Consider the following 72089-nt stretch of genomic DNA (forward strand, 5'->3'; position numbering starts at 1 on the left):
TGTCCCTTAAAAAATTACCCTTACATGTTTTAAAAAAATATTAAATCCTCGCCATAGTTATCGTTCTAAGAATAGATTTTTAATGCTTTTAAGCTTGCTGTAATTATCCCCGTGGATATATTTTTACATGCTTTAAACATGCAGTGATTATCAGCGCGGCAGAGTTTTACATATTTAAACACGGGGAAGCCCAGGTCGACGAGTTCAATGGTAGATCGATCAAGTGGTGATTGTGAATTGTTTGAAACAAGGTACCTTTGTGCAGATGGTAATTTGTTGAGTAGAAAAAAATTGGAAACATGAATAAGTGTAAAAGCTAAGCGGAATGGCGAATGGGTGTGTATGTAACACGTAGGTTCAAATAGAACTTAGATTGGACATCCATGTATTACTTGGTGTGTTTTGTGCAATGGTATGATTTTAATTTTAAAAAATTCTTATCAAATATTTATTTGGTAATTTGATTAACTTGCTTTTTTTGTAATACCATTTACGCCTGGTTCAGACAATCAACACATCTAGGCCTATTGTTCACTTAGCACATCTAGGCCTATTGTTCACTTAGCACATCTAAGCCTAATGTTCACTTAGCACATCTAGGCCTATTGTTCACTTAGCACATCTAGGCCTATTGTTCACTTAGCACATCTAGGCCTATTGTTCACTTAGCACATCTAGGCCTATTGTTCACTTAGCACATCTAGGCCTATTGTTCACTTAGCACATCTAGGCCTATTGTTCACTTAGCACATCTAGGCCTATCTGTCGATCAGCACATCTAGGCCTATTGTTCATTTAGCACATCTAGGCCTATCTGTCCATCAGCACATCTAGGCTTATTGTTCACTTAGCACATCTAGGCCTATTGCTCACTTAGCACATCTAGGCCTATTGTTCACTTAGCACATCTAGGCCTATTGTTCACTTAGCACATCTAGGCCTATTGTTCACTTAGCACATCTAGGCCTATTGTTCACTTAGCACATCTAGGCCTATTGTTCACTTAGCACATCTAGGCCTATTGTTCACTTAGCACATCTAGGCCTATCTGTCGATCAGCACATCTAGGCCTATTGTTCATTTAGCACATCTAGGCCTATCTGTCCATCAGCACATCTAGGCTTATTGTTCACTTAGCACATCTAGGCCTATTGCTCACTTAGCACATCTGGGCCTATCTGTCGATCAGCACATCTAGACCTATTGTTCATTTAGCACATCTAGGCCTATCTGTCGATCAGCACATCTAGGCCTATTGTTCACTTAGCACATCTAGGCCTATTGTTCACTTAGCACATCTAGGCCTATTGTTCACTTAGCACATCTAGGCCTATTGTTCATTTAGCACATCTAGGCCTATCTGTCCATCAGCACATCTAGGCTTATTGTTCACTTAGCACATCTAGGCCTATTGCTCACTTAGCACATCTGGGCCTATCTGTCGATCAGCACATCTAGACCTATTGTTCATTTAGCACATCTAGGCCTATCTGTCGATCAGCACATCTAGGCCTATTGTTCACTTAGCACATCTAGGCCTATTGCTCACTTAGCACATCTGGGCCTATCTGTCGATCAGCACATCTAGGCCTATTGTTCACTTAGTACAGCTAGGCTGTTACTTAGCACATTTCAACCGATTAATTATTTTTTTTAATAAATTGTTTTCGACAGTCTCTTATAATAAGGCTCTCCTTATGCCGACCCTTTTTGTAAGACATGTGTGTGTGTGTGCGTGTGTATGTGTGTGTGTGTGTATGTCAAAGTGACGTAGTTTTTTTTAAAACCAATCCTCTTGGCTACCACCTCCAGGTCCATTAACTTTTCCAGAACTTTCCATGAGCACTACCACGGAATATCATTTTTTTAATCCCTCCACGTCTTCATGTCTCACAGATGCCAGACTAGTCCATTAGCAGACACGGCGAGGTGTTTCTTTCTGCAACTCTTTCACTTGTCTGATTTTACTGAGGGAAGGGGGTATGTGTTTGGGGGGGGGGGGGGGGCATATGAGGAAATTACCCATTTCGAATCATCTTTTTAAAATACGATAAGGATCGTTCGCCAATTATAGTAAAGTACCCTCTAGAACCTATTAGTCAGGCGAAGTAGAGTTAACCTGTTACATTGAAAGCTCGGCATGTCAAGCGATAGCATGGTCAGCACTATGCCCAGCCGCCTTTACTTCCCTAACGTAAGTCAGGTACTCATCACAGCTGAGCGGGCTCCGGGATTTTCTACGAGAGTAGAACTTGGAATTCGAACTTGCGATTTTTGGGTTAACAGTCGTATGCTCCACCATCCGACCACGCCGACCAATGTACATCGGCTATGCTCAGTTTTACCAGTAATTTTTTTTCCCTTCTAATCCCTTGTTGACGCCGACATTGATTTTGTATTTATACCTTCAACATTCAGTGGGGTTTTTTTTGGACCTGTAGAAAGAGAAATTGATTGTAGATTAATGATCGGTTAGGTACCTGGGTTTAATTACTACACCGCGAGCAGGGAGAATGGGGAAATCGAAAGTAGAGGCGATGAATAGACCCGGAAAGTTGGAACGTATGTTAGTGGATGGGGGAGGGGCGAGTCGTCGTCGTTGTGGTTAGCCATGGAACCCCCTCCCCCCATTACCCATACACACTCACACACACACACACACACACACTCACACATCTCTCCCAACTTTTTCTTAATGGCAATGAAATGTATCTGTACGCGAGCGGGTCAAAGAACGGGAACTCTATGCTGCCAGTCTTCGGAAGGTAGACGCGAGTTATCGTTCGCTTCCCCCCACGTATAAAAGGTGTTTTGTTTTACCGTGAACGTGTCTGTATTGGAAGTCTGAAATGAATGGAAACCACGGACATTCCCCCTCCCTCCCCCACCCCCTTTTTTTCTCACGAAAGGGGCGGTTACGTCCCTTGAGCTGTATAATCTGTGATTAAAATGTACTAAATGCGTTACATTTTTACACGGGTTATTTTCTCTTTAATTATAGGTTCTTTTTTCGTTTTCTTTTTTTTCTTCTTTTTTTTTCGGGAAGGCCTGGATTAGTGCTCATTTATTTACGGATTAAGATAATACGTCTTGACAGATCAAATAACCAGGGGATTAAAATGTTTGAAAAAACAGAAGGTAGTTTTTTTTTTAATGTGTGAAGATGAATAGTTTTAGAACATCAACAAATGTTTTGACGTCATGTCGTTGATAGATTTTTCAGGGGTGTACGTTAACTTCCTTTTAACTGTCTTTTGAAAATCAAACCGAAACTACGCCAAACCTTAGTAGCACGTGTCCCACCACAACTCACAACCACATCTCACAGCCACACCTCACAACCACATCTCACTACCACATCTCACAACCACATCTCACAACCACATCTCACTACCACATCTCACTACCACATCTCACTACCACATCTCACTACCACATCTCACAATTACATCACACAACCACATCTCACAACCACACCTCACAACCACACCTCACAACCACACCTCACAACCACATCTCACAACCACATCTCACTACCACATCTCACTACCACATCTCACAATTACATCACATAACCACATCTCACAACCACATCACACAACCACATCTCACAACTACATCACACAACCACACTAAACTTCTACAAATCTCACTCACCTTTCACCCCCCTCCCCCAATAACACATCACAACACACTTCACAAACACACCTTACAATCCATAACCACACCTCAAAACCTCAACTTACTACCACAAATTAAACCCACCCCGCCCGTAACCATACCACACCAGGTCATCTTGTGTGTAGGGCACTACCCCTAATCCGACCTCACCCCCAATCCAACCCCACCCCTAATCCGACCCCACCCAATACTGACAGCTTTGACTTGACCTGGGCTCTCTAGTTCTGGTTCTTACACCTGCCAGACTCTACAACAACGTGCTACTAGTTCCAGCAAGGTGCAACATTTCAATGGGACTCAGCTTAAATAAAAGATATTTTTAAAAAACTCATCTCTTTGTTCATAAACAGTGGACACTTTAATAGGTGGTTGAGTGTTAGAGCACATGAGGGTTAACTGAATAACTTGAGTGTGGCTACCCCCATCTAATCTACCATATCTTAAGTCGCGGAAAATTAAAGCGAGTAGACAAATGTTTTCACACTCAATCCCTTTGTAAGCTGTGGTCAAAGAAACATCTCAACATTTGCAACATGCACCCTTTAAATCTTAAAATACAGGATATATATATATATATATATATATATATATATATATATATATATATATATATATAATTATATATATATATGTATTTACACATATATAATATATAATATATAAATATATATATATATATATATATATATATATATATATATATATATATATATATATATGTGTGTGTGTGTATATAATAGGCATAATATATTTTTCCATTTACTTTATTATTGCCCAGTAGATTCCTCCCTCGTTGAGTACGTGTATTTAAATGTCTCTCCAAGGCCCGAATACCACCTCAGCTAACAGCAACATTAATCAAGGTTTGCTTGTAACTAAAAGAGACAAATTACAGACCAAACTAAACTGTTGGGGCTGACATATTCACCCGCCGGGGCCAGATAAGCTACAAATCCTTCAGTCCAATCTGGCAATGGCAAGTTGAAATAGGCGAGATAGACTAGGGGGGTTTAACGGGGTTTAAAGGGGTTTAACGGGGTTTCACATGCACACGGGAACAGAACCATCCCGGATCAGTTGTAACATTCAGGGGCTGTAACCCGGACACCCCTAAACACGCCCGGCGGTGTACAGGAAGATTAGGCTCCCTTAGTTTGGGTCGTTTCATTCCCAACCGTGGGGAGGTTCTGATGGGGCGGGTCATGCGTGGGTATGGGGCTGGGGTTCCGATATAAGGCCCGCCAAATTGGAATTGTTGTGTTCCGATATAAGGCCCGCCAAATTGGAATTGTTAGATTCCGATATAAGGCCAACCAAATTGGAATTGCTGGGTTCCGATATAAGGCCAACCAAATTGGAATTGTTGTATTCCGATATAAGGCCAACCAAATTGGAATTGTTGTATTCCGATATAAGGCCAACTAAATTGGAATTGTTGGGTTCCGATATACTACCAACCAAATTGGAATTGTTGAGTTCCGATATAAGGCCAACCAAATTGGAATTGTTGGGTTCCGATATACTACCAACCAAATTGGAATTGTTGGGCTCCGATATAAGGCCAGCCAAATTGGAATTGTTGTATTCTGATATAAGGCCAACCAAATTGGAATTGTTGGGTTCCGATATAAGGCCAACCAAATTGGAATTGTTGGGTTCCGATATAAGGCCAACCAAATTGGAATTGTTGGGTTCCGATATAAGGCCAACCAAATTGGAATTGTTGGGTTCCGATATAAGGCCAACCAAATTGGAATTGTTGTATTCCGATATAAGGCCAACCAAATTGGAATTGTTGGGTTCCGATATAAGGCCAACCAAATTGGAATTGTTGGGTTCTGATATAAGGCCAACCAAATTGGATTGTCTAAAAATATTTTTGTAACCAGTCCGAGGAATATTTGTTGTACTAAAATATTAAAATGCTCTATAATAAACATTTTTTTCTAAAGAATGTTTTATGCCCAACACAAAGCGTGGTAGTGTGGCGATTCAAACATCTGCCAACAGCTCACAAACTGGAGATAGTGACTTCTGGTAGAGGGCTGCTGGTATTTTCTGGGTGTGTAAGGGGTAGTTGTTGTTGTCTGGTTGTGTATGGTAGATGGTGTTGTGTTTGAGTAGATGTTGTTGTCTGATTGTGTATGGTAGATGGTTTTGTGATTGAGTAGATGTTGTTTGATTATGTATGGTAGATGATGTTGTTGTCTGATTGTGTATGGTAGATGGTGTTGTGTAGAAGTAGATGTTGTCGTTTTATTGTGTATATTAGATGCTGATGTGTATGAATAGATAGTGTTGTGTGCTTGTGTATGGTAGATGTTGTCTGATTGTGTAGATGCTGTTGTCTGATTTCGTATGATAGATGCTGTTGAGTATAAATAGATGGTTTTGTCTGATTGTGTATGGTAGATGGTGTTGTATAGGAGTAGATGTTGTTGTTTGATGGTAGATGTTGTTGTGTACGGTAGATGTTGTCTGATAGTGTATGTCAGATGTGTAGGAATAAATGCTGTTGTCTGTGTATGGTAGATGATGCAGTGTAAGGATGGATGTAGTTGTCTTGTGTTGTACGGTTGATGTTAGTCCCTGCTATTGTTTACTAAATGAAAAACACAACACACAGCGTAAAATTGTTATAGTTGAAGCACTTGTGATCGCTGTTAATTTTCTGACTGTAACTTAATACATCTGAAAAGACGCTAAAACCCCTTTTAAAAACAACCTTTAATGTTACGTTATGTTAGTTTTAAAATTCTATTCAGCTGTGGTAGAACATGTGCAAGCTATAAAGCAGTATAGAACATCACTTGGATGTAATATTTGTTTTAACCATTTAATTATTTATTTTTTTCGGCGCTTGTATATATTAAAAATGTTGGATTAATTTATTTTGTTTCAACCAGTTTCGAGTTTTTTCTATTGTGGCGAGCTGCTTCTCTTTTAGCGTGTTTACAGTATGATCTGTGACCTTTCTACCTCGCGAATAATTCCACCAATCAAATAACAAGTTAAATTCACACCGGAGAGTGAGTTGTAAATAGCTCCACGCGCCAATTTGTTTACTGTAAATATACATGGCAAGGTGGCGTAACCCTGTGTAAACAGGAGGTTTTTTTTTATTCTGATATTAATTTAGCGACCAGGCATGGTCTCCCTTGGCAAAGAAGGTACTATGTGAAGGGAGCTAACTCGCAGCAGATGATCGTAATATTACCACCCAGGAGGAGATATGAAATTCATTTCAAATTCAGGCGGGATAATTCTAAATATTATACCGGAAGTGCGTTGCAAAACGAAACAAGCTAGTGCTTCCGAAATTACACATGCAAATAAACGCCAGACTATCGGCTGGTGGCATACGATGTCTTGAGGTCTAGAAAAACCAAATACGTTCTGGTAACAAGTTTGACTTGAAGAAATTATACCATATGTGAAAACATGGCACATATTTTTTAGGTTCAATATTTACTGATTTGTTTCTAACATGGAACCTACAGATATAATGCTTGTGAAGTTTGCACCGAATGTCGTAAATTATCGTTTTAGGATAACATGCTTTCTCGGTTGTTGGTTGTTTTGCGACTAGGAGGGGGGGGGGGAATATTTGTTTTTTCACTGCAGTACCGTGCAGTGTTTCTTCCAAGCATCTCTTCGGTGGGGGGGGGGGGGGCGACCCGTACGAAATGGAATTTATATATAGAATATATACTTTTATCAGTGTCCGCTCCCCTCCCCGCTGGAAATTTTAGTCCGCCCCCCCCCCCCCCCCCCCGAAAACTTCAAGTGCCCCCCCCCCCCCCCCCCGAAAACTTCAAGTGCCCCCCCCCCCCCCTGAGAAAAAAAATCTGAAGAAACACTGGCGATGTTCCCTCTAAGGGGAAAAGGATCTTGTGCTACGTAAATTTTGTGTGCGCTTTCTTCTAAGTCTTATATAAGGATACAAGTATTTTACAAAATGACTGCGCGGCAGTTAAAAACTACTGCGCGACCGCGCAGCTTAGAGGGAACATAGAACACTGGTACCGTGTAGTCTTCAGTCTATCAACTCCTATTCATCCAGTGCTATGACGTGCACTTTGTCCTGCAGTGTCCTGCTACGTGCAATGTCCTCTCTCCTGCAGTGTTTGTTCAAACTGCATTGTCCTGAAGTGTCCTACCCCCCTCCCCCCCCCCAACCGCTTTGTTCTCTCCTCTTCACCTTCTGACCTCCCAGCCCCCGGGCAATATTAAGCACCCAATAACGAAGCTGACCACCAAATGACCAGTACCCCCCACCCCCCCGGGGCTCCTGACACTGACCCATTCGACTAAGCTTGTTTGCTTTACCCAATTGCAACTGTTCGTCCACGGCAATTCACAACTCAGCGGCCATTTTGCCGGAAGCTACTCCTTTACGCTCGGAGTTCATTTCCTCAGCCAATCATCGATAAGGACTGTATCCACTTGAGCGGTGTTAGCCATTCAGCGCAGCTGTTACAGATTCGGTTGGCAGATTGGGAGCCCAGTGGTCAACACTAACAAGCAATTCTGGCATCTGTTTAGCTGGTCACTAGCCAGAAGACATTCTGGGGGATAAGTTCGTTAGTTGCAAAATATAGAGGCATAGGGTTATAAGTAAACTAATTTTAGAAAAATCTAAAGCAACCACTAGTAAATTAGAAGCCAACTATAGAGGCATAGGCTTATGAGTAAACTAATTTTAGAAACATCTAAGGCAACCACTAGTAAAATACAAGCCGAATTTAGAGACAGGAGCAAATATACATAATTCATTTGCTTGCAGTTCACTGGAACGCTATCCCCCCCCCCCCCCCCGCCACGTCAACCACCTCTCGCCCCCCGAATGAAATATAAAAAAATATATAATTAATTGATATATAAAATATATATACTTCAACCGGTGCCCCCCCCCCCCCCCCCACCGAAAATCAAAATGCGTTCCCTCTCCGAAAAGGTTATAAGTCCCCAACCCCACCCACACCCCTCGAAGAAAAATGTCTGAAAGCAACACAGCGCTTTAAATCTTAACCCGAGCCTACATAGCCTCTAAATTCCAACCGTCTGTAATGTGCGTCCTAAACCAATTCTTTCCTATTATTGTGTCTGTCTCAATTTCTACCCAAATATTTCTCTCCTGTCCTAACCTCTGTCTAACTTATGTTTGTCTATCCTTTATTTTATCTAATTACGCCTTGTCGGTCATAAAATCTTCTCAAGTAATATTTTTGTTGTCTTTATTGCTAGCTAAAAAAAAAATTCTTTCCGTCCCAGCCTTCAAAAGTGGTGTGTTTTTGTAGATATCTACTATCATTATATCTAATTATGACTTATTGGATATGAATTCCTTACAAGTAATATTTTTGTCTATGTTGAATATTGCTAAGTATTGCTTTTAGCCCCACACTTGAAACATTATGTGCACTTGTACATATCCTCTACCAACCTCTCGCGATCGCAGAATTCATCTCTAACATGCTGTGCTCTAGATTTGTTTGTTTTGTGCATGCAGTCTTTTCAAATAAAATAGCTGGATGCAAAAGATTAAGACAATTGATATTCGGTTTGAAAATTCAGTTGTTTTTTTCCCTTGTTCTTTAAAAAAAAAAAAGTTTGCGTTTTTAAATAAAAGGAGAACAAAAAATAAATCAGAGTGTGCTTCAGTTGAACATTTAGCACATTTTTAGGAACTGTTTACAAAAACATACATGGGAAATATGTTTATGCATCTTTATTTCTTATTCATCTTTATTTGCGTATCTCGTTATAAAATTTTACCATTTATAACATGCTAGAACAACCTCTTTACATCTTTATTTGCGTAGAACAACCCTTTACATCTTTATGTGCGTATCTCGTTATATAGTTTACCGTTTATAACATGCTAGAACAACCCCTTTACAGCTTTATTTTCGTATCTCGTTATCCAGTTTACCATTTATAACATGCTAGAACAACCCCTTTACAGCTTTATTTGCGTATCTCGTTATCCAGTTTACCATTTACGACATGCTAGAACAACCCTTTACAGCTTTATTTTCGTATCGGGAGATTCAAAGCACGTGATGATGAGCTGCTCCATTGCCCATCCCGACAACTTTACGCCCTGTCGAGATGAACGATCTGCGGTGGGCGGTATCGATCGTTCATCTTATCGCGGCGGTATAAGACAAATCGCTTTTTTCTTAGCATCGATACCACCGTATCGTTAAACATAGAATCGATAGGAGTGGACGATGTTGTTTTTTTTTCCCCGGGAAGTTTGGTACTCGGGGATATTACACTTTTAGAAGTAGTACCTCCCTTGTCTTGTTTTCATGATTATTACTTCCCTTCGGGGAAACCATAATTATTTCCCTTTAAGAGAAACCGCCGTGAGTGTCTTGTGTTTTCTCTCTGTTGCGATGACGTCCCTTAGATGCTGCTCATAGCTCTCCGGCGTTGGGTTTACGAAAAAAAAAAGGGAGAAGAAATTCTGATTATCGCTGTGTGTCTATCATGAAGGTCTTGATAGCCTGCCCCTGTCTCGGCAATTACAAGGGGAGATGACACAACTGTCTACCCAGAGTTATGGAAACTTCAAGTTATCAAACATGATTGTTTATCTAGTCGATCAAGGGAATTTTTCTATTTTTCCCATCTATTAGCGTTACTTATTTCAAACAACGAATTCATCGGGGTCAAAGTATCAGAAGTGACAGAGACAATTACCACTACATGCAGTAATATATGCAAAAATTGGCTGTACCATCCCCAAATATTTCTAAAGGATGTCTTTCAGCGGGGAAGACTACTCTTGCAAGCCTGACGTCTCCTGAGTGGATTAATTCCCCTCATGGCTACACATACTGATACCCATCAGTGTTTCTTTCAGACTTTTTTTCACTCTGTGGGTGGGGGCACTTGGAAATTTAGGGGGGGGGGGGCTAATACATTTTATGGAGAGGGGCGGACTATGGCAGAAGTATCCATTTTCTATATCAGTTCTATCGACGAAGAGTTGCCTGAAAGAAACTCTGATACCCATTTGAACATTTTCCAACACATTAACTCGAATATATTTTTGTCCGCCTTAAAGTTGCACCATATAATTATAATATAAGGCTATCTCATCAAGTCAAGGTTTTTTTTTAATCTATCCAAGTCCTAGATCTAATCCTTGGTTAAAAAAAATATCGAGTCACTTTAAAAATGTCATCAAATGTGTTGAACCGGATGTGTTTGATTTATAGATGGACCATAAAATATGGGATCTGGAATAGAGGAAATGTGTTGTAAATGTTCAGCTGTAAAACGTCACTTCCGCTGACAGGGGAGGTGTGGCTGCACAGTGATATCTGAATGGGTTAGGGTCTGCTCTATGCGGTTAGATTTAGAGCTATGCTGTTATTTATTACCTGATTCTTGTGACCGGAGTTTCATTAACATGTTTTATGTACGTGACAGTACACTTATCTGCACCTGAATGTACACAATTTGTACCCCGGATATACCAGATGTTCATACTATGAGCAATATATCGACGATTAACAACAATGTTACAACTATTGAACTTCCATGGCTGTTTGAGATCTTTAATATCTGAATGCTTCCACTATAGCAGGGTCTCCAATCTACGGCCCGCGGGCCGGATGCGGCCCTCGAGGTCCTCTCATCCGGCCCGCGAAGGTCTTTGTGTCCACGGAGAAAATGTTTGTCTGAGGAACTTTGCCCAGAAAATTCAAAACACCCCGAAAAGATTTCTTGAAGAAAACTCTGGCTCTGGCCCCTGAACATTTGATAGTTAAAGCGGCCCTCGGGCTGAAAAGTTTGGAGACCCCTGCACTATAGGAATGATACATGAAATCTCGATCCAAATCCCAATTTTGTTTCTAAAAATTTTCCTGTAAAGCTTTTTTAAAATCTTCAGTCTCGTTCTTGCCCATCAAATCATCAATTTTACTTTTTTTAAATTTTATCAATGTATTGACTTTATGTTGATCTACTGATTAACTGATCTATTGATTTATCTTGATTTTGGATCGTTCCCGACTAGACGGTAATTTTTTTTTATTCCTCCTTTACATCAAGACGCGATATTTGCGGATAATGTTGGGGGAAAAAAAATTGAATCTTGCAAAAACAAACTAGCGTAGAGTGGGTAGGGTAATTATTTCATCAATGAACACATTTTTATCTTGAAAATAGTTCATTTTTTATTTACATAATCGACGGGGTATTTTTTTTATATCATGTCGTGCGTGCGTGTGTGTGTGTGTGTGTGTGTGTGTGTGGTGCTTCTAATCCCCGCCAAAATGATAGCATCAAAGTGGAGTCAGATGAGCTGATTAGTAAATGTTGGCCCACTCAGATAAAGCCGCGAGTGAGGGAGGGGTGGGGGAGGGGGGTACAGCGTTAAGAAATTGAGCAACTAAGATAACGAAATGCCAGGAACTAGAAGATGCTGGATCAAGCTCCATCTAAGCCTGGAGGCTAATGTTCAATTATTGCTATCTGCTCGGGTCGTTAACTGTTTGGGTAGAACATGCTCGTGGGCTGTTCTTGTAAAACGTGCATGATCGTGGGATGTTTTTGAAGAACATGCTCGTGGGGTGTTCTTGTAAAATGTGCATTATCGTTGGATATTCTTGGAGAACATGCTCGTGGGGTGTTCTTGTAAAACGTGCATGATCGTGGTATGTTCTTGTAGAACATGCTAGCTCGTGAGATGTTCTTGTAGAACATGCTCGTGGGATGTTCTTGTAGAACATGCTCGTGGGATGTTCTTGTAGAATTTGCATGCTCGTGGGATGTTCTTGTAGAACATACATGCTCGTGGGATGTTCTTGTAGAACATACATGCTCGTTGGATGTTCTTGTAAAACGTTCATGCTCGTTGGATGTTCTTGTAAAACGTTCATGCTCGTTGGATGTTCTTGTAAAACGTTTATGCTCGTTGGATGTTCTTGTAAAACGTTCATGCTCGTGGGATGTTCTTGTAGAACATACATGCTCGTTGGATGTTCTTGTAAAACGTGCTCGTGGGATGTTCTTGTAGAACGTGCTCGTGGGATGTTCTTGTAAAACGTGCTCTTGGGATGTTTGTGTAGAACATGCTCGTGGGATGTTCTTGTAGAACATGCTAGCTCGTGAGATGTTCTTGTAGAACATGCATGCTAATGGGGTGTTCGTGTAAATTATACTTGCTCGTGGATGTTTAGAGACACGAACCATGTTGGAAAAACAGAAGTCGTAGAAAAACTACAAATAAATAAAAGATTGATGGTGGTTCGGCAAAAGGCAAAAAGTTCTCATCAACTCGCTGACTATTAAGAAGTTTGAAACATTTAGAAAAATACAGGAATTGTATAAAAACTACTAGAAAACAAAACTGATCAATGGTTGTTCAACAATAGGTATTCGTCCAAAACCTTTGTTTATTTGTGTCGTGTTTATTAAGTTCAGATTTTTAACAAAGTTAATAGGTTCTGACTTCTGATACAAAACATTGGTTTCGAGTTTTGATCAAAGTTGCAGATTCTGCTCCAACTTATCAAGACTCATTTCTGGTATAAGATGTAGTTAACGTTAATTCTGGCATAATTAATTAACGCTTAATTTTTTCAAACGCCCTACCTAATAGCCTGTTTTTTATAAGACGTAACATAAACAACGCACAAAGTCAACAAAGATTTTGATCAATCGAATTTTAACGTGAGTTCGGAAAAATACTCCCCCCTACCCCCAACCCCCCCACCCCTTAGAGGTGCACCTGATAACACCCGTGTGGGGTGGAACTCATCGACATGGCAGACGTGTGCTGCCTGGTCGGTGTTACCTGCTCCCCCACCCCACCCCTCCCCCACCCCACCCTCTCCCAACGTAGGTGTGTTTTCTTTTAATACCCGCCTTCTCCAATAACAAACCCATCTGTCACCGTAATGTAACCCCCACACCCCTCGCACACCCCTCATACATCTGTCACACGCCCCTCACACAAACCCCTAACACACCCCTCTCGAACACACCCTAACACACCTCTCTCACACCCCCTGCGCACGCACACACACACCACGCATACACTTTTCACACTTCCAAACACACCACTCTCTCACCCACCCTCCACCCTCCGCACACACACACCCCGCAAACACTTCCCAACACACCTCTCACACCTAACACCCAATCTGTGGGGGGGGGGGTAAAAAAAACCTCCCCATTTTCTGCCTTTGTTTTGTTAGATAAAAATTAAGACGGAGTACTTTAATTATTTTGATTCATTAACTTCAAGTGCTAAGACGGCACAATCGTAGCCGATTGCCGGGGAGGGTGGGAAAGAGTTGATGATATACGTAGACAAAAAAATATATCTGTAGATTTTGGCATGTCACGTGACCTAACTAAATTTCCCAAGATTCCTCTTCCAAACATGTCCTGAGGCGTCTGCTACTGCCATAATGACGTCAAATGGGTGACCGCCGGCACAGGAAGTAGTTACTGGACAACGTCACAAGAACCAATCAAATCAAAGATGTCCAGTATATGAGGAACTGGGAGCTGGCCCAGCTAGTCGGGGTTTTTTTTATCAACGGGCCAGTTTTCCATCGCGTCTACTTCCAACGTATAATTTAATGCCAACTTGGTGGTTTCTATGGTAACTAGATTACCCTCCCCCACCCCTTCCACTTCTTGTTCTATAATTATAGGACTAGTAACTTGAACCTCCATACCCCACATTATCAAACGACCGAACCCTCGCCCCCGTGAAGATTAAAATTAAAACCTGCGGAATCCATGTTTTAAACTAGGCTGATTGATTTATTCCTTTACCCCCCCCCCCCTCCCCCCACCCCACACCCCTACACATCGTGTAGTCAAATAACCACGTACTCCAGAAAATCCCTCCCCTCTCAGGGTAATTCTGTTCTTTAAAAAAAAATAATCCCAGGTATTAAATGATTCGAATTTAAATTTCAAGTGCCCCAACTGGCAATCTAGGGATCGCGGTTTTTACCATTACCCGCCGCCCATGCTGATGTTCGGCCCGCTGCTCTTCAAAGTACTCCGTGCTTGGGTAGCCTCTCGTGATAATTGTGGGCCAATTACAGTGTTGCAATTAAGATTATTAATTGAGTTAATTATGCAGTTTGTATTTTCCAGCATGAGATTTATTCTAAACTATACCAAAGTATCAATATATATATATATATATATATATATATATATATATATATATATATATATATATATATATATATATATATATATATATATATATAATGAGAGAAAGGGGAAAGAGGGAAACAATAAATATGTACCAGTTTGACCCTATTTGTTACTTGGTTCGTATATCAATACAAGAGCCGTAATTCTTACATAGAGTAGAAACCCATATGCCCCATTGACGGGGCCACGTTGTATTTTTTTTTCTCTTCCCGACACGAATTACGCACCTGCATAACGCGCACCATGGGAGTGTGTTCCTAATTCACATCAGATCTGCCCTCGCCCGAACCGCGAGGGGGCTGCCGAGGGGGAGCCTAACTTGTCAATCAAACCCATGGCGTGTTTGATGGGGAACCGGTCCCCGTCCCCCCCACCCCTTTACCACCTCCCCCCGACCAGACTGGATTTTTTTTTAAAACCTGACAAAACTGTAAACAACGCCCGTTGCTATGGTGCGAACTACTAGTCACGTGGTGCCTTGTTTATTTATTATTTAATTTTTATTTTTTTATTTTTTAGATTTTAAAATAACAATGTTTTAAAATTCAGTTTTTTTTTTTTTTTAAAATCCCATGTTACCAAACTTTGCAAAGAACATGTAGTATAAGACTATTTCTTTTTATCGCAAACATAACTTGTTGGTAGCAACTTTTACAATGTGTTTGACAAGGGTTGCATATAAGGGAGCGACTGTTGATCGAACAATGAAAAATGTCTTAGAAGAATAATACTAGATCTTGTACAGTTTCAGATATGCTTCTTTTATTTTCTTTGTTCTCTGTGCCTCACATGAGTGAGACAACATTCAACCACTTCAGAGATTACTTTATAACTATTTTATTTCAAAGCTCAAAATATGGCTTCATTATTTGATATAGGACTTTCTGAAAGTTAAACGGAAAGAAATGTTTATCGTTTTATCACGTGCGCTTGAATATTATTGCAATTCGTTTACAAATTATATGGAAGGTTATTGTTACCTTTCTTCCGCCGCAGGAACTAGTCCAATAAATATCCCATAATTTCACCGCCGTGTTTGTCTCAAATTGTCTGTATGACTACTATCATACCATTTTGCTGGGAAGTTGTTTTTTTTTTTTAAAGAGCGAATTTCCCAAAATTATTTACCAGACGGACTTCTTGTTAATTATTTACTTGAGTGACTTTCCCTTAATTATTTACTTGAGTGACTTTCTGTTAATTATTTACTAGACTTTCTCTTAATTATTTACTTGAGTGACTTTCCCTTAATTATTTACTAGACTTTCTCTAAATTATTTATTTGAGTGACTTTCTGTTAATTATTTAATAAACTTTCATTTAATTACTTACTATAGCTCGTATTTCTATCGCGTGGTATCGTTTGGTCTTACCCAGCGCCATATTGTTTTGATCGCTGTGTCTACACAACTTCCGTCTGACTCATCAGTGTTACATTGTGTGGCATGTCTTTGTTGTTTTGTTCCACTGATAGGCTCCATATCGATCTCAGCAGTTTCCAGAAGATTCTTTTCTTAAATATCTCACCGGTAATATTTTTTTCTCTATGAGCTTGTCTTATGTTTGATTTAACCGGAAATTTAACTTCAACAATTTTTTTTTTTTTTTTTTTTTTTTTTTTTTTTTTTTTTTTTTTTTTTTACAAAACTGGTACCTATACGACATAGGCTAACCGGAAAACAACGTTTTGTTCCTAACTGTCTGCCTGTCTTGGCTAAACTGTTTTCTTGAAATCTTACTTAATATTTACTTTAAAATCGACAAATTTTTTAATTATTTAAAACGATAAACGCACTGGGTAAACCTAGCAATCGACCTTGACAAACAGGCAAGGTGAAACGTGAGCCAAACCTGTTGGTTACCTACCACAGAGGTTCAAGGGGTGGGGTTGGGTGGGGGGGGGGGGGGGTCAGGAGATCCGTCATCTGCCACTAATATGTCCTCACATCACACATGCTGGACGTCTGCTGTGTGAGTTGTAACTTTTTATTTCGGTGGTGTTATTTTTTTTTAAATATACATTTGGTTAAAATTTCATGCCCGGGGCCCCGCTCGCCCAGCCCCGGGACCGGCTTGCATGTCCCCGGGCCTGGATCCTGGAGACGTATCATTATTGGAGCTCGGTGGAAAAGGTCAACGCCGCTAGTTAAAAGAGAGACCGAATCTGGTCGTGGTTTGCACCCGGTAAGCGGGCTCGAAATGTCTGGCACCTGTAATGGGGGGAGGGGGGGCGGGCAGGGATGGAGGGGGCGGGGTTAGGCACGTAACTAGAGGAAATGGACCGTAACCAGTGCCAAAGGTCTACTGCAGGGAGACGCGGTCTGGTGGTTTGGTTTTACTTGGATCAGTTGCACACACGGATGGAGACGTAATGGTGAGGTGCATGACCGACGTAAGGGTGGGGGTGGAGGTGGGGTGGGATATGCTCCATTTCTGGATTGCAGGATACTGGAATATATATATATATATATATATATATATATATATATATATATATATATATATATATATATATATATATATATATATATATATATATATATATTTGCTTAGATATGCACGCTTATATTAAGAGGAAAATGAAGGATTTGGAAGTTTAGGAAGTAGGCCTACCAAGCAAGATTTAATGGGTACTTGGTAAGATTTTAAGATTATTATGTGTTTGTGTGTGTGTGCGGTGAGGCGAGTTAATATAATTATGAGAGGAAAATTAGAAATTAATTGCTGATGGATTAAGGATGATGATAGGCTTGACGTGTATAAGGGATATGGAACGTTTACTGCTGGGTAAGAGATTAAGGTATTTAAAGCAGCATGAGGAGATATTCATTTGGTACGGGGGGATGTACAACAGATGTGATTGAAAATAGGGGATGGGGATATATTAACATTGAATGTCCATCCCAACTGTTTCCTAATTTTTTATAAATAGTGGTCACATCCTCTAAGCGGTTAACTTTTAAAACTTCATAATTAATTTTAGATTAAATTAGCAGTTAACGCCTCACGTGGTAATTAGAATCTTAGGACCGGTGAAACATAAAAGCGAAGCGCAGATACCGTACTGGACTACCCATAACATATCTATTTTTAACCTTGTCTGGTGCGAATCATATTAGCACTCCTTCCTTTATTGGACAAATTAAAGTTCCGTTTTTTTTTCATGCCGGGTCGTCTTAGGATTGACCCCTAGCTCATCAATAGAACCACATGAGTCATGAAGTCGTTAAGTATCACATCAACTACAACGCACTTGTCTTCATATCATACATTGAGTGCAGTGTTTCTTCCAGACTTTTTTTCTCCGGGTGGGCACTAGATATTTTCGGTGGGGGGGGGGCGCGGTCAACATTTTTCGGAGGGGGGGGGGGGCGGACACTAGTAAAATTGTATGATTACTATATAAATTCCATCTCGTCCAGGGGGGTGTAGACTTTCTTCCCCCCCCCCCCCCCCCCCCGAAGAGATGCCTGGAAGAAACTGATTGCGTGAATCATCATATAATTTAGAACACATATTTTCATCATTAACCAGTCTTAAATCATCTTTCAAACAAGTAAAACATTGTCTGAACAATATAATAAATAAATTAGGTTCCATATGTTTGGGGGAGGGGGGTGTATTAAGCCTATTATGAGGTTTAATTTTATAGCACATCTTTTAAACTACCCACGTGACAGCTTGGACCACATACCACTTATTATCGTATATTCCACATAGGTCATCCATCAAACCACACCACACATCCCACGTGACAGCTTGGACCACATACCACTTATTATCGTATATTCCACATAGGTCATCCATCAAACCACACCACACATCCCTCTATACTCATAAATGATTAAATTTGCCACATAACATATCACATACTCTTCATAAGCCATCAATCAAATACACAACACAACGCTCCACACGCACATTTCATCAATGTTGTCACATAAGGCCTGGATCGAAGCATGTAATACATCAGGCTGCCAGTACAACACATCGACGGGGAACCACAGTAATCCCTACATTAAGTGCCGGCACACAACCTCTTTGACCCGGAAAACGCAACACCGAAAAGGCGCGAGCCGGACCCGGCAGAACCACAGTCCCCGGCTGAATGCTACGTCAGAGCTTATCTCCTGGTCCCAGCGACTACACCCCCGGGGGAAAGAAAACCCGTTCCTGTCCATTACGGCTGGGTGATCGTTACTTTCTTTTCAATTCTTGACATCTTACGAGAAGTAAAAACCGGAAGTACGGAATTCTTGGACGGTAAAATAAAAATTCGCCGGTGTGCACACTGAATCAGGATTAGAACGAGGTTTAAGTCGTGTAAGAGGGTGCTTGATGGGTACTTGGGGAGGTTTAAAGGGGTACTTAGTACGTTGCAACATGAGAGTCAAATTAAGCATGTGAGGGGAATGTTTTTAGCTACAAGTTGAAAACATGTCCGGCGTCGAAACGAAATTTATAAAAGTCAAGTTCTGTTTCAAGTCAATTTTCTTTCGTTTTTTTTTGTTTTCTTTCTACTCGAGTTTCAAAACAGTGCAGTTTGTTTTGGGTTTTTTTTTTAAATTTTACAACAAGGGCAGTAATCACTGGCTTTATTTAGACTGCAAGGGCGTTAATCACGATGTTATAAATTGACTGCAAGGGCGTTAATCACGATGGTAGTAATTGACTGCAAGGGCGGTAATCACGATGGTAGTAATTGACTGCAAGGTCAGTAATCACGATGGTAGTAATTGACTGCAAGGGCGGTAATTACATAGATAGTGTAAGATTCTAGGGGCGGTAATCACATCTATGTGACTAAACTTTATCGTCTGCGATTATAATGAGAGATAAAAACCATTCTGGAAAGGGAAAGTAATCGTGTAACTAATTCATGTTTAAAAAGATGCCAACTTTTCTATCCTCTATTAAAGATTCAATTTATTTAATCTCAAACTATTATATTTCTTTGCCGTTTCATCGTTAGATTTCGCAACTTTAGTAATAAACAACTTAATAATAGTGGTAAAAGTAAAAAAAAATTAATTCGAAAAAAAAAATTAAAATTATTTCTTTCCTTGTAATTATAAACAAATTATAGATAATCTGTTTTTTTTTAATTAGTTAGAATTAATATAATCATTTTTGTGTACAATTATAACAATCGAATATAATTTTTCCCCTAACAACTGAAATATTTAGAAAAAAAAATTTCTAAACGTTTGTCTCAAGATAATAATTTTTCAGCGGAACAATTACTTTCTAAATTACCAGTTTTTACGAGAATGTGAGCAGTTATCTTTTTAATTTTCCTGTTTAATTAAACTAAGTTTACACGTTTAACCCCAAAAATGTCCTCCAAGTTCTTTTTCACACCACACCGTATTCCCCTATTAGCATTCGTAGCACAGTCGCCATTGACAAGGTCTAAATTTAGAGGCTTCGATCTCACTTTTTGTTCCTTATATCGATCCTTAAAAACCTAGCTACTCGCAGTCTTTCACTGGTGCTCCTCGCGGTAGTCGAATCCTCGCATTTGTTCCCGAGTTACCTCGCTTCATTTTTTTTTAACCGACCTCATTACCCTCGAGTGCTCTGCTCTTGTTTCGTTCAAACTGCCTAGTTCGATTTCGTCTTTGTAATTTATCTACTTTTAAATGTATTATAATGAAGGGTTTTAGTGCTACATTTTAGCTTCAAAATACCATACTGTCTATAGATATTTCTAAAAAGCACAAGTTTATGAAGGCTTAGTCTAATGCGAATGATATTGCTCATGATGATGTTAAGTATTAATGCCTAAAGCTCATGATGATTCTCGTGGCGGGATGCCCTAATGCTCATGATAACACTAGTGGTGTTAAAGCCCCAGAGCTTATAATGACTCATGATGTACAGGCCTGGCACTTAAATATCTGGATTTTCAGATGAATTTAGATCGCTAGGCTGCTAACCCGAAGTCTCGAGTTCGAATCCGGGTCCAAGTCAGTAGAACGTCCTCGAGTTCATCCAGCTGTATGTGTACCTAGCTCATGTTAGGGAAAGTAAAGGCGGCTGGCCAAAGTTCTGACCATACATTCCTTTCATATGCCGAGGTCAACAAATATTTGAACTCTACTTCATCTGCCCAATGGATCGCTGCCTCTAAGGAGGATTCTCTACTTTATATATATTAAAATGTAAGCATTGTGAGTTATGTTTCTGTTCTACAAAACACAAAAACATATGATCTACAGATCATATCTCTCCACTTGTTTAATCGTGTGGTTCTTACACCCTGCTACAAATTGTATTTGAATTTTTCCGAATACATTAGTAGCACCTAAAAACTAAATGATTTGGTGATATTCAATGTGATTTTTTATATAAAAATCGTATTTGACGGTATTGAACAAATTGAATCGGTAGCATTTAAAAAAACATAAATCTCTCGTTTATAAACAGATGAATTAGTGGTATTTAATATTTTAATTGGGTTTTACTGAATTTAACTAGGTAAATTGGTGGCGCTTAGCAAGATAAAAGTGGGATTTGACCGGATAAAAGTGGTGGGATTTAACAAGTTCGAGAAAATGAAAACCATATGCTTGTTCCTGACCGAGTCTGATAAACAACAACGCTCCGCATCCCCCCCCCTCCAGTCGGGGGCACCTCCCCCACCCCCACCCCTACACCCCCTTAATTTACACACCTCTGCTCCCTTTCATCGATACCCCCCTTCTGTTATCGGGACTTCCCGCACCATTGGAAGATTAGGGTAGACAGGGGGAGGTTTTGTAAGAGGGAGTGGGAAGGGGGCGGAGGGGGTATAAGGGGGAGGGGGCGGTGGTGCTTGAAATACTGCGAAAGTTAACACCTAAGTTAAAGCGCGGGTTTAACAACGTGCTAAAATGTCTCCGTCGTCGTGTTGTCAGTCGACATTTTTTGGTGTGGTTGGAATAAGTTGTAATTGTAGAGTCAGTTTGGTTTGGTTGTTGGTGGATATGTTGTAATTGTAGAGTCAGTTTGGTTTGGTAGTTGGTGAAGATGTTGTAATTGTAGAGTCAGTTTGGTGTGGTCGTTTGGAATAAGTTGTAATTGTAGAGTCAGTGTGGTGTGTTGGTTGGCGAAGATGTTGTAATTGTAGAGTCAGTTTGGTGTGGTCGTTTGGAATAAGTTGTAATTGTAGAGTCAGTTTGGTTTGGTAGTTGGTGAAAATGTTGTAATTGTAGAGTCAGTTTGGTGTGGCCGTTGGTGAAGATGTTGTAATTGTAGAGTCAGTTTGGTTTGGTAGTTGGTGAAAATGTTGTAATTGTAGAGTCAGTTTGGTGTGGCCGTTTGGAATAAGTTGTAATTGTAGAGTCAGTTTGGTTTGGTAGTTGGTGAAAATGTTGTAATTGTAGAGTCAGTTTGGTGTGGCCGTTGGTGAAGATGTTGTAATTGTAGAGTCAGTGTGGTGTGTTGGTTGGCGAAGATGTTGTAATTGTAGAGTCAGTTTGGTTTGGTAGTTGGTGAAAATGTTGTAATTGTAGAGTCAGTTTGGTGTGGCCGTTGGTGAAGATGTTGTAATTGTAGAGTCAGTTTGGTTTGGTGGTTGGTGAAGATGTTGTAATTGTAGAGTCAGTTTGTACCCAAAATTAATATACATTTGTTTTCTTTCAAATATTTTTCTCCGAATGGCTGGGGGCACTTTCGAGAGGGGTGGTGGGGGGGGGGGGGGGTTGCCGGACAATAGTAAAAGTATAAATTTTGCATAGTACATAATTATACTCCCCATTTAGCAACAAAATTGTTTGTAATTAATAATTCGATTGTTGTAGCTATATTTAAAGAGCTTAGGGATAATTCCTATAATATTATGGGCTAGGAATCTGGACCGATTTGCTACCCGTCGTTAACGTACGTGTTTGGTTTTCACAAATGGGAAGTAATTATATCATTAAATCATAACCTAGTTTGGCTTCAGCATCTAAAAGGATAGTGTGGTCAGTGGTCAGATATATGGCCAGCTACTTAAGTTTTTCCTAACTAGCGCCAGTTACCCATTAGAGTTGAATAAAGATCCTACGGCTTCGCTTACAAGAACCAGACGTGCGATTTTTTTGGGTACGCAGATGTGCGCTCTACTTCCCCACCATGCCGTACCACACATCTGTATTGTAAATTTAGCTCCAACAGATATAATGTTCCATGTAAACATTTAACACCACCGCCTCTACGTGATATACTCCTCTATTTTTAAGAGCCTTTTTTTCTCGAGATGTCTAAGATAACGCGAGACGCGGTAGACCGGATACAAGCTGGTTCAATGTATCTACTTTTTTTTTCCAGCCTCGAAACATTGACGCGCGCGGACAGGTTCGCTACTCGCCATTTGCTCTGTGCTTTGGGGGGCTTTTAGGGCCGTGACAAGTTTGACCAGACGTGGAGAACATTCTTAAGGCGGCCGTGTTTATGCAAATAACGCCGACAAACAACAAAGCTCGAGGCGTGAGGGCGGGGTGGGGGAAGGAGGGGGGGGGGGGACGGAGTCGTCCCGCGTAATCCGTTCAACAACGTCGTTCGTCTGCTGGGGAACTAACAAACACCTGTTGGCTTGTCGTCTGCGTGATTAACGTTATCTTTTTTTTTTTAATTTCAGATCTTCGATTGCGATTTTTTACCAAAGACAGTCCAGTATATCCACAACGGTTCCCCGTTGTTGCAAAAAGACACAGTCCGGCTGTTGGTGCATAAATTCACGGACACTTCCACCGTGACAGAGCCGGTGTTGCTCAAAATCAAGGTCAACAACTCCTCCCACGATATCATCACGACGCAGGGGTTACGTCCCTTGGTCGTGCCGGAGTACAACGGTCTGTCCAACACGATAGACTCGACCGCCTTGAGGTTCAAGCACAGCTCCAGTCAAAACGTCTCCTGCGTGGTCGGCTTCTCGACCTTCTTCTCCCCCTGGCCGGTCGCCGGGCAGATCGTCATGGTCGAGAAGCGACAGGTCGTGGACTCTGTCAAAAAAGACTGCCGGGAGTTCCTCTTCATGAACCTGCACTACGAGCACATCCGGTCTCCCACCCCGGATGTGGATTACCTCCCCCTGAGCGTGGAAGTCTACGACCCGGCCGTCAGTGATGAGGTGATCTCCGAGCGGTTCTACCTGCCCATCCACATCAAGGGCGCCTTCCAGAACTCCCCGCCGCACGCCTCTTTCTTCAACATGAACATGATGGACGTGGACCAGTTCGTGCTGACGCCCATCACGCCCAGCATCATCTCGGCCGAGGACTACGAGACGAAGAAGAAGCACCTCATCTTCAACATCACCAAGCCGTTCGGCGAGGGCAAAGGGTACCTGGTGCACCTGGACAACCACGCCAAGCCGATCCACTCCTTCCTGCAGGATGACCTGGTCAACAACCGCATCGCCTACAGGCCACCCAGCGTCAGCTACCCGGACCAGAGGGTCTACGACTCGGAGTTTGTTGTCTTTGACAGCCATTTTGCCCAGGTAAATCTAAGGTGGTGACAGTCATTTTGCCCAGGTAAATCTAAGACGCTGACAGCCATTTTGCCCAGGTAAATCTAAGGTGGTGACAGTCATTTTGCCCAGGTAAATATAAGGTGGTGACAGTCATTTTGCCCAGGTAAATATAAGGTGGTGACAGTCATTTTGCCCAGGTAAATCTAAGGTGGTGACAGTCATTTTGCCCAGGTAAATCTAAGACGCTGACAGCCATTTTGCCCAGGTAAATCTAAGGTGGTGACAGTCATTTTGCCCAGGTAAATCTAAGACGCTGACAGCCATTTTGCCCAGGTAAATCTAAGACGCTGACAGCCATTTTGCCCAGGTAAATCTAAGGTGGTGACAGTCATTTTGCCCAGGTAAATCTAAGACGCTGACAGCCATTTTGCCCAGGTAAATATAAGGTGGTGACAGTCATTTTGCCCAGGTAAATCTAAGACGCTGACAGCCATTTTGCCCAGGTAAATATAAGGTGGTGACAGTCATTTTGCCCAGGTAAATCTAAGACGCTGACAGCCATTTTGCCCAGGTAAATCTAAGGTGGTGACAGTCATTTTGCCCAGGTAAATCTAAGACGCTGACAGCCATTTTGCCCAGGTAAATATAAGGTGGTGACAGCCATTTTGCCCAGCTAAATCTAAGACGATGACAACCATTTTGTCCAGGCAAATCTAAGGTGGTGACAGTCATTTTGCCCAGGTAAATCTAAGGTGTTGACAGACATTTTTCCCAGGTAAATCTAAGACGATGACAGCCATTTTGCCTAGGTAAAGCTAAGACCCTGACAGCCATTTTGCCCTGGTAAATCTAAGACGCTGACAGCCATTTTGTCCTGGGAAATCTATCTTGGGCGTTCCAGTATAGATTTTTAAAATAAAGTTCTTACCCACTAAACCAAAAAAGTACTAACAAAAGATTTTAAAATCAATAGTTTTTTTTTAGAGAAACATCAAAAGCTATTTCTTTACTAAAATACAACAACAGACTTGTGCAAATTCAAGGGTAGTACATCCTTACAACTCCATGCTACCAATTCACTAAATCAAACATTTTCAAGAAAACTAAAAAAAATGAAGACACATTTTGAAAACTTTTTTTCATTTCACACCTAATCTTCGATTTATATTTTTTAAAAAGCAATTATTTAAGAAAACCCACATTTAAAAAAATAAAGTTTAGTAATACCTGAATCCCTAGCACCACTACATGCCTGTAACAATTGGTTTATGTTTCCAGAGCATGCCGATAACCCTGCACATAGCGGTCAGGCCAGCGGACACCACCGCCCCCAGGGTCTCCATCAACACCGGCCTCACCCTGCTGGAGGGGCAGAGCAGGGAGATCAGCGCGGAGCAGTTCCAGGTGAGCTCAGTGGTCACGTGGTCTGTGGCAGCAGGGTCACGTGGTCTCTGGCAGCACGGTCACGTGGTCTCTGGCAGCACGGTCACGTGGTCTCTGGCAGCTAGGTCACGTGGTCTCTGGCAGCAGGGTCACGTGGTCTGTGGCAGCACGGTCACGTGGTCTCTAGCAGCACGGTCACGTGATCTCAGACGGCAGCGTCACTCAGGTCATCGACCAGCTTTTTAGCGTGACGCCGACGTGGTTTCTTCTAGCGTGACAGTAGCAAATAACTACCGTGACATTCACGCAAATGGTGTCTGGCGCGATTTTTTTTAAAATCACGTTGACGTGACACTCACACACATCTTGCAGGTCGCTAACAGGATCTCTGACATAATTTATAGATAAACAATGTAACAATATTTCTAACGTGACATTAATGCAGGAAGTTTCTTCTGAATATTCGCGAGATTGTGACGTGATTTCATCAAGACTTACTGTCTTCAGCAAGACTTCTGATGTTAGAAAGACAGACATCAGACGGCAGGAAGACTTCTGACGAAATACGTCAGCAGAAGTTATAACATCAGCAAAACAAAACCTACGAAGAAAAAAAAAAGACTTCTGCCAGACTGGTGACGTGTTATGACTTTATCAAAACTTATGACGTCAGCAAAACTTATGACGTCAGTAAAACTTCTGACGTCATCCACACAACACCTGACGTGACGCCGACAACACTATCCAAAGTCTCTGACGTGTAATTCACACAGCGTGTTATCAGCCACTTGACACGAATACACCACGTGATTCCCGTACAATGTTAACCCACCCTTCTCCCCAGGTCGTGGACAAAGACAACCTAAACAAGGTCCGGATGTACGTCAAAGGGGGACTTAATCACGGTACCATTACCGTCAGGGGCAAGCACTCTGTTATATTCTCCATGAAGGACATCGAGGCCGGCCATGTTATTTATAAACATGATGATAGCGACTCCACGAGGTACGCCATTAGAACCAATCGCTGATAAAGGTCAAAGGTTGCTTGCTGTCTTGTTTTGTTGTGGTTGGGGGCTAGGTTCTGTCTGAAACTGAAAGGTTACGATTACATCATTAACAAAATTTGTTAAAATAACATTTTCAAATTAAGTAAAGGGTAGGGTTTCGAGAAGTTAATTAGTCAGATAGTGGATTATAAGGTACGGCGTGGTAGGACGGTAGAGCGTACGACTGCTATCCCGGAAGTCTCGAGTTCAGATCCCGGGCTTGCGTACGTAGAAGTTCCTGATTTACAGTGATTTCCGCTCAGTCTGGGTACCTGACTCCCTTGAGGGAAAGTAGTACTGACCACACTATCACTTCCAATGCCGAGGTCACAGAAACAGATGAATTCTACTTCATCTGCACGGTGGATCACAAGGCTCGATAGATGCAACGTCGATATCAGAGAAGGAATCGCGCAAATTTTAATTATTTTCAATAGTTCAACATTTCAGATTTACTTAGTTGTTTGTATAGATGTTTACTCAACCTAGGGTTGCCAGATACCTTTTCCGAAAATACTGGACACCTTTCCATCCTTCCCTTCTCAGGTATGCCGCAAAGCAGAAGAAGGGGGGTAACAGAGTATTATTCATATACTTGTCCAGTATTTATATTTATTTTATCCTGGACAGTCTGCTCAAATACTGGACTGTCCAGTTCAAAACTGGACACCTGGCAACCCTAACTAAACCCACGGAGTGAAGCGCAATTCGTGCTATTTTAAAACTTGGCCGCATTGGGTAATAGAGATAATAATAAACACATTGACAGCAAACTAAGGTTAAAGCGCAATTACTTTTATGTTGTTTTGTTTTTGTCGCGGGGAGGGTTTTTTCTATTTCAGATGGTTTCAATTAAATTTATTTTTGTGTGATTTAAATGTTTGAACATTGATTTTCTATGTGTAACTATATGAATAATGTATCGCCACTAGAGATAGAATCGAGCTCCGCATCAGTGACGGCAGCAACACGGTTCTCTCCTCGTTTCCCATCACCATCATCCCACGTGACGACACGCCGCCATATTTGGTGAACAACCTCGGCCTACAGCTCAACGAGGGCGGGATCAGGAAGATCAGTGAGGACATGCTACTCGCACACGACTCGGATTCGTTGGACAACAATATTGTGTACACGATCGTCACGTCGCCAAAAGCAGGGGACATCATCAGGTCTGGAGAATTCATAAAAACTTGAAATTTGATAACTCATGTAGAAAATCGCCTCCCTTTTGATATTAAGGATAATAGGCCTATAAACTTCTAAAGGCTATATGATTCTGAATAAATTAACAGCACTTACAAAAATTATTAAATCATGCGAGTATTTTCTATTTAATTTTCTGACAACAATAAATGAATTCATTGAATTTTGCTTCTTAAATTTCGTCTTAATTTGTCAATCATTTGAAATTTGAAACTCGTAAAAAACTGAATGTTTATTTCTTAAAATTTGTCTCTTTTCTCTATCAAAACTTCCATTAAAGGAACCCGAATTCTAAAGAAAACTTCTTTTTTTAAATCGCATCACCGTTTCCGGTTTCATTCAATAGCAGGAAATAAATGGGATTCAATTTGTATGGACGATCTTTCCATGATAGCTGTTGACAAAAAATGCTTGGAGCAAAATTTCTCTCGAAATTTTTCAAAGGAAATCTTTTTATTTCTTCTTGAAGAAATATAAACATGTCGAAAATTAGCTTTAAAACTTGTTTGTCCGTTACTTTAATTTTTAAAATTTATCAGTAAGGAAATTGACATTTTATTTGAATTTAATAATGGCATATTGACAAGAAAAAGTCAACAATCAATTTTACATATGGTTTGTTTACCAATTTTACGTTTGATAAAAAAAAAATCTTAATTCTTTCTGACTTCAATGGTTCACAATTTTACATTTGATTTGAATATTTAACAATTTTACATTTGCTTTTTCAGAAAAAATTAATTCTTATCTTGAATAAATAACAATCGAACTTTTGCCTGGGCAGAACTAGTAATACTTTTAACAACTGAACATTTGTCTTGGTAGAAAAATTAATTCTTAACTTGAATATTTAACAACTGAACATTTCCTTGGTAAAAAAAATAAATCTTTACTTGAATATTTAAAAACTGAACATTTGCCTAGTCAGAAAAAAATATTAATTCTTTACTTGAATATTTAAAAGCTGAACATTTGCCTTAGCAAAAAAAAAAATTCTTTACTTGAATATTTAAAAGCTGAACATTTGTCTTGGCAAAAAAAATTAATTCTTTACTTGAATGTTTAACAATTGAACATTTGCCTTGTCAGAAAAAGTTAATTCTTTACTTGACTATTTAACATCTGAACATTTGTCTTGGCAGAAAAAGTAAATTCTTTCCTTGCATATTTAACAACTGAACATTTTCCTTGGTAAAAAATATTAATTCTTTACTTGAATATTTAGCAACTGAACATTTGCCTTGTCAGAAAAAGTTAATTCTTTACTTGAATATGTAACAACTGAACATTTGTCTTGGCAAAAAAAATAATTCTTTACTTGAATATTTAACAATTGAACATTTGCCATGCAGAAAAACTTAATTCTTTACTTGAATATTTAACAACTGAACACTTGTCTTGGCAGAAAAAGTTAATTCTTAACTTGAATATTTAACAACTAAACATTTGCCTTGGCAGAAACATTAATTCTTTACTTGAATATTCAACAACTGAACATTTGTCTTGTCAGAAAAACATAATTCTTTACTTGAATATTTAACAACTGAACATTTGTCTTGACGGAAAAAGTTAATTCTTTACTTGAATATTTAACAACTAAACTTGTCTTGACAGAACAATTGATTTTTAACTTGAATAATTAACAACTGAACTTGTCTTGTCAGAAAAATCCGACCCTCCGACGCCGGCACGAAAATCTTCGGCTTCCGTCAGCGTGACGTGGTCAAAGGTCAGATCTACTACCGTCACAACGGCGAGGAGGTGTTCAAGGATGCCTTCACCTTCACGGTCCAGGACCACCAGGACCCGCCCAACGAGTCAGAGGCCATGGAGTTCCAGATCACCATCTCGCCCATGAATGAGAACCCTCCGCACATAGACCCCAGCGGTGAGTTAAACAGTTCAGGGGTCAAGAAAATAGAGAACTTTTTTTTTTAAGTGGTCGCGTCGTAGAGCGTATGCTGGCGTAGCCATAAGTCGTACTTGGCTACGTATTCGTTACCTGGTCACGTGTTTGTTACCTGATGACGTGTTAGTTACTTGGTCACGTGATCGCTACTCAGTCACGTTACCTGGTCACGTGCAATATTCCGTCTAAGGGTAAAAGGCTAGTGTGTAACTTGTATTTTGTGTGCGCGGTGTTTAAAAAGTCTTATACAAGGCTATACATTTTTCACAAAAGGACTGCGCGGCAGGTTCAAAAGTAATGCGCGGCCGCGCAACCACGCAGCTTAGAGGGAACACTGGTCACGTGTTTGTTACTCAGTCACGTTACCTGGTCACATGTTCGGCACCCGGGTCACGTGCTCAGTACCCGTGCTCAAGTGGTGGAGCACACCTCCCCCACCCGCCCCCACCAATATTCCCTCCAAGTGGAAAAAGCTAGTGTGCAAAATACATTTTCTGTGCGCGATGTTCTGAAAGTCTTATACAAGGATATATTTATTTTTCAAAATCACTTCACGGCAGCTCAAAACTACTGCGCGACTGCGCAACCACGCAGCTTAGAGGGAACATTGCCCCCCACCCTACTGTCGACACGGAAATTCTGATGTTTCAAAATATGTATTTTCGAAATTCTTTTCATATCTAATGTGATGTTTTTTGAAATGTATTTGACACAAGAGATATTTTTTTAATATAAATTTTTCGTATGCTTGTTTATCTTAGATGGGAAAAAAAATACTTGCAGTACTGGATTAAAGTTAGCTTATATAAAAAGGAAAAAAAAAACCTTACAATGCAGAAATAAAGTTAGGACATTTTAGCTCATCAATTTCAACAATGGGACGATCCCTAGTATGTATGTCTTTCCCCATTTAGGGGGGTGACACCAAGGCCAAAAATAGCAAAATATAGAGAGAAAAATGATAATTCCACTTAATTAAGTGATTAATTCGAGTGTTAAATAGTCTTTTAAAAGGTGCAAATCAAAAGTTTGAGGGGGAGGGGGGGTGACACCTGACCTCGCTACGCCACTCTCCCCTCCCCCCCTCCCCATACTACTCAACGCCTGTTGAGCACCAGTTGTTAGGGGTCATCCATTTATGACGTCCACACGCGGGGGGGGGGGGGGGGGGTCCGATAAAAACTGACTTTTGTGGACGCATATGGACTTGTATAAGGGGAAAAAAAGTGGATTTTGTGGACGGGGGGGGGGGGTCCAAAATCCAAAAAAATTGTGGACGTCATAAATGGATGACCCCTTACCAATCTCAATGGAAACAGACCGATCGCTACCACCAGCAACATCAGAAACGCCCTTCACTCTGTTGCTGTCTGCATGACTCGAACCCTTATGCCAGTGTAACAGAGATTTGGCGCGGTGGTGGGGAAGCATTTGCCAGCATTTTGGGTTTCTAGTTTGGAGTAACTTAAGTCGCTACAATAAAGAACGTAACGAGTACGCTGTCACCTGGTAGAAAAGCTAAATATAGCCAGTACGGTGTCACCGTGTAAAAAACTCCCTCCATTTAGTACCGTGTGTCCAATTCACTATGTAAACCTGATGCTAACGATATAGTGATAGGCGTACGTCCCCAATGAAACGTTTGCTTGTTCTCAGAACGTAAAATCCCCTTCCTCCACCCACTAAAACCATCCCCCCTCCCCCTCTCAAGTAAATGAACTCAAATGATTTACGACGCTTCTCTTATCGTCCCGGCAACTTATTCACACGACCGATCGTTCGAACTATCTTGGGGTTAAAACCCTAACCTTAACCGACACTTTCCTAGTTTTTACGATTGGCAGGACAGGCATTATCCGTTCTACTATTTGAATTCCCCTTCCCCCCCCCCCCCTCCCCTTCCACTCATCAACCACGACCGTCTCGGCCCCGGATGATAATGTAGAAAAAATAACGGCGGGAAAAACATCGATGAGCAATAGTTTTCGTATCAAATGGCCCCAAGGGGGAAGGGGACACTACCGTCATAGCAAGGGGCGATCTTCTCTGGTGTGAAATGTAATTTATCGGTTATCTTCTCTTGAGGGGCGCGCTAGTGTTTCGGTGCTATTTTAGGGGGTGGGTGGTGGGCTCGAAAAACCTGGAGACATTTTAAAACGGGAAGTGTCTTAGATTTGATGCAGGCAGAGATTAAAAGATACCAGCAGATGGCACGACAAACATAGGGCTTTTGGGTTGGGATTGAGGGGGAGGGGGAGACCAGGGAAGCTTTGAAAGGTCAGGCGGTTGAGAGGTTTCACACGACGAAAATTTCACACAATGAAATTCTCTTACTTCGCTGGTTCCATCGCTGACCTTGACACGCACGTGTAATTTGTGTGCCTTAACGATTGCTCACCGAGCCCCCTCTCACACTTCTTATCATTATCTCCAGCTTAACATAAACCCAGGTGATGGGAAGATCCGATTTCCCAACGCCATCCTCGCCCCCTTCCTCCGGCATTTCAACTCACCCAGCCTCTAAATTTAGTAAACTTCACAAGTATCCCTTAATCAAGGGGAAGCTACTCTTAAAAAAATTGTCTAATCTGTTTACCAAAAGTATGAATTTTTCCCTCAGCTAAACGAATCATGTACGTTGAAGAGACAAACATTGGTTACATCAAATCAACTGAGCTGAAGTACACAGATGTCGAGTCACCCAGCAAAGACCTTACCTACACCATCACTACCCCGCCTTACTTCGTGTACAACCGAGGAGACAGAGACGCGGGAAAACTCATTGCCACACACAACATCTCAAAAGTAGAAAAAAACACAGACGCCCCATCTGGTTAGAATTATTATCCTTGATTTATTTTTTATAACGCTGAAGTTAGCCAAAGAAAACAACATAGATTCTAGATCTATATTTATTCTGTTTAACATTTTCATTTCATAAAGTTGCAGGAAAAATAAAATGCAAAAGTAAAATTAAAGTTAAAGTTCCATGTTATACCAAGGGAAACAACTAATACAAAATTTCACTTTTCATGTATTTAATATATTATTAAAAAGCCTTACATAAGCATTTTTTAAAAATCGATTTGCAGTTACACGTTTTACTCAAGAGGACATAGACCAGCAGAAAATAGCCTACATTCCACCCATGGCTGATATTGGGCCTGAATCGAGGTTGGTGCGGCTTGCGTACACAGTGGAAGATGGAAGTGGCAATAAACTGTATGGGCAAACATTTGATATTGAGGTAAAAATCTGTAGCAGTAATATTTTAAATGTAATGCATTTTTCTTGAATTACAATTCATGCTGTAATTATTATTACATCACATGTTTCTCAAATTTTCTAACAAATCCAATTTTTTAGCTTACACTGTACAATTTGTAAAATATCAACATTTTAAAAAATACAAAATTTTCACATCATAATAAATATATAATTAATAACAATTACCAATGAAAAAATGTTATTGGACAGAATGGCCAATTAAATTTAAAAAATAAACAAATAGTACAGTAAACACTAAATACTGATACAATGGGGAAATAGGTTTCACTAAAATTCTAATTAACTTTTAAAATATAGCCTTTTTTAATCTTTAAGATTTAATGATCTACACAAATTATCAAATGTAGGGCTGAGTAGATTTCAGCTAGTTGAGTGGCTATTGAGTTATACAGTTAGTGTATAACTGGTCCTGTCTCCAATCACTAAAAAAAATATTTAAAAACTAAAATCAAAGTAGACATTGTTTAAACATATTGTGAAAATCAATTTCTGTTCGTTTACCTACTTGTGTGAATGTTGATAGCAAGTGTTCAAAATAACCATTTTGGTATTCTTGCTACCCTGACCGTAGCAAAAAATAACCTTACAAAATTGTTTTATTTTACAGTCATGTTTCAAGAACAATTTTTGTATTTGTTTAGGTGAATCCAGTCAACAATCATGTACCATAGTTTTTCACCAATTAACTACTCGAAGAGTTCGTCACAATAACAAATTTTGTATTTGTCTAGGTAAACCCAGTCAACAATCATGTTCCTGAGTTTGTCACCAACAAACTACTCGTTGAGCAAAGTGGCATCCTAAGCATCACCATCAATCAGCTGTCAGCTGCAGATGTAGACACGCCCCTGCCTATGTTGAAGTTCATCCTGGATTCTCCGCCCAAGTATGGAACTCTTCAGAATGACGGCAGAATGTTGAGAACAGGGTCATCTTTTCTTTTAGAAGATATACAGAAAAAACACATTAGGCAAGTAGCTTTGATTCTTAGTAGTAAAAGTTATTTTGCTTTTAGAATAATGTAATAAAGTTAGTAGAATTATTGAATGAACAGTTTTGGCTTGATTTCAGATATTTGCATGATGGATCGGATGCTCTTTTGGACACATTTACTTTAGCCCTTACAGATGGCATGAACCAAGCTACTAAAGTTATAACTATTACTGTAAGCAGATGTAGATTCATTTTGACAATTAATAAGGAGAAAAAATTATTTATTTTAATTGCACACTGATAAGAACAGTGCTTTTTTTTTTCTCTTTTTATATCCTTTTTATTGAACTAAGTTTCACTTAGTTAATTGTTGTAAGCTGCCCCGGTTACTTTGACTAACATATTTTTTTATCTTTAGCAATACAATTAAATTTTTTGTGATTGAATTTTTTAATTATTGATATATTAATTTATAATTATTTATTGTTCGTCATGCAATAAACGGTACACTTTTTTCCCTCCCCATTTGGCCAACACAGATAGTGCCCATTGATGACAAGACACCAACACTTTCCAAGAATTTGAGACCACAGCTGATTGTTTCAGAAGGGGAGGAAACCTCTATCACAACAAGAATTGTTGCCGCTTCAGATGGGAACACCAATGATGAAAGTCTGGTTTTTCTCATTGTCAAACAGCCCAGGTGACCACCTACTTTTTGTGCAGCACAGCCCCTTTTTAAAAAAAAATTACACACTTCAGTTATGATTTAATTACAATTTTGTTAGTTGAACTTGTATCTACAGTGCAAATAAAACTAAATTAAAACAAATTTATGATGTAAATTTTAACCATATAGTTATTGAGACAAAATGCGCTGTTAATTGAATTATTGATTTTTTTTCTAAAGTACTATTCTTTTTTCCAGATATGGTGTCCTTCAACTGAAAGGTCAGCCAGCAACCAAGTTCACCCAGGGTGATGTCAAAAATGGATTCGTCAGCTTCCTCCACACAAGTGGTGAAATAGGCACCTCAACATTGAAAGATTACGCAACATTCATCATATCCAACCAGAACTACCTAGCATCTGCTGACATGCCGTCGTATGACCTGAACATCACCATCACACCGGTCAACAACCAAAAACCAGAGATCACTCTCGGCAGCCCTGTGTTTGTGGCCGAAGGCGAATCATTCAGGTTCAGCCAGGAGGTTCTCACAGTGACAGACCCCGACTCCAAAACGAAGGAAATTCAGTTCATGATCACCAAGCAGCCCCAGTGGGGCTACATTGAGAACACAAAACCCAGCCCTGGTTCAGACAAGAAGAACGTTGGAATCCGTATCAACTCTTTCAGCTACGGGGATATTCTAGATGGTTCTATCAACTACGTCCAAGCTAATCATAAAGGTGTTGAGCCAGATAAAGATGAGTTTGAGTTCTACGCCAGTGACGGGAAGTTGAACTCTGACCATAAAACAATTAAGGTGACTATTGTGCCGGCTAACGACGAAGTACCTGATCTTATGTTGAATGATTTCAATGTGGTGGAGGGCGGGAACATGATCATTGGTCCCTCAATGCTGGACGCCATTGATTTAGATGTGCCGAAGGATCAGTTGAAGATCACCATCTCCCAACCCCCTGCTCATGGTAAGATTGTCGTGCTGGTCAACACGCGCCGTGGCATTGTCGAGTCTGATGTCCAGAGTATCACCGTGGATGAGATCCAGAACGGTAAGCAGCTGATGTACAAGCATGACGGATCCGAAGTCTTCACGGATAAGTTTGCCGTCACTGTGTCAGACGGGAAACACGAAATAAAATCAGTTTGCAACATCTCTATCAAACTACACAACGACGAACGGCCTGAAATTTTAAAGAACGCTGGACTTGAACTTGAATACGGGGACTACGCCCTACTCACCAGCACTGTCCTGCAAGCCCAAGATGAAGACAACGATGACGATGAGCTGGCTTTTGTTTTGGTCGAGGTACCAGAGAAAGGGTATCTTCAGTACTGCCCTGACTCCAAAGCCCCAGCTATGGAAATGCAGTGCGAGGATTTTGAGCTGGGTAGTAATTTCACCCAGAGTGATATAGACATGAACCGAGTGAGGTACATCCACACAAACAGCATGGGAGACACGGAGAAGGATAACTTTGTCTTTGTCCTGACTGATGGGACCCACAGGAAACACGAGGAGACATTTGAGATCAGAATAAGAAATGCTAAAAAGGCGAACATCGCCGTGCTGAACAAGGGGATGGTGGTCAGGGAAGGGGAGAGAGTGGCCATCAGCACATCAAATCTCAGTGCATCAGATGAGAGCACCAAGGCGGAGAATCTTGTCTTCGCAATCATCAGACCTCCTCGTCTAGGTAAGATTTTGGTTTATTTGCTGCTTCTGAATTGTTATTTTGAAGGATGACTACAGAGTGTATCAAAACAATGTAATGTGCCAACATCCCTATGCTATTCCTGTTCTTATCAACATTAATGGACAGAAAAACCTTGATATGAAACCCTTGCCAACATATCTCGCAGAACACAAAAGCGGCTGGGCTAATCACTATATATCCCTTTCTATGCCAGGATCACAGAAAGAGGTGAACTCTACTTCAGTTGCCCGTCAGGTTCAAAATGGGAACTTCACTATTACATTAAATTTATTAGAATTAGATGGTTTAGTAACAGAAGCTATATATTTTTTTTAATACTGTTTTTTTATTTTAACATTCACATGGCTTAATCAGTAGCCTTTGTGTATGATCATTCCTTGGTATGTGTGGATTGGATGTTAAAATAAAAAAAATATTGTGTCTACTGATTATATTTACATTGATCAGTATCAGTACTGTAATTCCTGTCATGAGAATATTTTTTTTAAGTACAATAAACTTTGGCTTTTAAAATTTTGCATTAAAATGATTTCCTTTTTTAAAAAGTACAATAAACTTTAGCATTGAAAATGCTGCACTTGAAATGTTTTCTCCAGGGCAAATAGAGAACATCAAGAGACAGTTTGTCCCCATCAGCAGCTTCACACAGATGGACATCACAGCACAGCGAGTGGTCTACAACCACATGGCCAAGAATGACATCACAGAGGACTCCTTCACCTTCACAGTGACCAATGGCTTGAGTGAGACCAAGGACGGGGAGCTGAAGATCAGCATTCAGCCCATGGACAAAGTGTTGCCTTCTCTCAACGCTAACAATTTGCTGGAAGTGCTTCAGGTATGCTCTCTAATAAAAATGGCTCTGGTGGTCAAGATAAAATAGAATTCATTTGGTTAATTTAGCCTTAGCTTATGAAGAGATTGTGTGGTCAGCACTATACCCATCTGCTTGACCCTCCCTGGCTTTAGTCAGGTGTGTGTCAGAGCTAGGTGGGTTCAAGGACATAATGTGGATGTAAACCAGCATTGAACACAAGATTTCTGGGTTAGCAGGTGTGGGCTGTATCATGCTCTATTGAGAAAAATAGATGTCTATATGTTTCATTAGCCTTGGCATATAAGAGGATTGTGTGGTCATAACATGGTTGTAACAGAGCTAGCTGGACACAAAGATATGTAATGAAATTTCATTATGATTATTATTGCAACATAGAACATTTAATCTGGTAGTCATGTGCTTGACCATAAGACACCACCCCCCTATTAAAGAATCCCATTCATCTCCCCACAGGGTACGGAGGGGCTTCTAACCCCACATCATCTGAAGGCAACAGACCCAGACACTGCTCCCCATAATGTGACCTTTAACATTGCCAAGCAGCCCATCTATGGGCGCCTCTACAACAGGGGTGTGTTGGTGGCTACTGCCTTCACGCAGAATGATATTGATTTGGGATTTATAACCTATGAAAGTGATGGCACAAGGCCAGGTGTGTATGCTTTAGTTCATTCTTTTATTTATATATATATATATGTATATATATATATATATATATATATATATATATATATATATATATATATATATATATATATATATATATATATATATATATATATATATACACATACATAATATCCCGTCAAATAAAAATGGTTTTTTGACTTACATTTTAATCAAAGGACTTATAGATACTTAAATAAAATAAGATTTGTTTTAAAAAATGTAAATAGTAATCTAGAGTAACAATTTTACTGGCAAAACTAATACTTTTTGTACAATTGTCTATTCTACCAGTTTTTCAAAACATTTTACCTCTCATCATATTTTTGCAATATGATTTTTGAAAAAAAAAAATGTCAAGTGTAAAAAGAATTGATATTTAAAATCATACTAAATACTTCCTTTAAATTTTTTTAAATTCAGGCATTTTTCATAGCCAAACTTCAATTTGTATTAAATTTTTTACATTCACAACACAATATCCAATATAAAATTGTGTTATTAAAAGATAGCAATAATATTTAGTAATTAGTAGGCGTATGTTAACAGACACTCATTTAGTATCTTCAATTTTCAACTTGATGATTAGGCCCATAAACCATTAAAATTTTTTGAGACTATGTTGATGTACATTGTTTTATCTTAGGCTTGCCATAAAACACCTGCTGAAGTTAAATGTAAACAACAATTAGTAAAGTTTGCTTTAACTTTACCTAAACATCATACAAAAAATTCTCAGGTGAAATGTAGCTCAGGTGTAAGACAAGACAGGTGTAAGGTTTTACCTTTAAAGTCTGTTTATCATAAACATGGATGTTTATTATCTGCCAACAGGTCTAGACAATTTCCTTTTCACCCTGAGTGATGGGCGCCATGAAGGTTTCCTCATCAACGGCAGCCTGCAGTCTCAGCCAGCAATGATGAGGTAATGTCATTAAAAGTTTGAAATGTTGTGTTTGTTACATGCAGGTGTAACTTGGTTACGAGGTGAGAAAGTGAGAAATGTTACTTGGCCCTGTAACTGATGCTTGATGGACAAGGTAATACAATTAATGGAGAAGTGTTACATTTGTTTAGAGCAGGTGTAGCAGATGTATGGTTGATGAGGTAATAAAAATGAGAAGTGTTATATTTGTCATGTGCAGGTGTAATACATCTCCAGTCTATGACAGCTACCAACTTTTGAATTGTTTATACTATTTGACAACTAATAGATTAAATTTTCAGGATAAATATAATCAATGTAGGCTTAGCTTAATTGAATGTTGAGCTTCCTTAGCCAACTTTTAATTTGTTTATAAAATTATAAAATTTTAAAACTATATCATAAATTTATGTTATATTGACTAATTTTGGCTGTCATATTTAGATAAATCAGTTCTTTGTTTGGGAGGGGAGTGGGGTGTCTTGGCAAAACTTGTGTTTAAATAATTTTCACAATCAAGAATTATGGGCAGTTCTGTAATAATATAAAATTTTATAAATCATAAGCTCAAGAGATTTTATAACAAGTTGATAGATCTAGAGTCTATTGGGTATGTCACTAAACTTTAATTTCTGACAAACTTGGTGGATATGTCAGTCTTTTAACATTTTTATGTACATGTTATCATCATCATTTTTTCTTTTTTTTTCCTGCGGAGCATAAGGCCTCTGTCAAAGCTTACCACTTTCCACTGCCTCCTGCCACTCTTTTCAGCTGTTCCCAATCCCTTCCTATCCTTTCAGCCTCTTCAGGTACACTGCATTGCCATGTCTTCCTGGGTATATATATATACATGTGCTGTAGCAAAAAAAAATTGTTTTGTAAATTATAAAAAAACATTTTAAACTACTATTTTCAAAATAAAATCCTGTAACGTCATGGGCCTTAAAAATGTTGTTGCATTCCTAAACTCGACAAGGTGTTAACAGGAATAATGATGATGATTCAAAAAAAAAAAATACCTCAAATTTTCAAAGCTGGTAGATTTTATATTTGTTCTTTTATATATTTTACTGTTTAATTTTTTTTCAGTATTTTTGTCCAACCACTTGTGGAAGATGCTCCTAGACTAGTGGTCAACAAAAGTCCAGATCTGCTTCAGCATCTTGGCAAACAGAAATATGGCTACAAGTTCACCAACAAAATACTCAGAGCTGTGGATTCAGACTCGGATAGGTAAAACTTTTTAAATATCTGATTCTGAAAGCATAACTGTTGGGGTTAAAGTTAAACTAAGGGTAAAATATTTGAATGCCTAAGTTTGACTGGTGGGGTAAAACATTAAAGGATTAAAATATCTTATTTCATGTTTGACTGGTGGGGTCTAAGGAATTAAAGATGATAAACATCAAATATTACCATATTGTTCTGTGTTTTGTTTAATAGGAATAGAAGGAGTGTGAGGTTTTAAAAATGCAATTATGAGTTGTGTCCCATTGAAATGTTATATTGCATTATATTGGATAGGGGGTGGGTTCCATTTTTATGTTATCTAAAATGTGAACAATCCCTAGCATGTCATCACTTAGGCCTGTATTCTTGAATAGACTATATAATCAGAGTAGTCAGTGTTATATTGTGGTCGGATTAAGAAATATTACTTTACATAGCCATTTCCAACAAAAAATATGTTATCAGTAAATAATCTATAAGAAAAACTCAACGGAAGAGAATTGCATCAAAAACATTTTATTTTCAGTGCCAGCCTGTATTATGTGATGACCACCAAGCCTAAACACGGCCATCTGGAAAACACTCAAGCCAAACGTTACGTCAGGAATAAGTTCACACAGAAGGACATCGATGATGGAAGCCTGGTCTACATAGTGGACGACCAGGCTGAACACTATTCAGATTCTTTTGGCTTTAGAGTTGAGGACTCCCGCGCCAACACTTTAGACAACCAGCGGTAAGTAGCCTGATCTTAATCAGTCTCTTCACATCTTAATCCATTTCAAATCTCTTTTGATTTCTTAATCCATTTCAAATCTGTTTTAATTTCTTAACCCATTTCCATTTTGTCTTAATTTTTATGATCTATTTCTAATTTCTTTAGATCCATTTCAAATATGTGTAATTATCTTAATCCATTTCAAATCCATCTTACTGCAATCATATTCTGACAAGACTTTATTGCTTCTTTCAAAACGTTTTTTAGACTGACTCTAGCAGTTTAACCCATTTAAAATTTGTTTTATTGACATCATCATTACTTCTTTTCCTTTTTGTTTCCAAGACAAATGGGGGTCATCAACTAAGAACCCTTTTGTTGATCTCTGGCTATTGCTCCAGGGGGGGGGGGGGGGGGGGGGGGGGGAGACATCCTAGACTCCTTCAGTTTATACCAAAAAAATATCAAATTATAATTTGACTTTGAAATTTTCTTTCAATTCAACCCACTTAATCTTTTAAAAACTGGCTATTGTGTTTTTGTTTTTTTTTCAAAATATGTCTTCCTATTATCATAAAATATGATATTTCAGTTATATGCAGAAGTGATGTGAGATATGGATTTGGATCCATAATTTGTTTACTTGCGCTTTTTCACTCTGCTATCAAAATAATTTGACATAAACTTTTGTCTTACTTTAAGCTTTGAAATGAGCTGGTCCCGCACACAGTTTGACAAGGAGGAAGTTGTAGCCTGTGAGAATGTCGGAGTCTTGACGGTCACTGTCACCAGGATAGGAAATCTGGCTCAGCTGGCTTTTGTTGACGTTGTTGTCAGGGAACAGTCGGCCAAAAAGGGAGTGGACTTTAGCCCCAGCTCCGCCAAACAAATAAGATTTGAGTCAGGTATGTTGGAAAAAGAAATACATCATCAATAATACATCAAAAAAATATCTATCTCCAGCTTTTTCTCTGGTTCTTTAACCTCAACCTAAAAAAAATTAATATAAATTTAAGGTTGTTGTTTGTATTTCACACACAGCGGATAAGTAAATTTAACTTGTAATTAAGACTGTATCTAATCAAACTGTTGGTAGAACAGATTCAATGGCACATTCTTTGTGAGAACAATTTTGTGTTTGGTTTAGGTACTGCCCACGCCACATGGCAGTTGAACATCAAGGATGATGGGCTGTTTGAGCCCAACAAGAAGCTGAGGTTGACGCTGGTGGACCCTGTCAACACTCTCCTGGGCAGCAGGAAGAAACTCAGAATACTGATAATCAATGCTATCAATGGTAGGTTAGTTTTATGGGTAGGGTTAAGTTTAATTTCATGGGCAGGGTTAAGTTTCATTACATGGGCAGGGTTAAGTTTCATTACATGGGCAGGGTTAAGTTTCATTACATGGGCAGGATCATATTTAGTTTAGGGGTCGGCGTGGTTGAGTCGGTAAAGCTCATGGTTGCTAAACTGAAAAGTCTCGAGTTCGAACCCTCGGGCAGATGAGGCTCGTTAGCTGGGGACAGCCACTCTTCTAGGAGAGACAACTCCAAAATTAAACAACTGCTGCCTTGTAGTTTGTTCTTGGTTGGACAAAGGCTATGGAAGCAAATCCAAAAAGAAAAGCAGGCTGAAATCGGAGTCAATGGCCTCAATGGCGCATAACCAGTTGACACGTAACGCTTAATTGTGTTGGAGGCGTGGTCGAGTCGGCAAAAAGCTCATGGTTGATAAATTCGAACAGTCTTGAGTTCAACCCCACTGGCAGATAAATCTCGATTCCCTTCAACACTAATAATTAAGAACGAAGAAGAAGAAGATATTTAGTTTCCTGGGCAGTGTAAGTTTAGTTTCATCGGCAGGATTAAGTTTCATTACATGTGCAACATTAAGTTTATTTTAATACCAGTGTTTTACATTACTCATGTGGTATGTTTTATGTGACATAAATTTTTTATAAATGATATCAAAGTTCCCATCTCTTATTGTTTTGTTTAGGGGAATGCCCCCAGTATCTGGGTATGGTGAGCAAACATTCACTTGGAGAGGAACTAACACAGCAGAGTAAAGGAGGTTTGCTACTTCCTAACCCAGGTGGTCGGGATCAGTTTCTACTGGTAAGTTTCTACTGGTAATTTTCATCTTTCAAAGCTTTGTTTTTTAAGTAGGCTTTTATGTAACTTTTTGTTTAACAATTGGCAAGACTTTTGGATTAAATGATACCCTTATTCAAAACAACACAACACTTAGAAGTTGTCAGAACATATCTTCACATTTTTATAAAAACTGTAACCTATTGATACCTTAGTGGTTAGTTTAAAAAAACTAATGGTTTCCCATTTCATTTAATTTAATAATATTTGGGTTTTCTTTGCTGTTTTACTGATATAAAGTGCTACTATAATAATTTTGTATTATCTTAATCATAACTACATAAGTAATGTTCATTCAAGTTGTGTAAAAATTATATTAAATCCTAAAAATATTTTCAAAATTTACAAAGTATTAAACCTTATCAGTACTGTTATTCCTTATTTATAGCAGCCTATACATTGTGTTTACTTTAACAAATGTAGCTTTTTCTGCCTTTATTTATATAATGCTATATTTTTCATTATATGATTTTAAAATGGTAAAAAAAAACTCTCTTGTAAAAATTATATTTTAAATAAGCTTAAGAATTATACATATTTTTTAAGATTTTTATTTTTTCTTTATACCTTAGTTTAACAATGGTTGAGATAACTCCCTCCATTATAAGCAAACAAGTTGTGTACATTTTAAAGATTCTAATTTTTGTTTTCTTTATACCACAGTTTAACAATGGTCGAGGTAACTCCCTCCATTATAAGCAAACAAGTTGTGTACATTTTAAAGATTCCAATTTTTGTTTTCTTTATACCACAGTTTAACAATGGTCGAGGTAACTCCCTCCCCTCAAGTTTTGACAGCAACATCTTGAACACAGAGGCTGATAAAAAACTGTTTTCAAAAGAAACTTCCTCACCGTCCACACTACCCAAGAGCTCATCGGCTCCCCTGAATAAAAAACCCAAGAAGAAAGGCAAAAAGAATAACAATAAGAAAAATAAAAATAAAAAGAAGAAACCAATGAAGAAGAAAAAACAAAATACGTCAAAAAATGAGATTAAAATTCTAGGGTCCAACTCAGTTTTAGATGTTACATCTCCCAGCTATTTGGATGGCATCAATACACAGTCAACTGCGGTGAACCAGGTCTGTTGGTTTTAAATCTTTCAGTGTTAGATACAATTTTTAAGCCTTTTTTTATAAAGGCACTTTTAATTATGTTATACTTTTGAGTCAAATGTAAAAAAAAAATTTTTCTATTAAAGTGTTAATTCGGAGGTTTCAACTCTCTGTTTTTGTTAATAAATCAATCTATATATATAATTCTCTTCTTGGAGACTTTAGACATGGTCTTGTGAGCTGTGGTTCACGCTAAATGTTTACAATCGTAGAGCCGGGTTTGGTGACGGCTATTAGGGGCAGATAATTTAGTTTGAAACGATTTTAAACTTAGAGGAGGTAACTAAGAGGAGGCTGCTTTCACGGGGGGTGGGGGGGGGGGGGGTTAGTGTTTTTAAAGCAAATATTTTCAGTGGCTGCATCAGTACTGTCGAATTCACAAATTATGAATTACTGAAAAGTAGAAAAAATAACTAAATAGCGGCGTATGATACACCGCGGGTCGGCTCGTGTACTGAAAATGGCCTGCTAGACAGTGTGTAATGTTGAGTGTTCTAAATAGATTGATGGGATTAACTAAGCCCAAACGAAACCCCACTAAACATAAATTTGATGTATTTTTTTTCTGACACCACCAAGGTTAGCAAAAATGTACCCAGCCAACTTAAATCTGCTCCAATTAATCCAGCCAGCTTAAATCTGCTCCACTTAATGTATAAGATATGTTTTCCTACCCCACAGGTCCAGAAGAAGTGTACCCCAGCCACCAAAAATCTTCTGCAGTTTGATGACTTCAATTACCAGCTGCTCAAATGTGATGGCAAAGAGTGGCAGGCCTGGAGTCCCAGTGCGGGAAATGATGGGGTTGCTCATGGCGTCTGTGACGCAGGTAAAAAAAAAAACACCTAACAAAATAATCTAACAATTTTTGTTTTTCTCTTTTGTGGCCAAGTATGACTTTAATTCCACTACTTTATTTAAGTCAGACTTATGCTGATATTAGTTTGGTTTTTCAAATTACAACTTCATTAAGTATGTAAATATTCAACTTGGTTAAACAACTGCTCTGAACTTTTCAATTGTAAGTGTAATAAAGTAATTAACATATAATTTTTAGTTGTAAAGTTGAATTAAGTAATTAACAAACAGTTTTCAGATGGAAAGTGTAATTAAATAATTAAAATATAGTTTTCAGTTTTAAAGTTTAATTAAGTAATTAACAAACAGTTTTCAGATGTAAAGTGTAATTAAATAATTAAAATATAGTTTTCAGTTGTAAAGTGTAATTCAGTAATTAACATATAGGTACACATTTACTAGAATATAACCTTATTTTAATGAAATCCAGACTTTGTCCCATAAAAAAGAGTACCTTTACAAAAAGCTGCTGTAACAAATAATAAAAAAACAAAAATGTTCTATCCCAATGCAGGCTGGTTTGAGTTTGAGGGGCGCTGCTATAAACCAATGAATGAGAGACTGGCCTGGGATGAGGCCGAGGACAAGTGTGTCAAAATGTTTCAAGGCCACCTGACCACCATACGAAACTTGAAGCACATGAAGTGGCTTTCTGAGAGGATGTCTGAGAAGCCGTTTTGGATTGGTATGATTTTTTTACTTCTTTTATGCAAAGATCATTTGAACATTATCTCCCTTATATATAGGTAGGAGAAGAAAAAAAACTGACATATATCTCCATTAGGCTCATTATTTGTTATATTTTAAAATATTTTTCATATTTAGAAAGGAACACTATAACTAAAAGTCATTACATTTTTAAAAATGTGTTTATTATTCAACCTACGATACTCATCTTTGTCTCTGAAAATTAAAGATATTGAAAAACAAGGATGGCATTATCAGCCTTACAATGGACCTAATGGTCCGGTGGGGCAAGTGAAGTAGAGTTCACCTGTTTCAGTGACCTCGGCATATGAAGTGATAGTATGGTCAGCACTATGCCCAGCTGCCTTAACGTGAGTCATGTACCCATCAGAGTTGGGTAGACTCAGGGAGATTCTTTAGACTTGATTGCAGTGTCAAACTCAAGACATAGGTTAGCAGTAGTATGCTCTACCTTTCAACCACACCATCCCATACTTAAAAACAGTCTCACATGCTATTTTTCTCCCTTTTCAGGATTGAATGACAAATTCCAAAGTAACAGGTGGCAGTACACAAATGGTGACCCGGTCACCATGTACAACTGGCAGTACAACAAGCCGCACGTGCGGAGAAAAGGCCACAAGAAAAACTGTGTGGTCGTGAAGAAGAAAAACAAGTGGCGCAACAAAAAATGTGATAACTATCAGGCCCGCTACGTTTGTGAGGCTTCGCTTCTACGACAGCAAGTTGATGCAGCCAAACAAACATCCAGTTCAAAGAGGGGCTCCGTGAGGAGACACACCAGGCACCAAAGGACAGTTCCGAGGTCTCCGGGTATGGATGATGGATTTTTTTATCACGATGACTCTTGATCTACTACTATAACTTATAGCTAAAAATATAAAAGACTGAGATGCATATCAACAAATCAGAAAAACTGATGATGATTGTGCCGCACATCTATCATCAAGTTGACTAAAAACATTTTGAGCTGCAGGATTGGCAGAACTGACACTAGTGTTTGTTGATATTGTGCTTAAGGACAATCTTATAATGGCAAAGACTTTCATTTTTTTTTCAATCATTCACAAACTATTGAGTCACAATTGACAATCGTGGTGTTGAGAAACAACGGATGTTAAACTTCACTTTCAAGATAAAGAAGAGTTACAGTGTGTGGAGGGAAATCAGTTTTAATTATTTTTTAAGTTCTTTTTTTCTAAGTTGGAAAAGGTATAACAGTATTTTACTTAAACCAAATTCAACTGAGATTTGGTAAAATCCTATGAAAAGTTTCTCACTTTCAAATGAAACATGATATTTTTATGTTTATTCAATATTTAGTGTGTAGATCTCCATAATTTGAGCTCACTTTGCTACATTTATTTCAAATCTCCTAAAAATATAATTATAAATTTTACATATTTTTAGTCCAAGAAATAAATGTCAAAAAATTATTTTAATATGGATTATGTTTATATTTAATTTTCATAACTATAATAACATAATAATGACATAATTACAGATAAATAAACTCCTATCTTGAAGTCATAGTTTTGAGTATGTTATTGTTTACAGGTACTTATTGTTTGATATATGTGATAGCCACATGTATTGTTATACTAAATGGTATGTTACGTAATTTTGTTGTAACCTACACTATTAATTGTGCAACATACAAAAGTAATGTAATGTATTCATAACTGTGTTGTGTGTAAGCATCTATGCATGTACACACTCACATTGTTGAATAAATGAACCAACTGCAATAAGAATGGATTTTAATATATATTTTTTTCTGCATAGTATTCAACTTAACTCAATAAAGTATGCTTCTGAAACATCTTACAATCAAATATTAGTGTGCTTTAGTATTCCTATCAATAAATAAATAAGTAAATTTGTAAGTAGTTGAAGTTATATAAAGTAGTATTTTGCATTTTGGTTCATTTATATAAGATCACATAATAATTAGTATTTTAACTTCACATTTGAAAGAGTAAAGCAATGTAATTAAATCGTTGGTACGATTTAGTTTGGTATGTTAAAGCAATAATATTCACCCTAATATGGTAAGCATAATGTATGATTCTGTATATAGTTCATGTTAAATTACTATTTAGCTAATTAATTACAGACCACTGAGCATCAGCCATGACAAAGTGGCCGAATGAGTTGTGATGATTTTTCTCCCTTGCTTTTTTAATGCTACTGTTGTCTCCCTTAGCGCTAACTTATATGTTTTAAATATTTCTGCTAATTTAAAGAATTTTAGCACACAGATTCTGAACTCAAAGTAAATGTTAGTGTCAGCTACATGGGTGAACATTGAAAACTCTGGGTTTTTTTTTTATTTCACCATTTTGAAAGTTTAAAATTTATGAATTATTATAATTAGAAATATATTATGTATGGATGTACTCTTTTATTTTTGAGGAGAAAATTTTCCTTTATAACTTAGTTATGGTTTATAGTCTAGATATATTTATTACTTGCTCCGCTTTTATAGACGTTTCTTATCATTTAAAAAAAAAAGCAATTTTTAGCAACTAATTTTATAGAGCTATTCATATTTACTTTTCTTATTGACTTATTGTAAATTTTTAGCGTTTAAATTGTTTTCAAAGAAGCAATTTCTTAAATAAGCAATTGTTAGCACTAACATGGTTATTGTGCAAATAGTTTTCAGCCACCACATTCAAGCAATGTTTTTCAGAAAGTGCTTATTTGTATTCAAGCAATTTCAAGCTGTTGCATGGTTTGTCTTGAGGCAGTTTTTTTGTAAACCACTGGGATGTAGTTCTAGCAGTCTACAACTATATGTATGTATTAGTACTGAAACCAATATTTAGAAATGTATTTAATCAAGCATTATTTATAAATAAATTTCCCCACAGAAGTGTTGTAGATTCAGAGACACTTCAAGTTTGTATGATGAACCAATATGTTAGATGTGTATCTATTCACAAACTGATGACTGAAATAGTTTTTTTTTTTTTAATGTCTGTGTGTTATAATGATATGTACATACTTTCACAATGTTGTACAATTTTAAACTGCTGTAGATTATCTGTCAACTGTAGATACTATTTTATACCACATTGTATTGCACAAAAATGTCTACACCATATTACATTTCCTAGTAGTCTAGAAATGTCAACTTCAGGCTGTGGACATTGCCCTCCCTTTCTCTACCCCCCCCCCCCCACCCCTTTTTGTCTCTGAGTGAAGGTTGTCCCCCTTTTGTCTTTGAGTGTAGGTTGTTTCCCTTGTCTATGAGAGAGCTCTTGCCCTGATGTAGTCACAGTGAAATGGCATTTGTTTTGTTTAGCGAGCAATACAGTGGCTCGCTTGCCTCGTGTAGTCTTCACATGCTTTGTTATTAATTTTTATTACATCTATTTTAATTTGTGAATCAATATTTGATGTGCCATTGTGTTTTGTTTTTTTTTCAATCCACTGTAAAAGTACTGTATATCAGAGCTTTGCAGCTCAAAGTAAAGTGTAGAAGCATATTTTTATATACATGAATTTTCTACTATTTCAAATTACAGTCAATATTCATGAATTTACTTTGCTTCACTGTGTATTAAAAAAAAACTTCTTATAATATTAAATAGTATTTTAGCTTCTTTATGTAAGAAGATTAAAATATTATACTTATTGTATTTTACTTTTATTTTAATACTAAGGCACCATTGAGCATAGATAATTTGTGAGATGAATGTGGTTTAACATATTTTGGTGCTAAATTTTTTTTTAAAGAAAAGTTTTTAAAGATACTAAAGTACATGTATTGGTCTTTTTTTTAAGAAACTTAATGTAATTAACTATTTATACCCCAAATATTATTGTCCACTTTAATTTTTCATGTTAGAGTCTTGTCCCATCCATTCATTTCTGGATCATCATTTATTCCATTTATTAAAACTATGAATAAATGAAATTTATTTTTGGCTGAGTTCTTTTATATCATTTCCATGGTGTTTTAAATATGAGTTTGACGTTACTGTTTAAAATTTCAAAGGTTGCTTTTATTTTGCATTTTCTAAGCCATTTTTTTTTTTTTTTTTTTTTCAAAGTACAAATTTGATTAATGTATTTAATCTAGACACAGATCAATTAATATTTTAGAAAGAAATTACAAAAAATTGAAAATTTGGTGTAATGGGGGTAGGCCATCATTTTATGGAAGTGTTTTGATTTTTTGTGAGGATGAATGACAAGGCGGCAGCTATTACTAGAGCAAGAAAATTGAACTGACAGTCTAGGTAGATCTAACTAAAGCAAACAACTAAGCCACCCATTTTGTTGCTTGTCACTAACTCAGTAACTTATCTGGATGTTGTACAACAGACGTAAAACAAACCAAACACCAAATTTCAAATACACGATCAACAGCCGATCAACATATTCTGCATTGCACAATTGAATGCTCCTTGCTGTGGCTGACCTTTCACCCTTCCTCCCAATCCAACAAATCCCCTGGTCTGGTTTTCGCACGTTGTTCATTAACCTTGGTCACCTTGCTAGCAGTTAAAGCACAAATTCTATAGAATTAAAATACAGACAAGCAATACTGAAATTCATTTTTTTCTTAACAAAACGCAAAGGCTTTAGGGTGTGAATAAAATGAAGGGGGGGGGGGTGTCCTGCAGTTGGTTTAGTTATCCAAGACAGTATGGACATGGTGTATTTTTATCGAGTAAATGAAAGCCTTAGCTAAACCTAACATATCGTTTGTTTACTACTAGACTGAACTCTATCGTCATTTTAAAACTGGGCAATCCTTTGATTCTAGCCAGTTGACGTTTCAATGAACTTCCATTTGCACTTGTCAGAAAGCATAACCTGCTAATATAATAGGGTGTGCTACCAAGCGATGATACTACTAAAACAAAGGGATGGGGAACAGACGGTGGGAGGGGGTAGAAGCAAATGACCGTCACTAGTGGTGATCAGTAGAGATGTGATGTGCAGAATAAACAGCTGTACCGAGTGGATCCATGGAGGCCTAGTTCACTGTTCTACAGGAGGGGGCCTGGTTTACTGTTTTATGGGGGGGGGGGGGGGGCTAGTTCACTGTTCTACCTGAGACGGCCTAGTTCACTGTTCTACCTGAGACGGCTTAGTTCACTGTTCTACCTGAGACGGCTTGGTTCACTGTTCTACCTGGGGGGGGGGGGGGGGGGCTAGTTCACTGTTCTACCTGAGACGGCCTAGTTCACTGTTCTACCTGAGACGGCTTAGTTCACTGTTCTACCTGAGACGGCTTGGTTCACTGTTCTACCTGGGGGGGGGGGGCTAGTTCACTGTTCTACCTGAGACGGCCTAGTTCACTGTTCTACCTGAGACGGCTTAGTTCACTGTTCTACCTGAGACGGCTTAGTTCACTGTTCTACCTGAGACGGCTTAGTTCACTGTTCTACCTGGGGGGGGGGGGGGGCAAGTTCACTGTTCTATCTGGGGGGGGGCAAGTTCACTGTTCTACCTGAGACGGCTTAGTTCACTGTTCTACCTGGGGGGGGGGCTAGTTCACTGTTCTACCTGAGACGGCTTAGTTCACTGTTCTACCTGGGGGGGGGGCTAGTTCACTGTTCTACCTGGGGGGGGGGGGGGGGCAAGTTCACTGTTCTACCTGAGACGGCTTAGTTCACTGTTCTACCTGGGAAGGGGGGGGGGGGCTAGTTCACTGTTCTACATGTGACGGTTTAGTTTACTGTTCTACCTGGAGAAGGGGGTCTAGTTCACTGTTCTACTTGGGGGTCTAGTTCACTGTTCTACCTGTGGGCTTAGTTTACTGTTCTACCTGAGAAGGCTTAGTTCACTGTTCTACCTGTGGGGGGGGGGGGGCTAGTTCACTGTTCTACCTGAGACGGCTTAGTTCACTGTTCTACCTGTGGGGGGGGGGCTAGTTCACTGTTCTACCTGGGAAGGGGCTAGTTCACTGTTCTACCTGGGGGTCTAGTTCACTGTTCTACCTGGGGGTCTAGTTCACTGTTCTGCCTGGGGGCTAGTTCACTGTTATACCTGGGTGGAGGGGGGCAGTTCACTGTTCTACCTGGGAAGGGGCTAGTTCACTGTTCTACCTAGTGGGGGGGGGGGGGGGCTAGTTCACTGTTCTACCTGAGACGGCCTAGTTCACTGTTCTACCTGAGACGGCTTAGTTCACTGTTCTACCTGAGACGGCTTGGTTCACTGTTCTACCTGGGGGGGGGGGGGGCTAGTTCACTGTTCTACCTGAGACGGCCTAGTTCACTGTTCTACCTGAGACGGCTTAGTTCACTGTTCTACCTGAGACGGCTTAGTTCACTGTTCTACCTGAGACGGCTTAGTTCACTGTTCTACCTGGGGGGGGGGGGGGGCAAGTTCACTGTTCTATCTGGGGGGGGGGGGCAAGTTCACTGTTCTACCTGAGACGGCTTAGTTCACTGTTCTACCTGGGGGGGGGGGGGCTAGTTCACTGTTCTACCTGAGACGGCTTAGTTCACTGTTCTACCTGGGGGGGGGGGGCTAGTTCACTGTTCTACCTGGGGGGGGGGGGGGCAAGTTCACTGTTCTACCTGAGACGGCTTAGTTCACTGTTCTACCTGGGAAGGGGGGGGGGGGGCTAGTTCACTGTTCTACATGTGACGGTTTAGTTTACTGTTCTACCTGGAGAAGGGGGTCTAGTTCACTGTTCTACTTGGGGGTCTAGTTCACTGTTCTACCTGTGGGCTTAGTTTACTGTTCTACCTGAGAAGGCTTAGTTCACTGTTCTACCTGTGGGGGGGGGGGGGGGGGGGGCTAGTTCACTGTTCTACCTGAGACGGCTTAGTTCACTGTTCTACCTGTGGGGGGGGGGGGGGGCTAGTTCACTGTTCTACCTGGGAAGGGGCTAGTTCACTGTTCTACCTGGGGGTCTAGTTCACTGTTCTACCTGGGGGTCTAGTTCACTGTTCTGCCTGGGGGCTAGTTCACTGTTATACCTGGGTGGAGGGGGGCAGTTCACTGTTCTACCTGGGAAGGGGCTAGTTCACTGTTCTACCTAGTGGGGGGGGGGGCTAGTTCACTGTTCAACCTGAGGGGGGCGGGGGCTAGTTCACTGTTCTACCTGGGGGGGGGGGGCAAGTTTGCTGTTCTACCTGAGACGGCTTAGTTCACTGTTCTACCTGGGAAGGGGGGGGGGGCTAGTTCACTGTTCTACCTGAGGGGGCCTGGTTCACTGTTTTATCTGGGGGGGGGGCTAGTTCACTGTTCTACATGTGACGGCCTAGTTTACTGTTCTACCTGGGGGGGGGGGGTCTAGTTCACTGTTCTACTTGGGGGTCTAGTTCACTGATCTACCTGGGGGGCTAGTTCACTGTTATACCTGGGTGGAGGGGGGTAGTTCACTGTTCTACCTGGGAAGGGGCTAGTTCACTGTTCTACCTAGTGGGGGGGGGCTAGTTCACTGTTCAACCTGAGGGGGGGGGTAGTTCACTGTTCTACCTGGGAAGGGGCTAGTTCACTGTTCTACCTGAGACGGCCTAGTTCACTGTTCTACCTGGGGGTCTAGTTCACTGTTCTACCTTGGGGGGGGGGGGGGGGGGCTAGTTCACTTTTCTACCTGGGGGTCTAGTTCACTGTTCTACCTGGGGGGGGGGGCTAGTTCACTGTTCTACCTTGAGGGGGTGCTAGTTCACTGTTCTACCTGGGAGTCTAGTTCACTGTTCTACCTGGGAGTCTAGTTCACTTTTCTACCTGGGAGTCTAGTTCACTGTTCTACCTGGGAGTCTAGTTCACTGTTCTAATGTCTAGATCTACAACAAGAAACTAGTAATAGTTAGATCTAAGCTACCATCAGTTGTTTTTTTTTTTAATGCGGGTAAGTATTAAAATTTAGACATACAGTTTATAGATTTCTCTAAAAAAAAATAACTCCATACAGTAGCTCCTATCATAATTGTTTTAAGCGAACATAGTTCACATTCGTTGTGTGGCGGCATGGCCGACCGGTAGATAGCATGGCTGCTATTCCGAACATCTTGAGTTCGGATCACGGGTAAGGGATATTAATACCTTACTTAACATACAAAACGTATAAAATTCATATTATCTTAGGTTCTTTTTTGTTAAAAAAAAACGTTTAGTGCGTTTGTGAGATGTCTGTTACGATAACGAAACATAAAAATCTAATTATGATTTTATTGTAACCTCCCTTTAATTGTAATTCTCCCCCCTCCCCCCCCCCCCTTTAAAAGGCTGAAACGTTTAAAATTAATCCTTGTGTATGGGGGTATGGTGGGTGGGTGGTTGGTTGTCGGTTAGCCCGTTTGAAGAGAGACGTAAGACGTTGACCCAGCACTGACCGATGGGTGAATCTGGTATCCAGTAGCGCAATAAGGGGAGGGTGGGGGGGGGAGTTGAAGGCTAAATACGGCAAGGCTATGTACAGATGAACATTTGACCCCTCTTGTTTACAACTGACGACCTGCCATAATTAAATGAAAGTTTGGTGAGGAGTATATATATATATATATATATATATATATATATATATATATATATATATATATATATATATATATATATATATATATATATATATATATCGAGTATAAACAAAGTCAATATTCGCATCACACAACCGGCAGACACCTGATGACTATAGATAACCACTCCCCCCGTCTTCATATATACATGACTTACGTAAAAAAATCATTTCTCTATTCTTTTCAAGTGAGTTAGAAGACACATTCTATTTCTCATTCACTTGATTATGTCAAAATTGAACAGCATCAGATTAATCTTATCTTCTATATTTTAAAGCAGATAGGTGCACATCAGATACAGATTTTTTTTTTTAAATTGACAATGTATTTAATATTTTTTTTTAATCACCTCAAGCTAAATATTGATTGCCTAAATATAAAAGCTACTTAACATATTTCTCCATAAACTTTTTATGAAATTCTGAACGTTATGTGTCATTTATAAAACCTCTTGAAGTTCTTGTCTCATCACCTTTGGCACAATTCTTGAACACAACATCTTCATCCCATCTCCTTTTAACTTTAAAGTCTGTGGCTGATTGTTTTTCTGGCTGCATTAATGGGTTACCCATGAGGATATTTTCAGTTCGAATCCTTTCTTCTTCTGCCTTTCTTTCAGCTTCCATTTTTGCTTTTTCTTCTATTCTCTCTTTCTTTATTCTTTGTAGCTCTGCTAATAATTCAGCTGTGTCATCTTCATCATCAGAATCCTCCTCATCTTCATCATCATCAACAGGATCATCTGCATCAAGGTTAGCTGCTGGTATCTGTTCTATTCTTGGTCTCTTACTGCTGCTGCTACCAGAATCTCTTCCTCTATCCCGTTTCTCTCTTGAAGACCTTTCTCTTTCCTCTAATTCACGACGAAAGTCACGATTTTTAAGTTCTTCTTGTGTGCCTTGACCTTCTTGTCTGTATTTTGATTTTGTATGGGATGGAAGATCTCTACTTGAATATTGTTTTGAGAGAACACTAAGATCACCCTCTCCTTTACCACGACCTCCTTTGGCTGTGTCCCATGTTGGTCTAGCAGCTGTTGTCATCTTGATAAGTCAGGTGCTTTACTTAAATTTTTAAAAGATTGTATTGTTTAATCTTTAAAATTAGATCTAGAAACTATAAAGCTATTAGATCTAGTTCTATACTATAATTATATTGAAAGAGCTCTTTTCATAAATAATCAACAGACGGACGCCATATTAGGAGAAAACACAGATTAGCTGGATAAAAAACAGTGATTTAGCCTTGATCAAGCGACGAAGAAGAAATGTGGTTTACACTGTTTTATTTACATATCTTTGAACTCTACATGAAATAAGTACAAGCTCTTTGTTTTTTTAAAGGATCCAAAACATTTATTCGATGTTCAATTTCAACATAGTTTGTTTATTCACCTTATAATAAAATAATTAATGTCAATTGATCATCTATCGACTGAATCTACACTTTTTTTAAATTTTAACTGGTTTATTTATCTATTAGTTGGTTGTTGTGTCTTTAAGCTGTCTCCCGTTGATTGCTAAGAAAAATAATATGGGAAGTAATTTTGAAATGGCCGTTTAAAATACCAAATCAATATATATATATATATATATATATATATATATATATATATATATATATATATATATATATATATATATATATATATATATATATATATATATATATATATATATATATATATATATATCAGAGGCGAGGGGGGGTGCGGACCGCACCGGGTGACACCATTTAGGGGGGTGACACCAAGGCAAAAAATAGCAAAATATATAGAGAAAAATGATAATTCCACTTAATTAAGTGATGAATTCGAGTGTTAAATAGTCTTTTAAGAGGTGCGAATCGAAAATTTGAGGGAGGGGGTGGGGGGCAAATCTAAAGTTTGAGGGGGGGGGGGGGTGCAAATCGAAAATTGAAAGTTTGTCCCCGGGAAGGGTCGCTAAACCTCTGGGGGTGACACCATTAAGTGCCGCACCGGGTGACACCCGACCGCTACGCCACTGATATATATATATATATATATGTATATATATATATGTGTGTGTGTGTGTGTGTGTGTGTGTGTGTGTGTGTGTGTGTGTGTGTGTGTGCGTGTGCGTGTGTGTGTGTATTTATTTTTGTTAGTTGGTTGAAAATCCAAGAACGGTAACCTGCAGTCCTACTGTTAATGTGTAGACCACAACAAGGGGAGACAAGTTTCCACAATAAATACATCAAGAGTTGTCTAACACTATAAGTCGTTAAAGCAGCTTTTTTTAAAATAGAAATACCAATAAAAAATACCGTTTAAACAATACACTGCCTCTTTATGATAACATGACCGCCCCCCCCCCCCCCACCCTGCCGTCCACAAATCCTTTTGGACATGCTACACCACAAACTACTCCCACCACTTTCACTTCACAACGTCTTTCTTTAATTTCATTGGTTTGTCTAGTCACATGACATCGTTTGTAAAACCTCACCGCTTACACCTTACTACCCTAAAGACCAAAGGACTGTATCTACAGCAGTTATCCCATTTTAGCCCCGCGTAGGCCTTCCCCCTAGACGGGGAGAGGAGGGGGGATGCTGGATCAAAGGGTCAACTGACCCCGTGAGTCGGGTCACGTGGCGTCATCACTCTCAGAGGTTCGACCTTGGGTTTCCGTGTCCAGATCTATCAGACGCTGGTCCGTCGTACACGACACAAGACTCGACACATTTTCTAGGCATAGACTTGGCTAACTGCCCGGTTAGGTTTAGATATCGATACTTTGAAAGCTTACAGTTGTTGAGACATTTAATGAGAAGACATAGACTGAGACAATCACGGTTTAAAGATATAAACTAAAACATTCACACTGCGTAGTTTTGAGGTATAGACCAGGAAATAGACTGCTTGGATCTAGGCACACAACATAGTAGGTATATAGTATATACATATATACTAAGACATTCACATTGGACATAGACTGAGATACTCACAGTTTAGAGACACAGACAAAGACATTCACATTGAAAATAAACTCAGACACAGTATTGGATAGTGTAGATATAGATTTCTATAATATTATATTAACTAAGACATTCACTTTGGATACAAACGCACTAACAGTGTAAAGACAAATACTAAGATATTCGCATTGCGCAGACATAGACTGAGACACAGTGTGTAGACATATGACAGTCATCACCCTGTAGACCTAAAACTTGACCTAAGTAATTTTTACACTGAGCAGAACCTCCAGGTTAATCAAACTGTCTCCCAGCTCTAAGATGGGTAAATATAACAGCTGCCATCCAGAACCGACCCAGCTGATCCTAGAGAGAAATCTCGTGCGTCACAACATCACCACCACCAACAACAACAAGAGCAACAACCAGAAAGTGACGTTGGTCACTGGACAAGCTAATGATGTAACACATGGACGTGCAATTACAGGTGAGTACTTTCTAAAGCTATGGAACAAGCAACAGCCTTAACTCCACCCAACCTACCTACACTCCAGTAATATATTATTAACATTTCTGATTTCAAGTAGCCATTTCAACTAGATCTAGTACATAATTAAATATGGTATAACTTTACGTGATGTCCATAAATAAATGTAGATCTAGTGCTTTACTGACTTGAGAGATTTTTTTAAACTGGAAAATTGCTTATATTCACTGCTTCTAACACTTATATAATATATTAATAGATTATATATTAATATAAAACAACACAAAATTATAAAATGTATATGAAAATAATTTGCTTACCACATCTACAACATGATTGAGAAAAACTTGATTAGATTGTTTTTCAATTATTTTTTGTATCTATGGTATAAAATGCAAGGCAAATAAAGAAATATTTTCTACATTTCTTTTAGTAAGTGCTATTTTCTACAAGTTTGTATATCTTCAATATTTCTTTTTAAATGCTTCATTCCACTGTACAATATAAAGACAGTGACCAGGAAACAATTCACAGACTTGAAAAGCTGTCACTCAAGTACCTTTTACCTGAAATTAAAGTTTAATTTAAGGTGAGTGCACTGGAGATGACACAACATAAAATCTTTTTTTTTTTTAAATGCACTATGTTAATTTCAGGGATAAGTGTTCCGAATGTGACGCAACAACACACAATCCTGGAAAGTTGCACAACTTTTGTTCCGGGTGGAAGTGCTCCATATGTGCCTGCCCTACCTGTCTCAGACCTTGATGTGGCCAACAGCACTCTGTGGCAGCAACTCATGAACCAGTGGGGAGATCTTCAACGTGAGAACCAAAATAGTGAGTACACTTTGGGTCTGTGTGAGTATATTCTCTGACTAGGTAGCTCTATAGTGAGTACAATCTGTGTCTATGTAGCTCTATAGTGAGTACAATCTGTGTCTATGTAGCTCTATAGTGAGTACAATCTGTGTCTATGTAGCTCTATAGTGAGTACAATCTGTGTCTATGTAGCTCTATAGTGAGTACAATCTGTGTCTATGTAGCTCTATAGTGAGTACAATCTGTGTCTATGTAGCTCTATAGTGAGTACAATCTGTGTCTATGTAGCTCTATAGTGAGTACAATCTGTGTCTATGTAGCTCTATAGTGAGTACAATCTGTGTCTATGTAGCTCTATAGTGAGTACAATCTGTGTCTATGTAGCTCTATAGGGAGTACACTTTGGGTCTGTGTGAGTATATTCTCTGACTAGGTAGCTCTATAGTGAGTACAATCTGGGTCTATGTAGCTCTATAGTGAGTACAGTCTGGGTCTATGTAGCTCTATAGTGAGTACAGTCTGGGTCTATGTAGCTCTGAGTACAATCTGGGACTAAGCAGCTCTTGCCACAATTTGGATTCAAAACAGATGTTGACTTCCAACTTATAGTCTAATAGTCTGAAGAAAGGTGAATACCTGGCATAGTCATTTGTATTGTACAGGGCTGAAATTCCAGTCAGTGTTTCTTCCAGACTTTTTTCTCTGGGGGGGGGGGCGGTAAATTTTCTACGGGGGTTGGGGGGGGCGGACACTGTTAAAAGTATATATTTTCTATATAAATTATATATAAATTATATAAATTTCATTCCATTCGGGGGGGGGGGGGGGGGGGCGGTAAAAAAGAGATGCCTGGAAGAAACTCTGATTCCAGTTCTAAATGCCACATCAGCTCAAATTTACTGTATCTGTCCTATGTACTATCATGTCTAAATGGTATGATTTATCATTTACTTCCTGCTTTAGTTTCTAAAATTAATATCACATTGACGTGTATATTAAAAAAAAATGTAAAACAAAATAGCCATTTTACTTAGCAGTAAATTAAACAAACTATTATACTGAGTCCAAACAAAGGGACTGAATAATTCTGATGTAAAATATGTGCTTAAAACTACTGTACTAGAGTAGTGTATTCTTAAAAACTGTTTTTCCTTTTTTTTTTTTCTAGATGGTGTGTTTAAGTTTATTGAAGAATTTGATGACTTGTTGAAAACAATGGAAAGTAAGTGATATCTGGATTATGATTGTCTCTTTATGACTCTTTATATTACTTTATAACTTCTCAACTTACTTAAATGTATTTGTATAATATTCAACTGTAGGCTTAAAATATTTTATTTTTATACTGTTTCATTGTATAAAACGAATTCTCTTTAACTGTCTAAGTTTTTATTGTGTCATTGGTTGATTGTTATTTACATCTGATCTCTTGTATATTTTTGTTTTGTATTTAAATTGTTTAGATTAATTTCAAATCACCATTGAGTATAGTGTGGTAGATTAATTTCAAATCACCAATGAGTATAGTGTGGTAGATTAATTTCAAATCACAATTGAGTATAGTGTGGTAGATTAATTTCAAATCACCATTGAGTATAGTGTGGTAGATTAATTTCAAATCACCATTGAGTATAGTGTGGTAGATTAATTTCAAATCACCAATGAGTATAGTGTGGTAGATTAATTTCAAATCACCATTGAGTATAGTGTGGTAGATTAATTTCAAATCACCATTGAGTATAGTGTGGTAGATTAATTTCAAATCACCATTGAGTATAGTGTGGTAGATTAATTTCAAATCACCAATGAGTATAGTGTGGTAGATTAATTTCAAATCACCATTGAGTATAGTGTGGTACAACGCATGATTGCTAACATTAGAGACCTGAGTCTGATGATGTGTCTAGCACACAGGACATTTCTGAGCCATCTTTTCAGCTCTAATGTGTATCTGACTTAAGTCCTAGAAAACAAGGCATCTATCATACTGCGTCTTATATCTCAAAGTCATAATAAAACAAACTCTATCTGCATCCAGTGTTCTTTGGGGGGAGGGGGAGGCTGACTAAATTTTCCTGTGGCGGGGCAGACAATGATAAAAGTATACATTTTATACATAAATTCTATTTCAATCGGGGTACAATAGACATGCTTCGACAGGGTGGTGCACCCCTGAAGAGATGCCTGAAAGAAACTGTGATCTTATCTATTCAGGTCCAAACATGGTTGTTTATTGTTCAGTCACATTTTATGTTACTGCTTGAAGAAACATGTCTCATGTTAAGCCTCACTTAAATAAAAAACAATGAAAATATTTGCTGGTCTCTACAGGTCAACCTCAGCTAAACTCAGCCCACAATTTGAAGGTAGAAGCACCAGCCAAAGTCCAGTCATCAGCTGAAGCAGACTACAGGCACTTTAAACTGAATCGCAGAGCTGGTAAACCTATTGATGAGGTGAGGCACTAACTTTAGTGGGACGGTGTGGTCGAATGGTAGAGCACTTTACAGCTATCCCAAAGGTCTCGAGTTCATATCTCAGTGGTTGAGTCTATATGACATCCCTGGGCCCATCTAGCTGACTCAGGTTTCAGAAAGTAAAGGTGGCTGGGCATAGGGCTGACCCACCATCTCTTTATGTGCCATGGTCACTGAAACAGGTGAACTCTACTTCACCTGCACCATTGACAATAAGTTTCTAAAGGGTACTAACTTAAGTTGTGTGTTTTAATCTAATTGCCTAAATGCCAGTAAGAATTTGTAGTTCACTGTGTCTCACTGGTGAGATGTTACAGTAATGTGTCACCATTTTTTTTTAAAAAAACATTTAAGGGCAGGTAACTAAAATTTTTTACACTGTGATAAATGTGATTTGATATATCCAGTAATTATACAATTTTAAGACAGAACATTATAAATATTAGAAAAATAATAACAGTTTTTTTAAATATAAATGTTTACAGCAGTATGTATTATCAATGTCATCGTGTTTATGAAAATACTTGAAATTCATAAATATACTGTATCGGTTTAGTATGTACTAAGTAGATATAATCCTTTTCTTGTCTTTCAATGCAGAAGTTGAACAACTCACACAGGCACCTCAGCATGAGCCAGGCAGACCAGGACTCAGCTCACTACTGCAGCTTTTGTAAAAGTAATGGCGAAACTTACGAATTCTACAAATCTCATTCGCTCAAGGATGGCAAGGGAAAAGTCATCTGTCCCACTCTACGAGCGTACAAGTGCCCAATATGTGGTGCCACCGGGGCATATGCCCACACACAGTCGTACTGCCCTGAGAGAACAGTTAACACACAAGTTACAAGACATGCCCCGCTGAAGAAATATCCTGACGGTTATGTGAGGTATAGTCATGGTGTGAAGTACATCAAGCAGGTCAAATAAACGGGGTGTTTGATGGTGATATGGATGATGTGGCCGAGTGATAGAGCACTAGAGTGATGACCTTATAGTCTGGAGTTTGAACACAGGGGTTGGAGGGTCTAGGCTGTCCATTAGTCCACCTAGCTTTGATAGGGACCAAGCATGAGTTAAGGAACACAGAGTCAACTGGCCAATTTGCTAACAACACAATTCTTTTAACAAAATAAAAACACAAACTCTACTTCATCTGACACTTTTATTTTCACTTTTCTAAAAGTACTTTACTTACTTCTTTAACTTCTCTGTTTTGTCAAAACTTTTCACTTTAAGCATTGTATTTAATCATTCTAATCAAACTTATCATCAGCAAGTATGTACATACTAATTTTACTTTAATAAATGTTATATAATGTCAATGATGGTTCTTATATAGAAAACCCCACTGAATATTCTTTGGTAAACATTTTGTCTAATTTGTACAAACTTATCAAAATGTTTGTTTTTAAAAATTGTCATCCAGCCCATGACATGTTTCATTTTAAATTTGACGCCCCCCTTACAATATAATAAATCAATGACAATTTGGTGATTTTCTATTATTTATTATGTTTATTGTTTATATGCATATTATTTACACTAATTTCCTGCATAGATATTTTTCATGTTTTTCTCTAGATAATTGTTTGTAGGGAGAGTAGCATTACATTTTACTAGAACTTTACACTAAATAGATAATATATTTACGTTTATAGTATTAAGTTTGGGTTTACAATTAGCTATTTAGATATGTCATATAGTGTTATTGCTCTTTTAAATTTTTACTTCTGCTATTAGTTTTATTTTAAGTGGCGTTCAAATTTCCTCTTTAGTATTACTGTAATTTCTTTTATAATATGATAGTTTCTCTCTGCTTTCCTTTTAGACTACGTTGTATCATCCTACACTAGATATTAAAATATTATATTTATACTGAACTAGATTGAAAATGATATTTGTATTGAACTATTTATTTGAACTATTTCCAGGCCTACTACACTAGAATTTTGAAAAAAAAAATGTGTTTGTTACTGAACCAAATATTAGAAATAATATTTGTATAGAACCATCTTAAAGAAATTTTATTTCTTGTGATTTAGACATATATGTATGTGTGGGTTGTGTTGTTTTTTCATTTATTTTGACTAAGTCAAACTATGAGCTCTTTGTTAGGTTGATAGATCAATGTACAATGATGAATGTTTGGTTGAATGGTGTGGAAAAAACATCAGCATAAGACATACATGTTTAAATATTCACCTTACATTATTTTTATTTAAAGTGTATAAAGCCTAAATATTTGTATTGCTAACTTGTTTTACTCAATGGCAATAAGTCAATGTTTTCTAGCTTGTGTTTCTATTGTCAATAGTATAATGAAGACCTTTGATAGAAACATACGGGTTTTTTTTTTCAAGTTCTTTGTGTGTACTTTATTATAATAACCATACTAATATTATTTGTGATAAAACAGAAAGATTATGCAAGAGTGGCTAAAAACAAACCCTCAAATAATACCGGGGCCTATAGATTTTATGTAAAAAATCACTGTTTTGTTGGAACTTTTTTTTTACTTGCATGTCAGGCAAATACAAATAAACTCATAATGTGATGTTTTGTTCATAACTTGTTTATTTGTTTAACAGCTTGTTAGAGTGTGTGTTTGATGACCATAACCACTGGAGGAGGGGGGGGGGCAGTTAACAAACTATTCAGAGCTCTGTTGTCCAACTGGTTAAATTATAACCCTCTCTTGCTTGTAGCTTGGCTTAGATAGAGATTATGGTGGGCGTCGACATTAACTCGTTTTATTATTAATATGCATTTAAACTGAATGCTTATTTTTTTTTAAAACCTAATAAAATAAATTCGACGTCTTGGATTATGATGGTGTAGGAGTTCGTCCATCATTGAAATCGCCTAACTTAAACGGATTTACACCCCTAATGTTTTAAACACTTTACATATTCAGCTACAGAGGCGTAGCGAGGGGGGGGGGGGGGCGGGGGTGCGGACCGCACCGGGTGACACCATTTAAGGGGGTGACACCAAGGCAAAAAATAGCAAAATATATAGAGAAAAATGATAATTTCACTTTTTAGTGATTAATTCGAGTGTTAAATGGTGTTTTAAGAGGTGCAAATCGAAAGTTTGATGGGGGTGCAAATCGATCGAACGTTTGAGGGGGGGGGGTGCAAATCGAAAATTGAAAGTTTGTCCTTGGGAAGGGTCGCTACGCCTCTGGGGGGTGACACCATTAAGTGCCGCACCGAGTGACACCCGACCTCGCAACGTCACTGTTCAGCTAGACTCGTTCCCAGTTTTAAAAAAATGACATTAAAACCACCCACCCCCACAGACGTAACGTTTTGCCTTTATTATTCAAACATCAGAAGGCCTGCCAAATTATACAAAACTCAGAATCTTTAGCGCTGGTGTATACATCAGGATATGGGGCTAAGAAACATTGAAGTTGAAGGCAATGATGTTCCAGTACCCTAATATACGCATACAAATAATTTAGAAATACATTTCCAAACACAAGCTATGATATCTGTCTACAGGAGAGATGTAGAAACTCACGAGTGCTGGCAGAAATTGACAAGATTTTGCCTGGCGTGAGAAGCACTCAAAATAACACTACTGGTCAAAGTCAATCGCAAAAAGAAAATGACCAGAGTTTCTTCCAGGCATATCTTCGGGGGCACAGCCCCCCACCCCCTCCCCCCGAAGTAAGCCTACCGCCTCCCCCCCCCCCCTGAACGAAATGGAATTTATATAGAAAATATATACTTTTAACAGTGCCCCCCCCCCCCCCTCCGGAAATTTCAAGAAGAAACACTGAAAATGACGCACACACCTCTTAGAAAAATAACAATTAGAAAGAAAATAAGATCAGTGTTTCTTCCAGAATTATTTTCTCCGGGGTTGGGGGGGGGGCACTAAAATTTTCCGGGGGCGGACACTGTCAAAAGTATATATTTTCTATATAAATTCCATTTTGTTCGGGGATGCGGTTGACTTTCTCTTCCCCCCCCCCCCCCCCCCCCCCCACGGAGAGATGCCAGGAAGAAACTCAATAAGATACTACTCATCTTTTTTTGTCAGTAAACGTTAAGTACTCTTCCGTACCTTAAAGGTGAAGTAGAGCCTGTTTCATTTTGTTGTCAGTCAGAAATAGAGAACTTGTGGGCTTCTTTAGTCCGAATTCTTAACAACGCATATTCCCCCCCTCCCCCCCCCCCCCCCCCCCCCCCCCCCCAACACCTTGTCACAATTTTTACCCTGTCCTTATTAAGCGTGTGACGTCATTAATGAAAGATCTCTAATTTAAAAATGTGTTCGTTTTTTGTATTCAGTGACAGGGTGCAAACGGCCTCTGGTAAAATGGGTGGAGGTACTGTAAAAAATCGGTGCACAAATCCCACACTCGGGAGGACTGAGCTCTGGTCCTGCTCCTGGCTTTCTTCTTGTAGTTGTAGAACAGGATGGAGGAACTGATGGCAACGTTTAGCACTGTAGTGATGGCGGCGTTCAGCAAGAGTGGGACGTCCTTGATTAGGAGAAGGTTCGTCAAGACGCGAGCTGTAAAAGGGAAACACGGTGGCCAGGTAAAGGGGAAATTTTATAGTTAAACATCTTTTGTTTTTACTTGCCAGAAAGTCGTTGCTTTGCGCTAGTAAATTATGGTCAAGCACATATTATTTAATTATTATTGTGTTTGGGGTCGTCCATAAACGACGTCACATTCGGAGGGGGGAGGGGGGGGGTCCGTAATTTTGTGACGGTGTGTGATGAGGGGGAGGGTGGGGGGTTCGAATGGTGCGACGTCACACTTTTGCATTATAAAAAGCCATGTTAGAAAACTTATTTTAGACGTTATTTCGGGTTTTAGAAAACTGTTTTAATAAATATTAATAGGAATTGATTAAAGTACTCTATGATGACAGAGTTCTGACAAGATTTTGGAAAAATATCGATGATTTAAGAAAAATTCAACTGCAATTTTGAGGGGGGTTGTAGACTGAGGTGTGACGTCATTTTAGGGGTGGGGGTCTGGCTTTTTGTGACGATGTGTGACGGAGGGGAGGGGGTGAGGTAAAAATCGTCAAAAAAAAGCGTGACGTCATTTTTGGATGACCCCTTTCTTTAAATACTATAGGACTAAACCTAATAACCCCTTAGCAAAAGAAAACCTTATCCCACCACTTTAAAATAACTTAAGCCCTGAAACCTAGCTAAAGAGGTAAAATAATCAGAGGGCTTTATAAGACAGTTCATAAAAATAAGTTCTTAACCTCCGGCCATGTAAGCAAGGAGGCCCCAGGTTAGCGCGCTAAGACTGCCGGGATTTTTCGTTTTCAGCACCTTCCACAACTGGACCCCCTTACTGCCGGTGATGACTGGAACCGTCGATAGCTGAAACACAGGACGTTAAATATATACACATTTGAAATATATGTAGAAGGTTTTTTACTGACGTTAAATATATACACATTTGAACTATGTGAATAGAAGCTTTTTACTGACGCTAAATATATACGCATTCGAACTATGTGAATATAAGCTTTTTAATGACGCTAAATATATACACTTTTGAACTATGTGAATATAAGCTTTTTAATGACGCTAAATATATACGCATTGGAACTATGTCAAATATAAACTTTGTACTGACGCTAAATATATACGCATTTGAACTATGTCAAATATAAACTTTTTACTGACGCTAAATATATACGCATTTGAATTATGTCAAATATAAACTTTTTACTGACGCTAAATATATACGCATTTGAACTATGTCAAATATAAGCTTTTTATTGATGCTAAATATGTACTCATTTTAACGATATGAAATGTGTTTTGCTGGCGTACGCATTTGAAATGGGATTTATGAGCGTTTTACTGACGCTAGAGAGGCCAATATAAAAATTTGAAAATTGTGAAAAATAAACCTTTTACTGACGCTATCATTCGACCCTTTCAAACCAGAGCTAACTCTTCCTGCGTTGAACTCCAGGCTATGTAAAGCATTTCATTCATGAAATTGTGGGGTATGTTTTATACCAATGTATGCTGATGCATCAATATTTTAAACGGAAATTGAAAGAAATAAAAACTTGCTAATGTTAACGCTCACCCTAATCTCTCCTCAAACCAAAGCCTAAGGGGTCATCCATAAATGACGTCAAGCTTTTTTGACGATTCCTCCCCCCCCCTCCCCTCGATCACACGTCGTCACAGAAAGCCAGCCCCCCCCCCCCCCTAAAATGACGTCACACCTCAGCCTACAACCCCCCCCCCCCCCCAAAAAAAATTGCTGTTGATTTTTTTTTCTTAAAACATCGATATTTTTCCAAAATCTTGTCAGAACTCTGTCAAAATAGAGTATTTTAATCAATTCCTATTACTATTTATTAAAACCGTTTTCTAAAACGCGAAATAACGGCTAAAATTCATTTTCTAACATTGCTTTTTTAAAATGCTAAACAAGTGACGTCTCTCCATCTGACCCCCCCCCTCCCCCTCATCACACACTGTCACAAAATTACGGACCCCCCTCCCCCCTACGAGTGTGACGTCATTTATGGACGACCCCTAACCATAATTCTGGTCGGAAATTGATACTATGATAGTATCATCATAGTGATACCACTAACAAGACAAAATGTTTTAGAAGAGTTCACTTGCAAGGGAAATAATCAGATTTTCGATTCACGTCTACCAGCTTGCTACAAGTAACACATACACACACAAAACATTTTAGACTGCCAATTTCCCACAACAACATTATCGATGCCACTTACTACACGTAACACATACACACAAAAAACATTTTAGACTGCCAATTTCCCACAACAACGTTTTCGATGCCACTTACTACACGTAACACATACACACAAAAAACATTTTAGACTGCCAATTTCCCACAACAACATTATTGATGCCACTTACTATCAAACCGTACATGATCCAATCTGGCAACCATCTTTTGGCCATCACTGCCATAGCAACACAATATCTGACCACTGTTAAGGAACTGTGAGCCAAATCATGCAGATAATTTGAAGTCCGCTAATTATTATGGTATTACTGTCAAATATCATTACAGTTTTAGAATCGCAGTAAAAGCACATTTGGTGGTTCTCAATTTAAAGCCAAGGAAATCTTTTTGGACCATCTTAGGTTAAATAGACCATTCTTTTTAACGAACGGGGAGTTCATTTGTCCCAAAATGAACACAGCTAGTTCTTATTAGATTCTTTAAACCCTAATGGAAATACGATGATTTTATTTATTTCAGTTAATACTTAATTTTGTACGTTTTTTTTACGACAGATTCTATAATATTGGAGAACTTAAACCAAAGATCTAAAAGAAATAGAGGATTCAAAACTCGATTGCTAAATTATTAAACAAAACGATATAACTGACTATATTTGCCCCCCTTTAGAATCCAATGTTTAAAGCGGACAATATCAAACAAAGCGAACTATTACTCCGAGATTTTAACACATTTTGTTTACACTAAGATACCATGTGCAACACTATCAACGCAAAACTGTTCTGATTAACACTACGCTTAGGAATTCTGTGTATAATCTTTATATATTTTATCCCATTTAAGGAAGCTACTATTTGTCTGTATCGTCGTCCCTGTACGTGTGTCGTCTGTCTGGTCGAATAATAGTCCTTGCTATGTTTATAAGGCTAGCGGTCAGACCCTTCGGGGTTCAGAGGTCAAGCCAGCTTGCGTCTTCCCTGCACACATTGTGATAGTGGTCTGTCATGAAAGCTCTATTTTTGTAGAAGTGGTTACACGTCTGACTTGGGAGGCGAGGCGATTTGGTGCCGTGTGGAATGGTAGGTTCGGATCCCGTTGGGTTCTGACTGTTATGTCTTTACTTGGACTATATTCTGTACCTTTGTACCCTTGGCGTTGAAATATCACTTTCTGTTTATATTGCTAACCCAAAAGGCGAAGATGGGGAACATCTCCCAGTTTGGGAACCTCTGGTTTAAAGGATACAGCACAATGTAAGGTATAAGTCCAGGGCCCAGGAGATGTCTGTTCTTGAGGACTACGTAAAATAAGACAACGTCTGCAAGAGAGAGTTAGGTTCACTCAATACCGATTTGTTGACTGTAAGGGGTGGGGTGGTGTTTTCATGTCAGATGCTGCAGTTTTGCACACATAAGGGCCGTGGCGTCACTAGGTCGGGTGTCACCCGGTGGGGGTAACTTAGAGTGTCACCCCACCTCTCTCTAAAAAATAGCATTTTTAATTCGGTGTCACCTCTCTCCCCCGACTATTTTGTTATCTTTATTGGATAAAGCATTGTTTTGACGGTAAATTTTACGATTTTTCGTCGTTATGTCAACCGCTAAATGGTGTCGACCGATGCGAACCGCACCCCACGCCCCCACCTAGTGACGCCACAGCCTAGGGGAGCGGGGCTGCCATATCAGCTTTACCCACCTTGGGCCCACATGACCGTGATCTCAAAATACGTGATGAAAGTGTAGTCCATGGCGTACTGGTACGTCATTTCTATTGTGTATCTGAAACGATGGGGATAAATAATGCCCTTTTAAAATGATGAAATACGCAGTGAAATATGAAAAATAAGTTCCCTTTCAAACCAGACGGGCAAATGAAGTAGATTTCACCTGTTTCTTGCCTTTGGTACATGAATGGGAGGTGTGGTCAGCACTATGCTCAGCCGCCTTTGCTTTCCCTAACGAGAGTTTGGTACCCAATATAGCTGAGTGGACTCAGGGTAGTTTTACTGGCTTGAATCCGGATTCGAACTCAAGACTTTCGGGTTAGCAGACTAGTGCTCAACCTCTATGCCACGTCGTCCTTTACATAGAAATATTTTCCATATTGATCATTATAGTTATTGTTTTAGAAGTATATGCATTTGATATTGTCTTGTTATTCATATAGTTCTGATGAAAATAGTTCCAATGCAGTATGTCAACGGCACACGATACCAAAACATAAAATACATATACGTAGGTTCGGCTAACCAACGAGAATGAACTGAACTCACGAGGTGAACTCCATGATCAGGCTCTGTAGGCTGATGCCTAGAGATGAGCCTGACTTGACGACTGCGTACACCTGCGGCGCCTTGTACACGCACGCGATGACCATGACAGAGTAGCTGAGAGCCGTGCAGAGCAGGAGCAGTAGATCGTCGGCCGTGACGCTGTCAGTCATTGCCGGTATTTAAACTCGCCAACCGTGACGCTGACAGTCGTTGCCGTAATTTAGACTAGCCAACTGTGACGCAAACAGTCATTGCCGGTATTTAGACTCGCCAACTGTGACGCTGACAGTCGTTGCCGTAATTTAGACTAGCCAAGTGTGACGCAAACAGTCATTGCCGGTATTTAGACTAGCCGGGGCGTTGGCCTCTGTTATACAGACGCAGCCTGAAATAGAATAAGTTACAGGATTGTAATGTATGGGTAAAGAAATATGACATCTAAGGAAAATTAACGTGTATAGAAACACCCAGGTCTATCGTGAATGTGGAGGTATGGAACAACTGATTGAAATTTTTTGATGGCGAGATGGGGATGGTAATTTAGTTCAGCTCCACACTACAGTAAAATAAGTTCACATATAAATTCTATAAGAAAAATGCTCCGCGATAAATTGCGCGCACATTAAACTACGCCCGGAAAACAAATTCGCATTCAGAAAAAAATGCGCTAACCGAACATGAAGTCCACATTATTTTGTACAAGTTTCTGCTGCGCTTTTACTTGTGCGCACTTTTACCAGTGCTACCTTTCACTGAATGCATACGTCTTAAATAACAGTAAAAAAATTAAAGAAAAAATACGAAAAGAACAACAGGAAATCTTTATGAGAGCACGAATAAATCAGAATTATTATCACTTACTATTTGTTGCAGCGTGGAAAATTCTAGAATGGCATTTTTAATTGCACTTATTCTTTCTAACCGTAACGCTTGTCCTAATCCTAACCCTAACTTTTGCCATAACCGTAAAACTAACTCTAACCCCAATCCTAACCCTAATCCTATCCTATCCATAACCCTACTCCTAACTCTAACCCAAACGCCCAAACATATCCCTTTCTCTAACCGTCACCTTAACCCTAGACCTAACCCTAACAGTGTTACTTCCAGACTTCTTTCTCCGGGGGTGCACTTGATTTGGGTGATTTGGGGGGGGGGGGGGTCAACATTGTCCGGGGGGGGGGAGGACTCTGGTAAAAGTAGGCTATATGTTTTCTAAATAAATTCCATTTCGTTCGGGGAGCGGTAGACTTTCTACCAGGGGGGGGGGGGGGGGGGGGGGGCAGAAGAGATGCCTGGAAGAAACTCTGAACCCTTACCTTAACCAAATCCTTAAACCAATCCCCAATCTTTGGTATTCTGGGATTTTATTTAAAAATCTGCCTTTTTGTCACTAGGTATTCTATAGAATGACTAGGAAATGTATGAAATATTGATGTATTTCATAGTTTGACAACCTATTTCAGGCAATGTATGGTACACATTGTCTAGGTATTCTAAAGAATGCCGGATTTTAAACTTTGCCTGTAACATCTTATTTATAGTTGCTAGAAATACTAACACCCTCCTGCGGTCAAGGTATTTTAATATATTCAGAAGGCCGCCTACCTTTCAAACAGCTTTGCGAGTGACTTCCTATTTGATCATCGTATTTATATTATAGTGTGATATAGGTCTCTGTTTAGAAAGCTTCAAAGAGTAAATAGAAGGGAAAATGTTGCGCATCGTGTGGGTTCAGTTCAGTGCTTGTACTTTTTTAATGGGAAATTTTAAGCTTTGAGGCTCACCAAGACTAATATTTAAAACGAAAGATGGGCAATGGGTACGTATATTTGTACTTTCTCGTATACAGAGTATAGATCAAGATAGAGGAAGTGTTGTAATCGTACACAAAAATCAAAGTGAAATTTTGACAGTATTCGTCAAAAATTATAAAATGGAGATTTTGACAAATTTCGACGTTTTACATCTTCCCGGGGCCGGAAAAACTTGAGTACCGTTGCTTTCTGTTAACTTTTGGGGCGATTTCCGGCTTCCGGAAGTGTTAATAACTTTACTTCCGGTTTTTAAAAAGCTGATAACTTGAGTACCGTTGCAGTAAGGAGGAGGAAATTTTATATGCAAGTATAAGACTTTATGTGCAGGTTT

General features: G+C 38.9%; 3 protein-coding genes across 3 annotated transcripts; 1 reads left to right on the plus strand and 2 right to left on the minus strand.

The window, feature by feature from the left end:
- Positions 1-19578: 19578 nt before the first annotated feature.
- Positions 19579-49458, plus strand: LOC131946376 (FRAS1-related extracellular matrix protein 1). Its single transcript, XM_059307090.1, has 24 exons — positions 19579-19599; positions 23492-24355; positions 25607-25732; positions 26556-26716; positions 27692-27931; positions 29630-29853; positions 32495-32707; positions 32967-33121; positions 33894-34132; positions 34234-34327; positions 34635-34798; positions 35024-36480; positions 37098-37339; positions 37793-37991; positions 38840-38930; positions 40023-40166; positions 40690-40899; positions 41584-41786; positions 42029-42178; positions 42882-43000; positions 43791-44120; positions 44835-44982; positions 45526-45696; positions 46233-49458. The coding sequence occupies exons 1-24, from the start codon at positions 19579-19581 to the stop codon at positions 46568-46570; spliced, it is 6303 nt and encodes a 2100-aa protein (XP_059163073.1). The 3' UTR covers positions 46571-49458.
- Positions 49459-54621: 5163 nt separating this feature from the next.
- Positions 54622-55415, minus strand: LOC131946383 (spliceosome-associated protein CWC15 homolog). The gene has a single exon (XM_059307106.1). The coding sequence runs from the start codon at positions 55252-55254 to the stop codon at positions 54640-54642; it is 615 nt and encodes a 204-aa protein (XP_059163089.1). The 5' UTR covers positions 55255-55415; the 3' UTR covers positions 54622-54639.
- A 9821-nt stretch (positions 55416-65236) lies between these two features.
- Positions 65237-70111, minus strand: LOC131946377 (mannose-P-dolichol utilization defect 1 protein-like). Its single transcript, XM_059307091.1, has 6 exons — positions 69942-70111; positions 69365-69447; positions 68857-68987; positions 67840-67959; positions 66180-66300; positions 65237-65466 (listed from the first exon to the last, which is right to left on the minus strand). The coding sequence occupies exons 1-6, from the start codon at positions 70109-70111 to the stop codon at positions 65237-65239; spliced, it is 855 nt and encodes a 284-aa protein (XP_059163074.1).
- Between the last annotated feature and the right edge of the window lie 1978 nt (positions 70112-72089).

This window comes from Physella acuta, unplaced genomic scaffold, assembly GCF_028476545.2.
Source record: "Physella acuta isolate Inbredline_101_S28 unplaced genomic scaffold, ASM2847654v3 ptg000556l, whole genome shotgun sequence".
Taxonomy (NCBI): Eukaryota; Metazoa; Mollusca; class Gastropoda; family Physidae; genus Physella; species Physella acuta.

Excerpts from the sequence above, each read along its gene's own strand:
- LOC131946376 (XM_059307090.1), top strand. The coding sequence starts at position 19,579 with ATGGTAGTAATTGACTGCAAG. Across the intron at positions 29,854-32,494 it reads TCCGCACATAGACCCCAGCG|CTAAACGAATCATGTACGTT; the intron begins GTGAGTTAAACA and ends TTTTTCCCTCAG. Across the intron at positions 34,799-35,023 it reads CTCATTGTCAAACAGCCCAG|ATATGGTGTCCTTCAACTGA; the intron begins GTGACCACCTAC and ends TCTTTTTTCCAG.
- LOC131946383 (XM_059307106.1), bottom strand. The coding sequence starts at position 55,254 with ATGACAACAGCTGCTAGACCAACATGGGACACAGCCAAAGGAGGTCGT.
- LOC131946377 (XM_059307091.1), bottom strand. The coding sequence starts at position 70,111 with ATGACTGACAGCGTCACGGCCGACGATCTACTGCTCCTGCTCTGCACG. Across the intron at positions 69,448-69,941 it reads CTGATCATGGAGTTCACCTC|ATACACAATAGAAATGACGT; the intron begins GTGAGTTCAGTT and ends CCATCGTTTCAG. Across the intron at positions 65,467-66,179 it reads CCTTGCTTACATGGCCGGAG|CTCGCGTCTTGACGAACCTT; the intron begins GTTAAGAACTTA and ends TCCCTTTTACAG.